Below are 72,089 nucleotides of genomic sequence, written 5' to 3' on the forward strand. Positions count from 1 at the left end.
GTAATATAGAAAATAACCAATCCGCCTTACCGATGATTGTTTTGCATATCTTCAAGCTGGCTGTTTCCATCTCGCGTGCATTTTCTTATGGAGCACAGCTTAAGGCATCGACATGTTCCATCCTAGAGCCTGAATTACTTCCAACTCTTGAACACGCAACCCCCATCCTGTATTTCACGTTTGACGTTCTTGATGTGTTACAATCAGTAATTACTCTGATCTGTTTTCCGTAAATGTAATACTTAAACGCCCCAAAGATTCGACGACTGCTAATGCTTCAAGTTCATAGCTATGAAAGTGACATTCACTCTTAGAAGTTTTTCAGTTGGCTTTGGAGCTATGGAACTACAATCCGTATGATCGTGATCAGCATCCATCGACAGCTTGCAAGCACTGGTTTTGATATGATACATTGTTTCAATACTTTGAATACACCCTTCTGTTGTTGATCCCATTTAAGCTACTGAATTTTAAGTAGTAGCATATGCAACGGCTCAGAATTTATCGCATACCATGCTACAAACTTTTGAAAATATCCACTGAGACCCAAAAACTTTCTTACTTCAGTCACGTTGCTTGGCTCAGCGTACGAAGAGATGGCAATGGTCCTTATGTCTATATCTATCTGATGTCCTAAAAAGGTTATTGTCTGCTTATATAACTTACATTTGTCAATATTCTATGTCAAGCCGCTTTATTTCAAAACTTTTAAAACACGTGTAAGCTTTCCATACATTTCGTCTAATGAATTGCTTCTAATAAGAATGTCATCCATATAGTGCAACATACCCACCGTTAAAAACGAGCTTTCGAATTTCTGCCATAAGTCAGTTAAACACAGCTGGCGAATTTGGCATGCGTTTGAATTCTAAGAGTCCATCTGTTGTAATGAATGCCGTATACTTCAATCTGTTAATATCCGTGATTTAAATCTAACGATGAAAAATATTTAAATCCTTTGGCTTTTTGTAAACGCTCTTCGATATTGGGAACTGGATAGTTTTCCTTCTTAATGAGTTTTTTGAGACGACGGTAGTCGACGCATAGACGATCACTTCCATTCTGCTTTTTGAAAAGTACAATAGGACTGGCGTACTCCGATGTTGACATGGCGATTATATCTTTTTGAAGGAGTTCTTCAATAATGGCGGCGACAATATCTCGCTTCGGTTCAGGTTTACGGTATTGTGCTTGAGAAACAATAAGTCCTCCCTCAAGGCTTATTCTGGCTTGTATGACGTTTGTGCGGCCAATTCCTTCAAGGACACTTGAAAACTCAACAGTGGACTTGTCACATAATGTTTGCATTCAGCTTCGTGCTAAAAATCAGAAAGAAGTTTAGCAAATTTGGAATCATTTTTGTTCCTTATTTTGAACTGTTCGATTGCTCTCAAAAGTCGTTTGACCATTTTCGAAGGTAAACGTGAGATGCACTTCGCTTATGACGTACAACAAGAAATCTTCCTGCACGATCTCATCATCGGCGATGTAAACTTGGGCTTTAAAGATCGTTCCGTCAATCATTATATACACAATGGTTAATTCAGTAAGAATACATGTACCACCGCAAATTACTCTTATATGAAATGAGCATTTTTGACGATTAATAAACTGAGCAACAGACTTGCGAACAAGGCTTACTTGACTGCCTGTAAATATAAAAGCTACACACGTTTGTTTTTGGACTATTATCTGTTAAGAGAACCATTTGTCTCTATTTATAGCACCAAGACGATTTATATTTACTTTAGCTGTCTTACACTTTACTCGGGTGGAATTTGTTGCAAGTAGTACAGCGTTGAGATTTCTGGTCTTTTGGACACTGATTTGTAAAGCGACCAACCTCGTTGCAATTATAACATTTAACAGTTGCCTTTGGTTTTATTGACTATGAATATTTCTCTGACTTTAAATCTGGGTTGTCTTTGACTTCAGATTGTCTAACCCGATCGGCAAAATAGGACTCAGCCGTTTCTCGCAGTTGCCTCACAATTGTTAAATAGAACTCTCGGGGCGGACATACCAAAAACAATATTCATTTATTGCCTCTTTGAGACGTCTATTTGATTTAGCCATGGTGCAGTGGATTTCTGCAAAGTTGTTCCATGTCGTATGAAGTATTGGCAAAGAGTCAAACCACAGTCGAGTGTAGATTGCGAACAATAAAAACTTTTCGTCCCACTGGTAGGCCTCAACCACTTTGTTGACACGATCAATGAACTGATTGACTGAAATGGCATCCTTATCTGTCGGGTCAAACTCAGGCAACGTGTTGGCAATTTCTTTGACCGACGCTTGCCGTGTGTTTGTGGTTTGTAAATTCTCATCATCTACCTCGCTTTCTGTATCTTGCATTAAGTTTTTTATAGCTGGTTGCGAATTCGGCAGTTGTCCACTAGCGGTAGCGCATTGCATGCTTATAAACTGACATTATCTCACTTAACCTTTTTATTTAATTTTGCAGCTGATAAATTGTTCCTCCCTCTTCTGCTTCATGAACCTCCTCTGACCCTTCATGCTCCTGTGATCGTCGAATTATTTCATTCCGTGTGCCACTTGTCGACAACTCACGCTCTCGCAAAAGAAATTTTAGCTTATTCACTTTTCAATTTCCTATCCTTTGCATATTTCCAACTTCATTTTGTTTTTCCTTTTCAATTTTTGTCTACGAAGTGCTCGTACAAAATGATGCCAACTCCCCTGTCAATTGCTTCGCAACAGCAATCGCACTGTTAGCTCAAGTTGTGTAATTGAATGATGAAATTCCCTTGTGAAATTCTCCAACACATGCGTACATACAGGGCTTCTATTTTTACTTATACACACAGAAGCTGGGGGAAACGTATTCCAATTTACGAAACAGTCTGACGCTAAGATCGGGAAGCCTATCTCAGCTTGCAGTATCCGTTGTCGCTTAGACCTTTGGGAACATATCCCACTGCAAACGTCTCATCAAGACTCCTATGCGTTTCTTCTCTGCATGAGTTTGTGTATGTGTCTAGGCGAACACTGCATACATATATCCCACTTCTGACCTGTAAGATCGTCAGGTTGACTGCGTGATATTCGCTATACAAACATCGGTAAAGGATATGATGGTTGAATGTCGTTAGCTTAACAAAGATTGGCTTATGAACTTATATTCTTAAATATAGTCTGTCATCTTCCCTTATTAGTTTTCTGCTTTGCTTCGCATCATTATCGACTCGCTGTGAATGGTCTTGGGTCGAGGTTGCCAGACGCTTACATATCCAAACTTGTTTTGTTTAACTTGCTTTAGTTCAAAAACACGAAGTGTAATTTTTTGTTTTAATTTTGTTTTGCTCACTTTTATTTTTGGCTGTTAGAATTAAATTAATCCGTGGGTCCATATAGATTGCAGATAATAAAGCTTCGTTTTCCAGTAACTTTTTTTTACGAATTATAATCTGCGCTAATAGTTTTTCGTGAGATAGTTTTGGCTTTTTTGTGTTTTAGCTTTAGCACCATCCATACCATAAACAAGTAAGAGGTTCTAGTCGGGAGCTCCCGACTAGGGGATACCCTGAACCCTCTTCTTTCAGCATTAAATACATATATATATTCTATTTTAGAAGATATATGTTATGTTTGGTGACTCTAGCTCTTATTATTTACCAAAATCGCCCAAAAAACAGGATATCGATTATCGGAAACAAACTCGATTTGCGCAGGCACTAGGAGCATCTACATCTAAAATTTTAAGTATCTAGCTCTTATAGGTTCTGAGATCCTTGCGTTCATACATACGGACAGACGGACGGACGGACGGACGGACAGACAGACAGACGGACATGGCTAGATCGACTCGGCTATTGGTGCTGATGAAGAATATATATACTTTATGGGGTCGGAGATGCTGCCTTCTGCCTGTTACATACATTCGGATTTTGCACAAATACAATATACCTTTATAGCCATTTTTAATGGGTTCACCATTAAAACCCATTTTTAATGGGTTCAGGGTATTAAAATATAAAATCAAAATATTTCAAAAAGCTTAATAAGTCTGGTTCTAGTTTAGACTTGGCTAAATATATCATACCCAAGTCGGACTTCTTTCTGATGTAATCTCAGTGTTATGAGAATTATCTTTTTCGATGCAAAACACAATTTGTCCAAAATCTGAGACATATTTATATATATATTTTATATTTTGTGAGCTTGATGCGTTAATCATTAAATTCTTATTATTCTATCAGGATGGAAAAAGTTAGCACTGACTCTGATTCTACTAATCTCTTTTCTAATTTTTTCAAATCAACCTATTCTGTCTATTACTATTACTTTCTATAGTTGTATACCTGCTCCTTTTATTTCCCATTCGTCTCTCCTTTAAGCTTTTAATTTTAAAATATTCTTACTCTCCTGGGCCTGGCAATATTCCTAGTTGTCTACTCAAAGAGTGGAATTCTAAGGCTAAAGCTTTTTAATCTATCCCTTGCATCTTCTGTCTTTCCATCTGTTTGGGTGAAAAGTCTGCAATACAATATAACAGAAGCATGGCAAAACTGTCCGCTATCCCTAAATTATTTGAAGAAATAATAACTTCGAATTTGCAGCCTTAGTGCAAATCAGTAGTTTCTAGACACTAGTCTCCCAACATGGATTCTAAAAAATCGGTCAACTACAACCAATTTGCTAGAACTTCCTTTCTTGGTAGATGATGCTTTCCTTTCTAAAATAAAAACTGATGTCATTTACACTGACTTCAATAAGGCGTTTCACTCAGTGCACCATGATCTATTACTTCTTCAACTTGACCGATTAGGTTGCCCCCCCCCCCCCCCCCCCCCCCCCCCCCAACGTCTCTTTTGAATTGGATTTCTTCTTACGTTTAATATGTAGGACCCAAAGAGTAATGCTAAGGCTGACTACCTCTAAATAGGTTCATGTTACTTCTGGTGTTCCACAAAGTAGTCACATGCCTGGGTACTTCCGTATGCGGAATATGTGAAGCTTATTCTATTATATACAAATATCTTTTTGGCCATTAAATTGCATCTAAATTGTCCAAAGTGTATTTTTATGATCTTTAATCGTATTACAATCGGTAGTCCGTAAGGTCGTCTTCAATGCTCTGTTCCGTGTAGACCAGGAATTACTGCCCCTTATTCCTACCTACCTGCACAACAGACTACGTTATAGACAACTCTTTTCGCGTGTTATGTAAAAATTACAACAGTTTGCATCACATTTTCTCCACCGAACTTTCTCTACCTCTAATAAAATAGTTGCTTTCAGGACACTTTCGGGATCTTACTGACCATCTTACTGACATGCTATACATTTTCCACCACCGGGTCGGTGATTTTCAATTACTTTCTAGTTTAAATTTCTTTACTTTATTAATAATTTCATTCCTTTGTCTTCCTAATAACTCATTCCCCAGTTACCTGCCGCTGGCTGTGAGTCAATCTATTCGAAAGATTACACATTTTTGCAAGCCTGGCTTCATAAGAATAAACTATGTTTGTATCAAATAAATTACTCAGGCCACCAATGCCAGCTAATGGGCCTATGTATATCCGCGTACAATCCAGCTGAGCAAGCAGAGGCGCCCACCACACGAACAAGGTAACAACGAGCTGTGGTGTTACGGGCCAGAATTGTTACTTCTACATCAAAACTAATGGCACATTCCATTAAAACCCCTGCAACATACGATTAAAGAAATTAAAGTAAACCTCGCAAATACGACTTACTCAATCCCCTTTTTCGAACGCTTCTCCAAGTTATACCGAGCCTTGCAAGTGATGGCGTACATTTCGCCAAGCGTTGCAATACTTCCGTCATCAAACGAAATTGACAGCAGGGAGATATATTATACACAAGAAATCCTTATCCAGGCCATCCCAGGATACCCAAAGCAAACAGCTGCGATGAGGAACATCCAATATTTTATATTATTCACGCCTCTTGATTGCGTTCACTTAACGGATATCCTTGCATGAAGGTAATCAGCTGATGATACATCTAATACGATCACAGTCCTGGATTCCAAAACTCTAGGTCAAAGAAGAAAAATTTTCGAAACGCAGATCTTGGGTGTCTTACCTGTGGATAGAGTCTGGGGTCTCTGAACTAATGCGCAGATTCCCCAGAGAGCTCTATGATAGCTAGGTTCGCTGTGGCAACACTAACAAGACATACTCCTACCAAGCGGCTATGCCTAGGAAACGCAATCGTCATTGGACAGGATATGTCAACGCTGCTCTTAAAATTATACGCTGCCCACCAGTAGCCTCGCTGGTTTGCCCACAGTTGGCTAAGAGAACCAAACAAATAAATAATAACAAATTGTCAGATTAAAAAAAATCTCTATTCTCTGAAGTTGAAAGAAAATAGTTTCTGTACAAATGCAACATACTTACCGTCGTCGTATATCAATTTTCATGGCTTGTGCAATAAGAGTTTCTGAGAAAATCTCTTAGGTCTTTAGAGCTAGAGCCACCAAACTTGACAAGTATCTTCTATAATATTATATATATATATATCTATATATATATATATATATATATATATATATATCAAGTATATTTTATAGCTATCGCCACCTCCCCGCTATCCAATTTGTACTGCGCGTCAGTATGCGCCATAATTTTAAAGCAATTGACTTTTGAGAATATACATATATTCTATAGTAAAATAAGATATACTGTTGAAAATTTCATTAAGATCGGTTAGGAGCAGGAAAGTGATGTCGGCGATTTGTTGCAGCTAGAAGACGGTCACACTGAAGAAAGACCACGGTCGACAGGCAACGCTGGTGTAGCTGATCACGCGGTTACAGTTGGCAGCGCTGCTACAGCTGGCCACGCTGGAGCGGCCGGACACAATTTAAATGCTTGCATTGAAACTGGAGTGATGAATTTGGCCAAAGAAATTTTATTAGAATTTACTGGAGAAGGTGAGGTGCGTAAATGGGAAATGCAATTCTCCAATGTGGCCAAAATCTACAAGCTAAATGAGATGCAATAGCACTTGCTTTGTACAAGTAAATTGAAAAGTGTTGCTTTGAAGTGGCTCCATGCACATCATTGCTCCGATTGACCAGATGCTAAACCAATTGGTTTTGGCGTTCGGTGGAGGATTTTCAAAGTCGGAACTACGACAGAAGTTTGAGGATCGGGCTTGGAAACCAAATGAGGTGTTCACCACATACTTTAGCGAAAAAAACATATTGGAGGCACAGGCACAGGACATTAATATTGATGTAGAGGAGTTAATGGAGGGTATTATTCGAGGCATACGTTGCGAAAACTTGCGCATTCAAGATAGTATGCATTGTTTTACCAATCCGGCTCAAATTTTACGTGCGTTTGCATCTATAAAATGGCCAATTAAACGGACACGAAACACTGTAGTGAAACAAGCTGCACAGGAAACACATGCGGACAAACAACAACGTTGCTACAATTGCAATGCCAAGGGCTATTGGGATAAAGATTGTTTAAAGCCTAAACGGGAGCCAGGATCTTGCAATGCGTGCGGTTCAAAGGATCACCTAATAGCAGGATGTCCAAATAGGAAGTCTGTTATGGAAAACAAATATGTAAGATACTTAAGAATTCCTTTTAGTAACTCATTTAAGAAATCAATAATTGCAGAATGCCTCATAGGCTCTGGCAGCCTTATTTCATTTTTAAAGGAAAAGTTTCTACCATTAGCAATTAAGCGTATGCCAGATGCAAGCTCGTATGTAGGATTAAATGGACGTAAACTAAGAAATCTTGGAAAAATCTTATGTTATATAAAGAAAAAGTTAATAAATGTTTATTTTAATGTTATAATTGTGGCAAATGAATCTATGAGGTATGACGCTGTGCTTGGCAGAGATTTTATGGAAGCTTTTGATTTGAATATTGATTTAAGAACATTGAAAAATGTGAATGTGGATAAAGTTGATTATCAGAATAATGTTAAAAATGATAACAAAGCTACAAGCTACACGAAAGAAGAAAATGAAGTGGATGATGAAGTTACCAAATACTAGCAAAATGAAGATATATTTTTCAATGATAAAATTGGTAATGATGAAATAGTTGGTAACGAAATTGTTAGTGATGAAATAGGTAGTGATAAAACTGTAAGTACCAAAACTCTTAGTGATAAAGTTGTTTGGGATGAGATAGTTAGTAATAAAATAATTACTGATGAAATAGTAAGCAAGGAAGTGATTAGTATCGAAACTATTGGTGATGAGATAGTGATGGAGGGGTAAGGAAATTAGTCATATCAAACCGGGATTGAAAAAGTGATTATAGAAGATAAAGGAAACGATGCAGAAAATAATAATAATCATGTTAATGAAGCTCCAGCGAATAGTGAAATCACTGGGATTGGAGTGTTGGAAGAGAATTTTGAAAGGGAAATTTAATAAAACAGAAAATACATATATGTTAAGTGAAGACATTGATTATAGCATAAAGTGTGAATTTGAAAATTTATTAGAGAATACTTATGCTAAAGCGATAAGGCCAAATCAGCCAAAAATAAGACATGAGCTAAGCATACGATTAGAAAATGACAAAGTATTGGACGATTACATGAAAGATGGAATTATTAGGCCTAGTTGTTCAGAGTATGCATCGCCTATAGTACTAGTGAAGAAAAAAAACGGGAGACATGAGACTATATATTGATTTTAGAAGACTGAACAAAATTATATGACAACTACGCGCTACAATTGATCGATGATTAGTTAGATAGGCTATGCGGAAAAACAGTTTTTACAAAGTTGGACCTACAAAATGGGTATTTTCAAATGGGTATTTCTTAGGATGCCAATGGGATTGAAAACTGCGCCGCTTGTATTTCAGAGATTTGTTTATAACATATTTTGTGATATTATAAGAGATAATAAAGGAATTGTTTATATGGATGATATTATCATCGAAAGTGGAAACTCAAAGGAACACATGGAGACTTTAAAGGAAGCTTTTATAAGACTGGTTCAAAACAAACTAGAATTGTAATTAGACAAGTGGGAATTTTTTAAAAGCAGCGTTGAATATTTAGTACTTTAAGTGGATAGTAGGGCATAAGGGCAAATGAAAAAGGATTAGAAGCGGTAAAATCCTTTCCAATACCAAACAAAAATCAGGGAGTGCAAAGTTTCTTGGGGTTATTCTCCTACTTCAGGAGGTTTATTCTTGACTTTTCTATATTAGGTAAGCCCTTATATGATTTATTTAAAAAATATAAGAAATTCAAGTTTGGAGAAGAGGAGCTTAAGTGTTTCAATATGTTAAAAGACAAATTGTTAGAGGCGCCAGTACTATTAATATATAATTACAAAGAAGAAATAGAACAACATTGTGATGGTAGTGAATTGGGATTTGGGGCGGTATTATTTCAAAAGAAAGAAGATAGAAAGTTACATCCGGTTTTTTATTTTTCTAAAAGAACAAGACAGATTGAGTCTAAATATCATAGTTTTGAGTTAGAAACGGTAGCTATAATTTATGCATTACGTAGATTTCGTATATATCTGCAGGCAAGACGATTTAAAATAATGACAGATTGCAACTCTTTAACTTTAACGATTAACAAAATAGATTTAAATCCGAGAATTGCTAGATGGGCGCTAGAGCTACAAAATTATGATTTTGAATTAGTGCATAAATCGGGTAAACAAATGCAACATACGTTAAGCAGATGTTATGAGGATATTTTAGTTATTGAATCAAATAGTTTTGAGGATAATTTGGTTATTTGCCAAGGCAAAGATGAAAAACTAGTGGATATTAGGAAGCTGTTAAAAGAAGAGCATAAGCTATTTGAAATGAGAAATGGGGTCATATACAGTAAGACAAATGATAGCAGATTAGTTTTTTATGTACCAACGGATATGGAAGAACATGTCCTTTACAAATATCATGATGAGTTGGGACATGCAGGAAGAGATAAGATGATTAATGCTATTGGAAAGAGTTTTTCGTTCCCACATATGAAGGAAAAAGCAATAAAACATATAGGAAATTGTTTAAAATGCATTGCTTTCGCCCCCAAGTCGGGCAAGAGTAAAGGACTACTACATAGCATACCGAAAGGAAACAAACCATGGGAGATGGTCCATATAGACCATTACGGACCAATTAATGCAGGAAGAGCTTATAAATATATATTTGCGGTGGTTGACGGATTTTCCAAATTTGTTAGACTATACACAGCAAAGACAACAAGTTCGAAAGAAGCGATTAGTGCATTAAAGGATTATTTCAGAGCTTATTGCCGACCTAAGTTAATTATATCGGATAGAGGAAGTTGTTTTACTGCAAAGGATTTTGAGGAATTTTTAAATAATGAGGGAGCAACACATATTAAAAAAGCAACTGGATGCCCGCAAGCAAATGGGCAGATGGAAAGATTAAATAGGGATCTGGGTCCGATGATTGCAAAAATGGCGGAATCAGAAAAGGGATTACATTTGGATGTTATTGTGGAAGAGGTTGAATATGCAATAATCAACACACAACACAAAAGTATAAAGATATTTACCAAACGAAATGTTATTCGGATTACAACAGAAAGGAAAAATTTGTGATGAATTAAACGAAAAATTAGAAGAGTTAACACAGGTGAACAGTTTCGATACAAAAAATTTGGAAAATATTAGAAAGAGTGGGGAAACATGTGAAAAAAAAGCTCAAGTCAGAAATGAGGAGCGCATTAATAAAAAGAAGAAAGTATCATTAAAATATAATGGTGACTAAATAATAGGTGATTATCTTTCAATCTTTCAATTATCTCGCAACCCGTATGTTGGTGTCTGGAATAGCCAAAACTTTAAGCATTGGATTCGAAAATAGTAAATACGCATTAAAGAGTTATTAAGATAGGTATACATATAAAATACAGAGATCAGGAGCTCTCTTTGACAGAATGGACGAGTTGTAATAGGATAAGATCGTCATGTGTAGCCCTAGTTATGTTATTATAGTGTAGCTATCTATGTTAAGAATAACAGCATCATAAGTATATATCGATAATGAAATAAATATCAATAAGAAAGGCTGCCGAGATGAAGTGTGAGGCAGTCTATCTACAGCCGCGGAATAAAGAAGGCGTTGTGGTGAAAAAGAGGCAAACCACCAAGAACTTAAAAAAATAAATCATTACTATTTATTACACTATTACAACATGTACATGTACATGTACAAAAACACATTCATTACATTCTTTTCTGTGCTGCTATTGGTGTGAATGTTTTGTAGTGGCGGCGGCAAGGCGTGAGGTCGAGGACATTCTTTTTTTAAATTTATTTTTATTTTTTTCTAATGCGAACGAGGGCTTAGTCTATGCCCTAGTCGGGAGTACCCGATTAGACTCTTATTTGTTATAAATACTATAAAGTTGATTGCACTTTTGTACTATTACTCACGGTCTTTCTATATAAGTGACCATGTCAATGAGTGGATAAATTTTATGGTGGTTTTCATAAGTCCTATTGATTAATCGTATCTTATCTTAATTTATCGATGATGTCCTTAAATTCACTTTCCTCTCGAATATCGGTGATTTTGGTTTATCAACGCCCTGTGATGTGAGGCTATGAAGGTAGTACCGCCAACCCCCTTTTCTCATACAACAACTTGTTGCCTTAAGTTGCAAATGTAAGATTATTAATCTATAAGATAATCTGTAAGATTATTATCGTTGCTCCCGTTGTTGTCTAGACACAACATTAGCATACAGCAGGAGGTTGATGTTGCCACAGAGAACCGAAATGAGACACCGTCAACGACAATAGCTTGACAGCATGCAGATCTTAAGACATAAATACATTTTCACAAATAAATACCAATCCAAAGATTCCAAAGAAGGAATCCATCACACTTGCGATGAATCATGACTTTAACTGAGAGGGAAGTCATCACCATTATAATACACTAGGATACAAATTAAAAAGAAAAATAAGTAAAAGTAAGGTTAAAGTAAACAAAAAAAAAATTCGAGTAAGAATTTGGAACAGTTTTAATTTGATTTGTATTTCAAGGCGACCAACAAAATCAAATGCAACAAAACCTTTCAAGAGTTTAAAACTTCCTTAGTACAATGATTTCGAAAAAGGTCTCAGTTGGAGTGTATTCTTCGGGCGATTTACACAACCAACGGCGCCAACACACATCGAATCTCCCGACAACCTAGCAAAACATGCTTGAGCAAGTTGCCTCATGGGCTTTATATTCTGTTGACCAAACAACACATATTTAAGCATCTTTAACCACCCACTTACGCAACAAAACACTTTAAATCATTCAGAGAGATGAACATAATTTTCGTTATAAAAGGATCGTTAAGCCGTTTAGACCATCGTTTATTGAATCCAAGCACATCTTTTGCCTCATTAGCGATGGTATCTATGTAATGTGTTGTGCAACGCTGCCGGAAAAAACTGTCCAAGCTAAATTGGCTGCTCAACCCACGCAGCTAACTTTCGCTTGCAAGCAAACGACTTGTCTACTTACAAGTTGTGGCACCCATCTGGCGATACGCCAAACAGATCGGAGGCTTGGCTACTCCTGCAAGAGGAAGAGCCTCCAAACCCTTCAAAGCAAGGCTCTCCGCCGGTTGGCAGATGCACCATATTACGCGCGCAACACCGTCCTCCACAGAGAACTGCTGGTTCCCTGGGTTGAAGACCAAATCAGTACCCATTGCGCCCCTTATAATAACCGGCTAGCCACACACGCCAACAGGCTCGCTGCTACTCTCCAAGGTGCCCGCCCCATCAGAAGATTAAGAAGAAGGACATTTGGCCAGATACTCCACCCCCAACTTCGGTTACCCATTGACTTTTTTAGGCGACGCGGCCCCCTCCTCTCAGGCCAACAACCTAATAAATAATAATAATGTAAGCTTCACAACATAACAAATTTAAACTAGTTTATATTGACAAAAACCTGGCGGATGTAATAAGCGACAAACAAATGGTGCATAAGGCAACCTTAAAAGCCGTTTATTAAGAATAATATTATACTTAAGAGAACGAACGTCCATATCATTAACTGTTAGTATATGTCGCAATGGGTGTTGTGGGTTTCAATTCAGATGCAATGGACTGGCCGAACACCAAAGTTACATAGCGTTCAAATCTTCTTATAGACGAGAATGTTGTAGAGGATAAGTGTATGATAGAATCAAAACAAGGCAGAAGGAAGCATCTCCGACCCCATAAAATATATATATTCTTGATCAGCATCAATAGCCGAGTCGATCTAACCATGTCCGTCTGACTGTCCGTCTGTCTGTCTGTCCGTATGTATGAACGCAAGGATCTCAGAGCCTATAAGAGCTAGAGCTAGACGTAAGTACTCCTAGTGCGTGCGTAGATCAAGTTTGCTTCAGATAATCAATAACTTACTCCGTTTCCAAGCAATCGATAAGAATCGATATCGACAGAGCTAGTTAGTCAAGTTAATAACACGACTTTTATTGCCAACCAATTTAAGCTACAATTTAAATGCAATTGACTTTTTCAGAATACACAAATATTCTATGGTACAATAAGATATACTGTAGAAAATTTCATAAAGATCGGTTAAGAAAAAACCTAAGTTATATGCAACTGCGCAATTGGATGAGGCAGCAGCTTCAAGAATTTCGCATACATGTACACACACACATTCATGCGCGTCTGCTTCACATTCTATCGTATTCTAACAGCATGGTAATTGCGACTTTTTTCTGTAATGCTATTTTAGATCCTTTTTTTTATAAGTACTTAATTATTGGTGTGGCTGCTGAGTAGAGGCATAACAGGTGGCGCGGTCTGTCGCTAGTTGAGCCCTATCGGGGAAAGTTTTTTTTTTTTTTTTGCTGGTGTAGCTGTTGCGTAGTGTCGACAGCAAGTCATGCGGTCAGTTCCGAGTTAAAATCCTGCCAAGGAATTTTTTTAAATTTATTTGGCGTTGGAATAAGAGGGTTCAGGGTATTCTCTAGTTGGGAGCTCCCGACTAGAACCTCTTATTTGTTTTATATTGAAACTGTTAATGCTTTCCCCTTTGGAATAGCAATTCAAAAAGTAAGCTATTCAGTCTGGAAGTGGATTCCATTCCTTTCACCAGCGTAGCTGAATCCAGCCTTAAGAATTTTTAGTTGTTCAGTTGTCATATTACAAGAAACACACGAGCACTAAGCGCCCAAAATCTTTTTCATTGAAAGTTAGCAACAATTTGGTTTCTTGTTTGTATAAATGCCTATAATTTTCATAACGCCTCGGACGCTTGGACGCTTTCAAAGTAAAAACAAATGAATAAAATAAACTAAAGCGGCAATAGTGTAACAATTTTTGTGGCTCTCGAGTAAATCAAATTTATAATAAAAAGAAAATCACTTTAGCCGTCGGCCAATCAATTGCTACCATCGTTGAACTATGCCAAGGAAAAAACATCTAAAATGAAAGGCCCATAAAAAAGTTAGATTTAATGCGCTAATAAAGACGTTAGATTCATATAAGTATATAAGTAATAGCTTCGATTTTTCATTTAATTTAAACATGGCAACTTAAGAAAAAGTGACGAATCATAGAAGAACTACTATAAGTTTATTAAAAGCATAATTCGTAAAATGATTTTTAAGGGTAAATTGAACCCGGAATGTACAAAGTTAGAATATAATTTAAAATTGTTGGCCTGACATATAGATAGAGCGTTGAAATATCATCAGCCTACAAAAAGAAATACAATTCAGTGCCTATGCCGACCACTTTTTCCTTAGTATTCCCCTCAATAGACAAAAAAAACCAAACGTACAACCTCAACAGCCTTTTCTCAAAAATTCACGAATGGTGTTCATACTCAGGAGCCTCACTTTCCCTAGAAAAATGCCAACACCTACACATTTGCCGAAAGCAGAACTGCACATGCAACATTTCATGCAATAATACCCCAATTCCCTCAGTCTCCAACCTAAAAATCTTAGGACTAACAATAAACAATAAATACAGATGGGACTCACACATAAAACAAATTCAGCCGGCCTTAAACAACAAACTTAACATAATTAAATGCCTATCAAGCCCGAAACTAAGCTGCAACACACACACACACGCTTTTAAATATAACTAAATCAACCATAATCTCAAAAAAAGACCTCGCACTTTTTATCTATGGCCACGCACCTAAATCAACCCTCAACAAACTCAAAACTTTATTTAACGCCGCAATTCGAATTTCACTGGGAGCACTTCGCTCAACCCCCATCCCCAACCTGCTTTTTGAAACAAACGTACCCACAATAGATAAAAAAGAGACCTTACCACATCTAAAACATTCAAAACACTACTACACAGTTCAAACTCACCAATTTACAAATACATTAAACAATACGCGACCCAAAAAAGAAGCAAGTGAACGTCAACACTAGAAAAAATCATCCTCTCATGCAAACAACACAACATTCCCTACCTCCCTTTTCCTAACAAAACAACCACCCCCCAATGGACATTTCCCCCCTCCCTTATCAACACTACACTACAAAAATTTAGCAAATCCAACACACCGCCAACCGTATACAGACAACAATTTCTGGAACTCCAAGACAAATACAACGACCATACATTCATATACACAGATGGCTCTTTGCAAAATAGCACAGCCACTTTTGCCATCACCACCGAAAATGAAATCCTAAAAAGATGCATTCTACCCCACTACTCATCAGTCCTCTCAGCCGAAACACTAGCAATTCTAGACGCAATAAAACTAATTCAAAAAAAACCGGGCAACTACATAGTTTGTTCTGACTACCTCGCATCCTTTAAAAATCCGTCCGGAACATCAACAACAACAACTTATATTCCATAACCATTAGATCCATCCTCACAAAAACTGCCCCTACAATAAAACTCCTTTGGATACCTGGCCACTGTGGCATTGAAGGAAACGAGCTAGCCGACACGACAGCCAAATCCACATACAATATGCCCCCACACTATACCCCTAACTCCAACACTACAGACATAACAAAATTTCTGGCGAAGGAGCTAACTTATAAACACAAACAAAACTTAAAGCTCTGCAACAGATGGTACAAACAACTAAACACAAACCCAACAAACACAACCCTTTACCTAAAAAATATAAATCAAAAAAACATTACACGCAGCGACCAAATTAAAATAGTTAGACTCAGACTAGGACACACAAGATTCACACAACAACACTACAACAACCCGGACAACATCATACCCTGCCCAAACTGTCATACAACAAATGATCTGACAATTAAACATACCCTCACCAACTGCACTGCAACTTCATACTTAAAAAACCAAATATTCCGGAACAGGTGCACCCTTCTCGCTTCTCGAAAACCCAACCCCTGAAAATATCTCCAAAATAATTGAATTCCTTAAAACAACAAACATGTATCGCCTTCTATGACCCAACCCAATGTAAATATGTAAATATGTAAGTGTAATATGTATACAAAAAATGTAAATAAGTATAGCAGCAAGCCGAAGGCCCCCGCAGCAATTTTTAATTATACCTAACTATTAAATAAATAAATAAATCAGAAGAGAAACTTTTGACCCAGATGGTTATCGTGCTGATCTCGAATTACTTTCTATAATGACAACAATTCGTTTAAAGTCCGCTATAATGTCTTTAATTTCTGACACTCCTGCAGGCATGCGCATTGCGCCTCCACGCACACTTTTCCGCATTCTGGCAGTTGCCAAGTATAGTAGTAAATACTCCTTATTCAAGAGGTTTGTTTCAAGACACCAAGGACAATTATTTGAAAGCACTCGACAGTCTAAGGAAAGAAAGTATACGACTATGAATGTCTAATATTCAATGAACATATTTCGGCCTCCTTTACCTTTTCCAAAAATTACGCATTGAGATCTATGATTGATGATGGCTCCGCAATCCATGGCTCGCTCCTGTTATTAGGTGATGGAAAAAAGATATCGGACGCTATTTTCATTCATCACGTTATAAACAAAGTGGACCTAATGACTAGACGAAATTGGGAGGATGAACTCGATTATGCAATCATTCCATGTTTTTAACAAAACTTAGTAAAATGAGCGAGTCAGCACACCCAAAAGCTGCTGATGCTACCAAGCGTTACTCTATGACTATGACTGGTACTGCAGGCGTTAGCACGATTAAGTTTGAAGTGTCGCACAATACTTCAAAGAGCAGATTTCGAACTAACCAAATGGTTTTTTTTTTCAACAAACGCAGCCCAAGCCGATGACTATATAAAGGTCTGAGACCCAAACACTTGGCGTGATGTGGTTGCCGAATAAAGTTGCTTTTCAATTGAAGCTAGAAAATAAATGTATGGTCTGCAGGGCGAGAAAACGAAACACTCTTTCGGTAACATCGAGGTAATCGAGGTAAAAATCATACTCCAAGAGCTTTGGCTTCCCAAGTTAGACTGTGATGAATCTATTTCTCAGAGTTTCGATATTTCATGGCAGCAACTAAAATTAACTTTGATTCAGTTGCAACGAACAAAAATATATATATATAAATGAGCATTTCGCGCATACGTATGTATACGCAGCCATACTGCAGAAGGTAGTCATATTTCGTTCTTGACGTCCAAATCTAAAGTAGCCTCCCTCAAGATTAGATCTTCCTTGACGTGCGCGCCTCACCTTCTCGCGGATATTTTTCATCGAATCATTTATCTCATAAGAATACCGCTTCATAGGTTTCGGTCAGCTCAATTAGCCGATCTTACGAATGCGTGGAAAGCCGACTCTAAGTACTACTACTAACCAACCAACGTAATATCCTCCGTTATATCCTTAGCCTTTTATTATATTTGTTGGATTCTGCAGCAGCCTCATGAAATTAACATAAGCAAAAATTCATGTAAACATAAGAAGAGGTTGTAATTTTGGTCTAGTGGAACAGCTGTTTATTATAAAGTTTGGCAAGCCTTTCTTGGACTTGTCGCAGCTGCTATAAATGGCATATTCCTTTTGTGTCTACTCTCTCAGTTCGTTGTTGATCGAGGCGGAGCGAAGAACCAATTCTGAGCCACAGCCAAATAACCATATAATCTAAATAAAATTTACTTATTTCTTGGTTTAGGTTCAAAACAGTTGCTAAAAAACATTAGTAACTCAACATTTGGAGGCCCCGGCGAGATTTAACATTGTAGTGCATACAAGTAAAACAAATCTATTGCAAATTAAAATTGTGATTATTTAAGTAGAACATAATCATCGTAAATTGTTATAATTAGGCAAGTGTAAACCGCCTGGGTGAGCTGACCACTTACAGCTCCCAAATATTCGCATAGACATCAACGCGGCTTGTTGACTTTCGCGCTCTTCCCCTTGCGCGGTCATTCGCCGGGTCAGCTTATATACATACGCTTGTACATAAGCAGATGCACAATTCGTCGCATGTTGTGTGCTCAGCTTGGTGTTCTGATCTTGTGCTTGTGAAAAAATGATGCAAGGCGTGAACACAGATGATATGCAGTCAAACAGGGTGTCTTTTCTTAAGCGTAAAGCGGTTGCATTGTTCGAGCGAGCCAAGTGTATTGAGAATGAATTATCTGAGGATAAAATTAACAACTCTTGAATTGAACAAACTAAGTCTGCCTTTAATATCGCGCATAACTCACTAGAGGAACTTAATTTCGATGAAATTGGCAGCAAGCTACGCGATGATTTTGACGAGTTGATCGCCATGGTTGAAGCTCGCGTTCGCTTTATAATATTGAGCGACGTCAATCTAACGGTCCGCCTCACTCAATCTTTCATCTAAGCCAACAGAACGCGCCTGCCCGAGCTCAAATTACCAAAATTTTGGGGTGGTTATACCGAATATTCGGACTTTATCGCGATGTTTGAGTCAGTTGTCGACAAGGATACCGAGCTGTCTAACATTGAAAGGTTGCAGCATCTTCGTTCATGTTTGTCTGGCCCTGTGTTGGATTCGTTTCGATCTTTAGGGTTTTCCGGTGCCAATTATCCTGTGGCTCTGGATATCCTAAATAGAAGATTTAGTAACAAACGTCTAGTTTTCCAGGCACACATCAATGAGATTCTTGGGCTCAAGAGGGTAGATTCGGAGTCGGTTTCAAAACTGCGTGAGTCCTCGGACAAGGTTAATTCGTATATGCCTGCCTTACAGAATTTGGGAAGTTTGCAGCAAATTTCGGGATGCATAATAGTCCACACGCTGCATCAAAGGTTGGACACCCAGACTTAGACCAAATGGGAGGAGGCCGCAGGCATTGACAAAGTCCCGACAACCGATGAGTTCTTCACATTTCTGGAAAGGCGTAGTCAAAGGCTGGAGAGCGTGCAACATGCCATGTCATCCCATATAACTAATTATCAGGTGGGCAAATCCAACCATAACACTAACCACAGCAAAAGAATGCTTGTAGCTGAGACTAACCAAAATGGGTGCAGTTTTTGTGATGCGTCTGGTCACGTTATCTACACATGTAGTAAATTCGGAAATTTGTCTCTATCCCTTCTTCATAAGGAAGTCAAGAAACTGGCCCTTTGCTATAATTGCCTAAGCAAGGAACACCAAAGTCGGTCTTGCAGTACTAGTCATTTGCGTACTTGTGGAGGAAAGCACTGTTGCATTTTGCCACTTCAAGAGAAGCTAACGCGCCGACACCATTACATACATCGGCTGATTTGGGCGCCGCCACTTCGATGCACTCTCACTCCACTACCTCTCTTGCTGTCCAAGGTCTTCAGTCTGGTGTTGTGCTTCTGGCCACTGCAGTAGTACTGGTAAAGAATAGTTCTGGTTTCTTGTTTCCCTGTAGGGCCTTATTAGACTCAGGCTCGCAGTTACACATGGTCACATCCCGTTTCACACAGAGACTTCAGTTAAGGAAAACCAGGTCGTCGACAGTTGTCATGGGGCATGGAGACACAAGCGTCTCTACTGAAGGATCAGCTGTTAGGATTAACATGAAGTCACAAGACTCAGATTATTCAGCCACCTTTGATGCTCTTGTGACTCCAACAATTACCGATAGTCAGCCCAGCTTGGTCATCGATACATCAGACTGGAAAATTCCCTCGAAAATAAGGTTGGCTGATCCTGCGTTCAACAAATCACAGCGAGTGGATCTCTTAATTGGAGCGAGCCTTTTCTATGAGCTTTTATCTGTTTGGCAAATTTTTTTTTTGCCAGGACTACCTCTTCTGCAAAAAACCGGCTGAATCGTGACCGGTGGATTTGAGAGACCGCGCAGTACCTCGTTGTTGGCTGCCGGCCGCACTCCTAATAACGAAGCTAGTCAGTTGGACGGTCGTCTGGATGAGTTGGTTCGGCGGTTTTGGGCAATTGAAAGCTTGGAAGAGCCTATAGTAAAGGCCACCAAAGAAGAGGCGGAATGCGATCAGCATTTTGCCAATAACTTATCCCGTTTACCATCCGGCGAGTATTCAGTGCGGTTGCCTCTGAAGCGGAGTGCAGAGCTTCTAGGAGATCCTTATGGCCAGGCTCATATTCGATTTCTCAGTCTTGAGCGAAAATTGGGTTGGAATTCGCATCTGAAGGAGCAGTATTCGGCATTCATCAAAGAGTTTCTGGATCTAAATCACATCTCGCGAGTTAGTCCAGAGTTGAGTGGCTTTTGTAAATACTTCCTCCCACATCATTGCGTCTTGAAAGAAGACAGCAGCACAACCAAGTTGCGTGTTGTGTTTGATGGGTCAGCAACTACTGATTCTGGACATTCTCTTAATGATGTACTGATGGCGAGACCAATCATTCAACCTAAGTTGTTTCACATTCTGATTCGCTTCCGCACATATCCTGTTGCTCTCACAGCTGATATTTGCAAAATGTATCGTTGTATCCGAGTGACTTCGCCAGGTAGTTACTTCCAGTGCATCCTGTGGAGGGACTCGCCTCAGAAGGATATCGAAATCTTTAAATTAGATACAGTAACATATGGGACCAAATCAGCATCATTTCAGTCCGTGCGCGCAATGTACCAGTTGGTGCTGATGAGCGTGATGCATTTCAATTGGATCGGATGCCATCAAGCAGGAGTTTTACGTTGACGATTTGACAACCGGAGCCAACTCAGTTGCTGAAACCACAGAGAAAATTCGTCAGACGGCTGGGATATTGTCTCGTGGAAACTTCAAGCTTCGAAAGTGGTATTCCAGTCACCAAGAAGTACTCAATGGAATAGCTTATGAAGATAGGGAACACTACTTAAAGTTCGATGATGGAAGCGATGTCACCAAGGCCCTTTGCTCCAAGCCTTGTATGGGATCCAGCTATCGACCAGTTGCTATTTTCATTATCTGCTCTAGATTGTACTGTTAAGCCCTGCAGGCGATCAGTTCTGTCTATTGTTGCCCGGTTTTATGATCCGCTTGGATATTTCTTCAACAGCTTTGTAAGGACAAATTAACTTGGGATGAAAGCTTGCCGATTGCACGTGATACGGCCTGGAGGGAGCTTTCCAGCAGTTTACGCAATATTCGCCATGTATCGTTTCCCAGAGTAGTACTCTTCGAAGGAGCTGATGTTGAAATACATGGATTGTGCGATGCGAGTGTGGAGGCCTATGGAGCCTGCATCTACGTAGTGGCCAGGAGTCCACTAGCCACAAGTCGTATCCTTTGCTCCAAGTCTCGAGTTGCGTCATTAAAAACATTGACTGCCCCAAAGCTGGAGTTGTGTGGAGCGAAGCTGTTGGCTAGTCTGATGCATGAAGTCAAACGCAAAGGCATCTTCGTCAGTCAGTTTTATTGCTGGTGCGATTCGTCCGTTGCCCTATCCTGGATAAGAGATGAGCCCTTCAAATTTAACGTTTTCGTGGCAAATCGTGTGGCTGCCATACAAGAACTCACTGCCAGTGTGGAGTGGCGATATGTTCCGACGGACCGAAATCCAGCTGACATTCTTTCTAGAGGCACAGTTCCCGACGTCCTAGCGCAGTCGGAGCTCTGGTTTCATGGCCCATAGTATCTATTAAATGGTAGCCTAAATTGGCGGGCGACCTGTCTGTCTGAAGCTCCAACCATTGAATTGAGGAAAAGAGTACTAATTCTTAAGTCTCCACATGCAGATTTAACTTTGGGATGCAAGCACGCCAACTCTTTTGGTTCCATGCAGTGCACATTCGGCTATGTGTACAAATTTATGAAGCGTATAAGGCATCATGGACTCACTGTTCCAGACATTCATCACGGCACTCGTGACCTGACATCAAGGAGATTCATTCTCATGGAAATGTGAAAAAATCCAGCTTTGTTGCATCTCTTGCACCATTTGTGAATGAACGTGACCTTCGCGTCGGTGGCCGGCTTAACAATTCGTGCCTGGACTATGATGCGTAAGACCCTATTATACTGCATCGGCGTCATGCAATCACTTTAGATGTCATCGTTCAGTTTCATGAGAGGAATCTATACCCTGGTCCTCGTGCACTTATATCCAAAATTCGACTTAAATACTGGCCGATTGGTGGATTAAAAACAGTCTCTAAAGCAGTCAGTAGATGTTTGACGTGCTTCAGAGCGAGGACCATTTTTGTCGAGCCTATGATGGCAAGTCTTCTAAGGGAACGTCTGGAAGTCTTGCGAGCCTTCACCGTAACTGAAGTCAATTATTGCGGACCCTTCTTCTATAAGTCGGAAGTTCGTACGAGGCCATCCGTCAAGTGCTATGTCAGCGTCTTCATTTGTTTCACCAGCAAGGCAATGCACCTAGAACTAGTCAAGGACCTATCGACTGCTACATTTTTGAGTGCCCTGATGCGATTCATCGCCACTCGTGGCAAATCCAGTCAAATTTGGTCCGACAACGCAACAAGCTTCGACGGATCGAAGAACGAGCTAGTGGATTTGAATCGTCTCTTACTTAGCGATCCCCACATGGAAGCAGTTCGGCAGTTCTGCCTCGCCGATGACATCGAGTGGAAATTCATCCCCTCCGTTTTCCGCACTTTGGTGGACTATGGGAGGCGGCAGTGAAGTTGGCCAAGCACCACTTCTATCGCTTTGTCGGCCGCTCTTTACTTACTTTTGAAGAGCTTCGTACTCTTGTTTGCCAAATCACAGCTATTGTTAACTCACGCCCTTTACTTTCGCTTTTAGAGAACCCAGCAGATCTAGATGTCCTGACTCCTGCTCATCTACTGTTTGGTGGTCCTTCATAAGCCATCATCGAGCCAGACTTGACCAAATTAAACTACGACCGTTCGGATGGCTGGCAGCGTGTGACGCAGCTACAACAGGTGTTCTGGGCTGGATGGCGTGAAGAGTACCTCACCTTGCTACAACAGCGAGCTTAAACAAAAGCGTTGTACATCAACGATATGGTGCTCGTAAAAGACGAAAATCTGCCTCCCATGCGGTGGCCGCTTGGTAGGAAAGGTTACTTGATTCCTGGGAAGGATGAAGTCAATCGTGTAGTCGATATGAAGACCACGGCTGGAATCATCCGAAGAGCCGTAAACAAGCTGTGTCTGGTGCCCCTTAAGGATTCTGTTGAAAGTCAGGCTTCCAACGGGGGGAGTATGTTGGATTCTGCAGCAGCCTCATGAAATAAGCATAAGCAAACATTCATGTAAACATAAGAAGGGGTTGTAATTTTGGTCTAGTGGAACAGCTGTTTATTATAAACAAGGTTGGAAAGTCTTTCTTGCACTTGTCGGAGCTGCTATAAATTGCATATTCCTTTCTAATCTGCTCTCTCAGTTCGTTGTTTATCGAGGCGAAGCGAAGAACCAATTCTGAGCCACAGCCAAATAACCTTATAATCTACATAAATTTGCCTAATAAACTGAATTATAACGTGTTGTTGTGAAAGGCCAACATTTACTTATTTCTTGGCTTAGGCTCTAAACAGTTGCTAAAAAACATTAGTAGCTCAACAATATTTATAAATCATATTTCATATTTTTATAATAAAAAACATTGCACATCAGTGCGATTGGTGTTAGGTTGAGAATAAAAATATTCAAAATTTAAGTCATGAGCTTAGCCTATAGATATATACATATATATTCTTATGCTGTTATTGATTAACTGCATTGAATAATAAATATACAGAGAGCTCTTTTTCAAAAAATCTGAAGCAAGATACCGAGGTTGCAAACACAACGCCCAGCTGTCTGTGGCTACTCCCGACCAAAATTCAATCACAACTCTAAAACATTTTCACAAGCGTCTCTACTGAAGGATCAGCTGTTAGGATTAACATGAAGTCACAAGACTCAGATTATTCAGCCACCTTTGATGCTCTTGTGACTCCAACAATTTTTTGTCTACTCTCTCAGTTCGTTGTTGATCGAGGCGGAGCGAAGAACCAATTCTGAGCCACAGCCAAATAACCTTATAATCTAAATAAAATTTACTTATTTCTTGGTTTAGGTTCAAAACAGTTGCTAAAAAACATTAGTAACTCAACATTTGGAGGCCCCGGCGAGATTTAACATTGTAGTGCACACAAGTAAAACAAATCTATTGCAAATTAAAATTGTGATCATTTAAGTAAAATATAATCATCGTAAATTGTTATAATTAGGCAAGTGTAAACCGCCTGGGTGAGCTGACCACTTACAGCTCCCAAATATTCGCATAGACATCAACGCGGCTAGTTGACTTTCGCGCTCTTCCCCTTGCGCAGTCATTCGCCGGCTCAGCTTATATACATACGCTTGTACATAAGCAGATGCACAATTCGTCGCATGTTGTGTGCTCAGCTTGGTGTTCTGATCTTGTGCTTGTGAAAAAATGATGCAAGGCGTGAACACAGATGATATGCAGTCAAACAGGGTGTCTTTTCTTAACCGTAAAGCGGTTGCATTGTTCGAGCGAGCCAAGTGTATTGAGAATGAATTATCTGAGGATAAAATAAACAACTCTTGTGCCGTCGACTTAGAAGTGCGCCTTTCGCTAATTGAACAAACTAAGTCTGCCTTTAATACCGCGCATAACTCGCTAGAGGAGCTTAATTTCGATGAAATTGGCAGCAAACTACGCGATAATTTTGACGAGTTGATCGCCATGGTTGAAGCTCGCGTTCGCTTTATAATATTGAGCGACGTCAATCTAACTGTCCGCCTCACTCAATCTTTCATGTAAGCCAACAGAACGCGCCTGCCCGAGCTCAAATTACCAAAATTTTCGGGTGGTTATACCGAATATTCGGACTTTATCGCGATGTTTGAGTCAGTTGTCGACAAGGATACCGAGCTGTCTAACATTGAAAGGTTGCAGCATCTTCGTTCATGTTTGTCTGGCCCTGTGTTGGATTCGTTTCGATCTTTAGGGTTTTCCGGTAATTATCCTGTGGCTCTGGATATCCTAAATAGAAGATTTAGTAACAAACGTCTAGTTTTCCAGGCACACATCAATGAGATTCTTGGGCTCAATAGGGTAGATTCGGAGTCGGTTTCAAAACTGCGTGAGTCCTCGGACAAGGTTAATTCGTATATGCCTGCCTTACAGAATTTGGGAAGTTTGAAGCAAATTTCGGGATGCATAATAGTCCACACGCTGCCTCAAAGGTTGGACACCCAGACTTAGACCAAATGGGAGGAGGCCGCAGGCATTGACAAAATCCCGACAACCGATGAGTTCTTCACATTTCTGGAAAGGCGTAGTCAAAGGCTGGAGAGCGTGCAACATGCCATGTCATCCCATAAAACTAATTATCAGGTGGGCAAATCCAACCATAACACTAACCACAGCAAAAGAATGCTTGTAGCTGAGACTAACCAAAATGGGTGCAGTTTTTGTGATGCGTCTGGTCACGTTATCTACACATGTAGTAAATTCGGAAATTTGTCTCTATCCCTTCTTCATAAGGAAGTCAAGAAACTGGCCCTTTGCTATAATTGCCTAAGCAAGGAACACCAAAGTCGGTCTTGCAGTACTAGTCATTTGCGTACTTGTGGAGGAAAGCACTGTTGCATTTTGCCACTTCAAGAGAAGCTAACGCGCCGACACCATTACATACATCGGCTGATTTGGGCGCCGCCACTTCGATGCACTCTCACTCCACTACCTCTCTTGCTGTCCAAGGTCTTCAGTCTGGTGTTGTGCTTCTGGCCACTGCAGTAGTACTGGTAAAGAATAGTTCTGGTTTCTTGTTTCCCTGTAGGGCCTTATTAGACTCAGGCTCGCAGTTACACATGGTCACATCCCGTTTCACACAGAGACTTCAGTTAAGGAAAACCAGGTCGTCGACAGTTGTCATGGGGCATGGAGACACAAGCGTCTCTACTGAAGGATCAGCTGTTAGGATTAACATGAAGTCACAAGACTCAGATTATTCAGCCACCTTTGATGCTCTTGTGACTCCAACAATTACCGATAGTCAGCCCAGCTTGGTCATCGATACATCAGACTGGAAAATTCCCTCGAAAATAAGGTTGGCTGATCCTGCGTTCAACAAATCACAGCGAGTGGATCTCTTAATTGGAGCGAGCCTTTTCTATGAGCTTTTATCTGTTTGGCAAATTTTTTTTTTGCCAGGACTACCTCTTCTGCAAAAAACCGGCTGAATCGTGACCGGTGGATTTGAGAGACCGCGCAGTACCTCGTTGTTGGCTGCCGGCCGCACTCCTAATAGCGAAGCTAGTCAGTTGGACGGTCGTCTGGATGAGTTGGTTCGGCGGTTTTGGGCAATTGAAAGCTTGGAAGAGCCTATAGTAAAGGCCACCAAAGAAGAGGCGGAATGCGATCAGCATTTTGCCAATAACTTATCCCGTTTACCATCCGGCGAGTATTCAGTGCGGTTGCCTCTGAAGCGGAGTGCAGAGCTTCTAGGAGATCCTTATGGCCAGGCTCATATTCGATTTCTCAGTCTTGAGCAAAAATTGGGTTGGAATTCGCATCTGAAGGAGCAGTATTCGGCATTCATCAAAGAGTTTCTGGATCTAAATCACATCTCGCGAGTTAGTCCAGAGTTGAGTGGCTGTTGTAAATACTTCCTCCCACATCATTGCGTCTTGAAAGAAGACAGCAGCACAACCAAGTTGCGTGTTGTGTTTGATGGGTCAGCAACTACTGATTCTGGACATTCTCTTAATGATGTACTGATGGCGAGACCAATCATTCAACCTAAGTTGTTTCACATTCTGATTCGCTTCCGCACATATCCTGTTGCTCTCACAGCTGATATTTGCAAAATGTATCGTTGTATCCGAGTGACTTCGCCAGGTAGTTACTTCCAGTGCATCCTGTGGAGGGACTCGCCTCAGAAGGATATCGAAATCTTTAAATTAGATACAGTAACATATGGGACCAAATCAGCATCATTTCAGTCCGTGCGCGCAATGCACCAGTTGGTGCTGATGAGCGTGATGCATTTCAATTGGATCGGATGCCATCAAGCAGGAGTTTTACGTTGACGATTTGACAACCGGAGCCAACTCAGTTGCTGAAACCACAGAGAAAATTCGTCTGGGATATTGTCTCGTGGAAACTTCAAGCTTCGAAAGTGGTATTCCAGTCACCAAGAAGTACTCAATGGAATAGCTTATGAAGATAGGGAACACTACTTAAAGTTCGATGATGGAAGCGATGTCACCAAGGCCCTTTGCTCCAAGCCTTGTATGGGATCCAGCTATCGACCAGTTGCTATTTTCATTATCTGCTCTAGATTGTACTGTTAAGCCCTGCAGGCGATCAGTTCTGTCTATTGTTGCCCGGTTTTATGATCCGCTTGGACTTTTGGGACCAGTCATAACTTAGGGAAAGATATTTCTTCAACAGCTTTGTAAGGACAGATTAACTTGGGATGAAAGCTTGCCGATTGCACGTGATACGGCCTGGAGGGAGCTTTCCAGCAGTTTACGCAATATTCGCCATGTATCGTTTCCCAGAGTAGTACTCTTCGAAGGAGCTGATGTTGAAATACATGGATTGTGCGATGCGACTGTGGAGGCCTATGGAGCCTGCATCTACGTAGTGGCCAGGAGTCCACTAGCCACAAGTCGTATCCTTTGCTCCAAGTCTCGAGTTGCGTCATTAAAAACATTGACTGCCCCAAAGCTGGAGCTGTGTGGAGCGAAGCTGTTGGCTAGTCTGATGCATGAAGTCAAGCGCAAAGGCATCTTCGTCAGTCAGTTTTATTGCTGGTGCGATTCGTCCGTTGCCCTATCCTGGATAAGAGATGAGCCCTTCAAATTTAACGTTTTCGTGGCAAATCGTGTGGCTGCCATACAAGAACTCACTGCCAGTGTGGAGTGGCGATATGTTCCGACGGACCGAAATCCAGCTGACATTCTTTCTAGAGGCACAGTTCCCGACGTCCTAGCGCAGTCGGAGCTCTGGTTTCATGGCCCATCGTACCTATTAAATGGTAGCCTAAATTGGCCGGCGACCTGTCTGTCTGAAGCTCCAACCATAGAATTGAGGAAAAGAGTACTAATTCTTAAGTCTCCACATGCAGATTTAACTTTGGGATGCAAGCACGCCAACTCTTTTGGTTCCATGCAGCGCACATTCGGCTATGTGTACAAATTTATGAAGCGTATAAGGCATCATGGACTCACTGTTCCAGACATTCATCACGGCACTCGTGACCTGACATCAAGGAGATTCATTCTCATGGAAATGTGAAAAAATCAGCTCCGTTGCATCTCTTGCACCATTTGTGAATGAACGTGACCTCCTTCGCATCGGTGGCCGGCTTAACAATTCGTCCCTGGACTATAATGCGCAACACCCCATTATACTGCATCGGCGTCATGCAATCAGTTTAGATGTCATCGCTCAGTTTCATGAGAGGAATCTATACCCTGGTCCCCGTGCATTCATATCCAAAATTCGACTTAAATATTGGCCGATTGGTGGATTAAAAACAGTCTCTAAAGCAGTCAGTAGATGTTTGACGTGCTTCAGAGCGAGGACCATTTTTGTCGAGCCTATGATGGCAAGTCTTCCAAGGGAATGTCTGGAAGTCGTGCGAGCCTTCACCGTAACTGAAGTCAATTATTGCGGACCCTTCTTCTATAAGTCGGAAGTTCGTACGAGGCCATCCATCAAGTGCTATGTCAGCGTCTTCATTTGTTTCACCAGCAAGGCAATGCACCTAGAACTAGTCAAGGACCTATCGACTGCTACATTTTTGAGTGCCCTGATGCGATTCATCGCCACTCGTGGCAAACCCAGTCAAATTTGGTCCGGCAACGCAACAAACTTCGACGGATCGAAGAATGAGCTAGTGGATTTGAAACGTCTCTTACTTAGCGATCCCCACATGGAAGCAGTTCGGCAGTTCTGCCTCGCCGATGACATCGAGTGGAAATTCATCCCCTCCGTTTTCCGCACTTTGGTGGACTATGGGAGGCGGCATTGAAGTTGGCCAAGTACCACTTCTATCGCTTTGTCGACCGCTTTACTTACTTTTGAAGAGCTTCGTACTCTTGTTTGCCAAATCACAGCTATTGTTAACTCACGCCCTTTACTTTCGCTTTCAGAGAACCCAGCAGATCTAGATGTCCTGACTCCTGCTCATCTACTGTTTGGTGGTCCTTCATCAGCCATCATCGAGCCAGACTTGACCAAATTAAACTACGACCGTTCGGATGGCTGGCAGCGTGTGATGCACCTACACCTGGTGTTCTGGGCTCGATGGCGTGAAGAGTACCTCACCTTGCTACAACAGCGAGCTTAATGGCGCACTCAAACACAAGCGTTGTACATTAACGATATGGTGTTCGTAAAAGACGAAAATCTGCCTCACATTCGGTGGCCGCTTGGTAGGAAAGGTTACTTGATTCCTGGGAAGGATGGAGTCAATCGTGTAGTCGATATGAAGACCACGGCTGGAATCATCCGAAGAGCCGTAAACAAGCTGTGTCTGGTGCCCCTTAAGGATTCTGTTGAAAGTCAGGCTTCCAACGGGGGGAGTATGTTGGATTCTGCATCAGCCTCATGAAATAAGCATAAGCAAACATTCATGTAAACATAAGAAGGGGCTGTAATTTTGGTCTAGTGGAACAGCTGTTAATTATAAACAAGGTTGGAAAGTCTTTCTTGCACTTGTCGCAGCTGCTATAAATTGCATATTCCTTTCTTGTCTGCTCTCTCAGTTCGTTGTTGATCGAGGCGAAGCGAAGAACCAATTCTGAGCCACAGCCAAATAACCTTATAATCTACATAAATTTGCCTAATAAACTGAATTATAACGTGTTGTTGTCAAAGGCCAACATTGACTTATTTCTTGGCTTAGGCTCTAAACAGTTGCTAAAAAACATTAGTAACTCAACAATATTTATAAATCATATTTCATATTTTTATAATAAAAAACATTGCACATCAGTGCGGTTGGTGTTAGGTTGAGAATAAAAATATTCAAAATTTAAGTCATGAGCTTAGCCTATAGATATATACATATATATTCTTATGCTGTTATTGATTAACTGCATTGAATAATAAATATACAGAGAGCTCTTCTTCCAAAAATTCTGAAGCAAGATACCGAGGTTGCAAACACAACGCCCAGCTGTCTGTGGTTACTCCAGACCAAAATTCAATCACAACTATAAAACATTTTCTATAAGAACCAACAACAACCATGATCAAAACAATCGACTCGACAATGAAAAAAGCACACCACAAAGTCCCACCTTGCTAACCCTCTTTGACTTGAGACTACAGCCTATGATCTTAGCTTCTGCACCCTTCTAACTCAGTGTTGTGTTTTCTAAGCACGCTTGTTTCTAGGCGATGCCTTGTAGGAACGACAGAGAACCAAGCAGCACACACGGTGGCATTGTCGGGCCCTTTACCTTGCACTGGTTTTCCTATGTCCTCAAAATTTTGTTTCAGAATTTCATAGATCAAAACGGGGGACGAAGAAAAATGGCGTTTTTTATTGTTGCTTTCTATGGTGAGTGAGCTTTATTTCTTGAGTTTGATTCTGCGTTTGCGGACCAACCTTATCCAGCTGGCTTCAGAATTAAACCGGTAATAAAAGCTCGGAGTGAATATTCCGCTCTATATCTGTTTATTAATCAATTCTCTATGCTTAACTACCTTGCGCCAGTTTTAAAACGGTAATAAAAGCTCGGGGTGAATTTTACGCTCTGCATCTGTTTATTACTGTATGGACCAGACAGTTGAAACAGTAGAAAGAAGTCATACAACATTAAACGAATACATACGTTCTTATAAATCGGGTAATAAAGCTGATTGGGATGTATGGCTTCAATATTTTGTCTATGGTTTCAACACGACCCCCTCGGAAAACAGGACAGTTTGCCAAATTACTTTAATTAATAGATAATATTGAACCTATACAAAAAAGCTAGGATAATGTTAGAAAAACATAAGGGTAAGAATAAAGAATATTATGATAATAAGGTTATAAAATATAAATTAGAAAAAGGAGATAAGGTTTTGTTAAGAAACGATGCTGGCCACAAACTAGAACCACTCTATAAGTAACAAAAATTTCATAAGGATAGATTCAAAAATTTGAATGCATAATACTTCTAAATTTTCTTTTTGAGTTCAAATTTAGCAAATAAATAAATACAAAAAAAAAATAAACACAACCATTTATACTTTTCAATTATTACAGTCTCCCATTTTTATTTTTTATTTTCATTACAATATCAGTTTATAAATTAAAAAAAAAAAAACTTATACATTTTACTACTTCATATAACACAAAATATACTTATATAAAACACCAACAAGATTTTAGAATAATAAGCTTCATTTAATAACCACACATTTATAATGGTACGTTATTTTTTTTAAAAAGGGAGGTGTAGTGGGTATATGCCTTTAAAGAACACCCAGTATTCATATATAAGGTATGTGGCACTTTGTTGTATGCAATAACAAATATACATATAGCAAATCCAGAGCCACTTTACGTTTTGGTGAAGGCTCATATTACGCAGCGCGGTTCATTAGCCCCTATAGCTGACCGTATATGATTACGCTGTATATCCCACGCTCTGTCTGACCGCACTTCATGAGCAATATATATGCTGACATACAGGTATATGATAGTTACTCACTCTCTCTCTCTCTTTGTAGCTGTTAATAGTAATGAGTAATAGCCTCTATCCACTGAATACATATCTTACACATTTCTAAAAATGTCACATTTTTGCAAAATGTGTGAAATGCGCCCTGTGCGTTTCCCCATAAGAAAACACATTTCACACATCGGACATAGGTAATTATCTTAAATACGAAATGATCGTACATAAAAAGCCTTGGGCTGTGACGTCACATGCGCAAAAGAACGTTGGAATTTAATTCAGAAAGTCTTTAAAAAATATTTGATTTAAGGCGACAGCAATATTAAGTCTCTTAAAGTCTCTTAAAAGATATCGCAAAAGGCTCGCATGAAATATGATTTGCAAAACTTTTGTTGTTCCATGCCTATTTTGCTCCCACAAAAATGTTTGTTTCTGTTTTTTTTAATATTCACATATTCTAAAAAAAAATAAATTTGAATCAAATTTGATTTCTACTTCATTTTCTTTAGCTATCTCAATTTTTTCTGCGACTCGTTTCACATGACGAGCTTCGCAAATATATTGGTTGCTTCTTTATGTATTTGGCGTTTTTCAACATTCCTTTTTATATGTTTATTTATTTAAAAATATTTAATTATTTTCTGAAAGGAAATAGTTTAGTTTTTAATTTACACTTCTTAATTAGGTACGTCTCTATAGAAATTCAAATTTTAACAAATCACTTATCACTTAGACCACGTGACTGCTCGCTTCGGCGGCCAATAGAAAAGAAAACAAAGGAATTTTTCAACCACCAAAAAACAGTCTGAGTAGGACACGTCGTTTTTACTCTCTCGCTCGTTTGAATAAAAAACAACACACCATTCTCTCTACTGTGCACACATTTTTATCGCAAGGATAATATTAATGCGTATGCTACTTGCATTTTTTTGCATCCGTTATTATGCAATATGCTTTGCTAAGATCGGGATACTTTAGTAAAGATGGCTTCATTAGAGTTTTCTTTAAATATTTTGCAAAATTTTTAGTGAAACGTCTTTAATAATTGCAAAATGCAACGAATTGTTTGGCGCTATAAGCGTCCGTAGGAGCTGTGTATTTTTCAATGACATTATACTTTTTGTAATCTGGCAAGTTTAATGGGTTCAGGGTATAAATTGGTATAATTGTGTATTAAACACAATTAATTGACCTAATCGAAATATTTAAATTTATTTTCTATTTACTGTAGGGACCTATGTTGCTTAAAAACCAAAAATATCTAACTCGTATTTCTGCATGGGCATCTTCGGCTTGTCGAAGAATTTAAGAAAAGACCAAAAATTGACGCACACTCTTTCATGTAAGCAGTTGTGTGAAATTATTAAAGGGCTTGGCCTGTTCATGTGCAACACTGCTATTTTTCATGCTTATTGTAGGGGTAAGGGTACCCGATCGCTGGTATGTGTGCATGATAACTTTTTGGGTCGGCCAACCACGCACACTAAAACACTTTTCTATATCGATGGAAAATATTAATTAATATTAGCCGTCTCGCAAAGCTATTTGTGCAGTTGGTTGCATTCACTCTAATAGCTGTTAGTAGTGTTGGCTAGCGCAGTTCACAACCAGCTGATCTGCACTATAGAGCCAGCTGCCAAACTGCGTAGCGGAGATACCAACCAGGCGATAAGCGGTAACTGGCAGAAAGTACAGCATACTTTCGGGCTTACGCTGTTCTTGCTAAGCATTTAAGCTTTGGAGAAAGAACAGGCAAAGAAGCCGATATCGGTGCTCACTACAGTCTCCAGGGCAAAAGAGGAGCAAAAGGTCGCGGAACAGACCAATTTCCAACCCCCCCGCCGCGGCGGTGCCCATAAAAACGGGGCTCTGGTGACCGAGTCGGAGCGGTATAACTCCCAGCGGTTAATAGCCAGAGGGAAACCGTTGGCCACCGAGGGACTTTCCTGTAGAGCCCTGATAGTTAGAGCAGGTGCCCTGAGTAAAAAATGGAGGATGAGCTGCATGTCTTTGCGCGCCGCTCTGCACTACAGCGATCACCGTCACACCAGGCGGTCACGCCAGTGCAGCAAAGAGTGGCTGCGTCGTCGCCGGCAAAAGCGAGTGAGGAGCTGCCAAGAACGCTAAGAGGCACGATTGAGAAGATGGGCTTAGTCCTAAATGGCTTAACGGCGCTGTTCAACGGACAACGCCACATTAACGGGCTGATGCGAGAGGAACTCGCGAGAGTAGAAAGCCTGCAGAAGGTGGCGCTCAAGCTCTGTGCGTCGGAAACAAAGTGCGACGAGGCGCAAACGACGCCGTCATTAGCCAGACGTGCGGAGCCGAACGTGCTAAAGACGCGCCCAACGAAGCTCGGGGGCCAAAAAGAGGCAAGCACGCCCAAACGGCCGAGGGATGGCGTGCCAGAGCAGCGCAGAACCCCCTCCAAGAAGGCTAAACGCCAAGGTCAAAACCCAGCGAAGCAGGCGCTGCTCACGCATCAAAAGACAGCCCCTGCAAACTCCAACTTAGCTGGCCATAATGGCAACCCAGAGAGCTGGACAGCAGTGAACGGACGTAAGCGAACGCAGAAGCGTCCCAGAGCCGACGCCATTACAGTCCACGGAGTGGGTGACTGCACATATGCCGATATTCTCAGGCTCGTGAAGAGCGACCCGGCCCTCAAGCACCTAAGTGGCGATGTGCATGGCATTCGCAAGACCGCGAAGGGCGATCTTCTGCTGCGTCTCAATAGGAAGCCGGAGCACTCCGCAGATGAGCTTCAAGAAGCTGTGGGAAAGGCATTGGGTGACCGGGCGGTAGTAAGAACGCTGACCGAAACGTACCCAGGTGGTGAAAAAGGACCTGGATGAGCTGGCGACTAAGGAGGAAGTGCTCGAAGCGATTAAAAGTGCCTTACAAGACGACTCCTTGCCGATTGAAACGATCAAATCGCTGCGACCAGCATTTGGCGGCCAACAAAGGGCCACAGTTACTCTCCCAGCTCCAAAAGCCAGGACGCTTGTCGAGAAGGCCAAGGTGAGGATCGGATGGGTTGTCTGCCATATTCGTGCAATAGAGCAACCAAAGCGATGCTTTAAATGCCAGGGTTTTGGGCACATTGCAGCGAACTGCACCAGCGGAGACGATATGAAAGGCGCATGCTTCAGATGCGGGGACACAGGTCACGAAGCAAAGAGCTGCTCCAAGCCACCAAAATGTAACCTTTGCATACGGAAAGGAGAAAAATCAACGGACCACGCTACAGGAAGCTTTAAATGTCCGGCGTATCGCGAGGCAGTACGCAAAATGAAATGTTAAGGTTACTCCAAATAAACCTTAACCACTGCATAGCTGCTCAAGCCATCTTGGAGCAGACTGTTAGGGAGATGCGCATTGATATTGCCATTATCAGCGAACCCCACCACCGAGAAACCAACTGCCCGAGAAAATGGATCAGGATGGAAAAGCTGCGCTCTGGGTATGTGGCGATCCATCGACATCGCTGACAAAAACAAACTCCTTCACTGGGTTTGTACGCACACAATACGAATTTACATCTGCATTAGATGCATTAGTAGATGACGCAAGGGGGCGGAAGGTCATTATTGCTGGTGACTTCAACGCCTGGGCAGTGGAATGGGGCAGCCAAGCAACTAACGCAAGAGGTCGTGCCCTGTTGGAAAGCTTCGCAGCCCTAGATATAGCCCTGCTAAACTTCGGCTCGGAAAATACCTTCACTCGAGGTGGTATCGGATCCATAATCGATCTTACCTTCGCAAGCTCGTCACTTTTTAGCGCAACAAAATGGCAACTAAGCGACTTATACACCGCAAGCGACCACTCCGCAATAATATGCACGATTGGTGAAGGAACTGCAGCCAGCACTAGAAGCCTAAGTCGGAAAGCTTACCGCCTGGATACTTTCGACCCCGTGGCCTTTTCGAATGCAGTCCACTCGCTTGTCACTGCCGGCAACGCAGAGAGAAGAGCCTCCCAAATGGCATGCCAGCTATCGCGTGCCTGTGACGAGAGCATGCAAACCCGGAAAACGTTTCGGCGCCACCATGTACCCACGTACTGGTGGAACGAAAATATTGCCGAAGCACGGCGGAACTGCATCCAAGCCAGGAGGAGATACCAGCGAGCCCGAGGTAGACCCAACTATGCCGAACAGCAGCTAAGGAGTGCCAGAAAAATGCTAAAAAAGTCCATAAGAGATAGCAAACGAGAATGTTTCCTGGAGCTATGCGACTCAGCCGAATATGATCCTTGGGGCAAGGCGTACAAAACTGTCGTTAAAAGACTCTACACCGGCAAACAAGCGAAGCCTTCTGACCCAAGTGAGCTGAAATCGATTGTGGAAACGGTATTCCCAATCAGACCCGACGTATTACTTACGCAAGCCATACCATCGAGCCACGTAGCAGCCATGCCGTCTCTCATCTACGAAGTCTCAGTCGAAGAGGTGCTGACGATCGCCAGAAGCCTAAAGCCCAGTAAGGCACCGGGTCCGGACGGAATCCCCAACCGAGCACTGAAACTAGCCATGTCCTTGCGGCCCGCGCAGTTCGTGCAGCTTTTTAACATGTGTCTAATGGAGAGAACTTTCCCCACAATATGAAAACTCCAAACGCTAGTTTTATTACCGAAGCCTGGTAAGCCGCCCGACGACCCATCGTCATACAGGCCGATTTGCCTCCTGGACACGTTAGGCAAAGTGCTGGAGAAGCTAATCTGCAACAGGCTTCAGGTAGCTGTCGACGACAATGGTGGCCTGTCCCAAAGCCAATTTGGTTTCACCAAGGCAAAGTCTACAATAGACGCTCTGGAGAAAGTGGTCGGCATAGCAACAAACGCCATACAAGGATCAAGATGGAAAAGCGGCACAAAAAAGTGCTGCCTCATCGTCACGCTGGATGTTAAAAACGCCTTTAACACAGCCAGATGGGACAAAATATTGGATGCATTGTCAACGTACCGATGTGTGTGAATGAGCTGATCAAGGGTTTGTCGTGAGGCAGAGATATTTTTATCAATGGGTGCGTAAATTTGAGCGACTGGCACGGTCTTTGTTTTTTTGACATGGCTGCGGTGGGCTTGCAGCCGCAAAAGGCACATATGTATAAAAAGGCAATGAAAATGGTATGGATCCACGCACACAAGCGCATTAATGCTTCCATCCATATAGAAAAGTGTGTTAGTGTGCGTGGTTGGCCGACCCAAAAAGTTATCATGCACACATGCCAGCGATCGGGTACCCTTACCCCTACAACAAGCATGGAAAATAGCAATGTTGTACATGAATAGGCCAAACCCTTTAATAATTTCACACAACTGCTTACCTGAAAGAGTGTGCGTCAATTTTTGGTCTTTTCTTAAATTCTTCGACAAGCCTAAGATGAATTACCCTTGCAGAAATACGACCTAGATATTTTTGTATTTTAAGCAAAATAGGTCCCTACAGTAAATAGAAAATAAATTTAAATATTTCGTTTAGATCAATTAATTGTGTATTAAATAAAATTTGATCAAACTCTTCTCATCATGCCTGACTGGACGAAGAAATACATGATAGAGTATTTAAATGTGAGTGCCTATTGCTACCACAGGCACAAAAGGCACACAATTGAGGAAATAACCTCTGGATCGCGACAAACCCCGCGATCTACTTGTGCGCAAATCCACACAACACAAACATAGGAATGTTTGTAGATCTCGGGGAGGGAGAAAGAGATGGACGCAAGTGCGCAAAGCAATGAGCGTGGCACATGCACACACACATATGTTTTTGGGCTGTAAGGATTTAAAAATGGCATACATACATTAATTAAGAAAACGCATCAGCCCCGACGTTATGCGCTGAGCGAGATGCGGCTCATACTGAACGTTCGGCTTTTGAGGCCGGACTCTGTCTGGGCACATTAAAATGGTCGCAGGTACCATTGGGGTTGCCTCGTTTCGATTTTTCATGTTTCGATACAAAGTGCCATTTGGTATGTCTATACATTGTATGGTTAGTGGTATAAGGGTATATTGTATTTTTGCAAAATCCAAATGTTTGTAACAGGCAGAAGGAAGCATCTCCGACCCAATAAAGTATATATAGCACCAATAACCGAGTCGATCAATAGCCATGTCCGTCTATCTGTCTGTCCGTCTGTCTGTATGTATGAACGCAAGGATCTCAGAACCTGTAAGAGCTGCAGGCTTGAAATTTTAGATGTAGGTGCTCCTAGTACCTGCGCAGATCGAGGTTTTTGCCGATTATTAACTTACTCCGTTTCCAAGCAATCGATAAAAATCGATATGATATCCTGTGTTTTGGGTAATTTCGAAAATAATAAGTCACCAAAGTTGACATATAGCTTCTAAAATAGAATATATATATGCACATATATGCATATATATTGGAAGAAGAGGGTTCAGGGTATCCCCTAGTCGGGAGCTCCCGACTAGAACCTCTTACATGATTTAATTTTATTTGGTGAAAGCCGGACATTAAATCTAAGCATAGAAAGTAATTTGTTCTGCCTAGTTGATCAAGAATAGCGGAAATTTTTTAGGACAAGAGATTTTTGTTGATTTGACGATAATCTATAGCTTATCGCGATCTCTTAGTATCGGACCCTGGTAGAGTTTATTTTTATTTTATTCTGATACAGAGGGTTCTACTATTTTATCTAGAATGAATATTCGACTTGGTTTTTACCTTCTTCTTTATGAGTATGTGGAATTCTGTAATTTTTAATGTACACTGGTCTTTTAGTCTTAATTCTTATTTATAAAAGTGGTTGGTCGTTATTGACACAGTTTCGAGTCCGAATATGTCTGTGACTAGGTCTTTTAATTGTGTTTTAAAAAATCGGGAAAGTTCTTTTTAAGTTTTTTCATCACCGTTCCTTAATGATCTTTCCTAATTTAATGTCATTAGGGCTTATTATTTCTACTGAACTTAAGGTGTTTAATATTCGGACAAAAGTTTGTTAATTCTTGGAAATTGTATAACCGATAAAGATTCCTTTATCAATTTCTATTTTTTTCTGATGAAAGAATTTTTATTTGACGGACTACTTCAGAACGAGCTGGAATTACTGTAGCATTATTATCAAGTCTGAATTATTGGTAAATTTATTGGATAATTTAAATTATTAGGCCGAAGTTTTAGAGAATCACATGTTTGTGTGAAATCTAATTGGCAATTATATTTTTGAAAGAAGTCTAACCAATAATGCCATCGCTAGGTATTGAAAAATCAACTCCGACTATGTGAAAGTCGTGCTGAATGACTGAGGTTTAGATTGATAGTGGGTACAATAATATTAAATTGTGGCACTTCTAGTCATTTCAGTGCTGCAATGAATATATTTACTTACAGCATCATTAAATGTGTTGAAGTTTCCAGCTTCTAGAATTATGCGAAGTTTTTCAAATTCACAATTGTTGTTCATTGCATATATCAACACTTTAGTCGAGAATTTCTCTGCATTCTCCGGGTCTAGGCCTACGTTATCAATTTTAGCTGTATATTGAGTTTCGCCTTTAGTTTTGTCAGGGGATTCACCTTTGACTTTGCCCTTCAGTTTCTGGATTATAGCAGAAATTGTTCTTTCATCTTGTACTTTCAATCACAACTATAAAACATTTTCTATAAGAACCAACAACAACCATGATCAAAACAATCGACTCGACAATGAAAAAAGCACACCACAAAGTCCCACCTTGCTAACCCTCTTTGACTTGAGACTACAGCCTATGATCTTAGCTTCTGCACCCTTCTAACTCAGTGTTGTGTTTTCTAAGCACCGCAATGCCTATATATCGCAAAGTCATATCTTCTTCTTCTCCACACGCTTGTTTCTAGGCGATGCCTTGTAGGAACGACAGAGAACCAAGCAGCACACACGGTGGCATTGTCGGGCCCTTTACTTTGCACTGGTTTTCCTATGTCCTCAAAATTTTGTTTCAGAATTTAATAGATCAATTCTCTATGCTTAACCACCTTGCGCCAGTTTTAAAACGGTAATAAAAGCTCGGGGTGAATTTTACGCTCTTCATCTGTTTATTACTGTATGGACCAGACAGTTGAAACAGTAGAAAGAAGTCATACAACATTAAACGAATACATACGTTCTTATATATCGGGTAATAAAGCTGATTGGGAGGTATGGCTTCAATATTTTGTCTATGGTTTCAACACGACCCCCTCGGCAAACAGGACAATTTGCCAAATTACTTTAATTAATAGATAATATTGAACCTATACAAAAAAGCTAGGATAATGTTAGAAAAACATAAGGGTAAGAATAAAGAATATTATGATAATAGATTATAAAATATAAATTAGAAATAGGAGATAAGGTTTTGTTAAGAAACGATGCTGGCCACAAACTAGAACCACTCTATAAGTAACAAAAATTTCATAAGGATAGATTCAAAAATTTGAATGCATAATACTTCTAAATTTTCTTTTTGAGTTCAAATTTAGCAAAATAAATAAATACAAAAAAATAAAAAAAACACAACCATTTATACTTTTCAATTTTTACAGTCTCCCATTTTTATTTTTTATTTTCATTACAATATCAGTTTATAAATTTAAAAAAAAAAAACTTATACATTTTACTACTTCATATAACACAAAATATACTTATATAAAACACCAACAAGATTTTAGAATAATAAGCTTCATTTAATAACTACACATTCATAATGTTACGTTATTTCTTTAAAAAGGGAGGTGTAGTGTGTATATGCCTTTAAAGAACACCCAGTATTCATATATAAGGTATGTGGCACTTTGTTGTATGCAATAACAAATATACATATAGCAAATCCAGAGCCACTTTACGTTTTGGTGAAGGCTCATATTACGCAGCGCGGTTCATTAGCCCCTATAGCTGACTGTATATCCCACGCTCTGTCTGACCGCACTTCATGAGCAATATATATGCTGACATACAGGTATATGATAGTTACTCACTCTCCCTCTCTTTGTAGCTGTTAATAGTAATGAGTAATAGCCTCTATCCACTGAATACATATCTTACACATTTCTAAAAATGTCACATTTTTGCAAAATGTGTGAAATGCGCCCTGTGCGTTTCCCCATAAGAAAACACATTTCACACATCTTTAAAAAAAGGCAATCAGAAAAGGTACAGATAATGCCACTGTGTTTGTTACTGGTTTTTCTGTCGTTCCTACAAGGCATCGCGCAGAAATCAAAGGGTCACGCGCACGGCGCACCAGCATCAGAAATTATGACTTTACATATAACAGAATTTTATTTATTGTGATGTTTAGAATATATATTGTACCTTTGATACGTACATTTAAATAATTTATGATTGTGGTCTTTTATAGTAAAGAATTTGCGGACATAGGTAATTATCTTAAATACGAAATGATCGTACATAAAAAACCTTGGGCTGTGACGTCACATGCGCAAAAGAACGTTGGAATTTAATTCAGAAAGTCTTTAAAAAATATTTGATTTAAGGCGACAACAATATTAAAAAAGTCTCTTAAAAGATATCGCAAAAGGCTCGCATGAAATATGATTTGCAAAACTTTTTTCCATGCCTATTTTGCTCCCACAAAAATGTTTGTTTCTGTTTTTTTTAATATTCACATATTCTAAAAAAAATAAATTTGAATCAAATTTGATTTCTACTTCATTTTCTTTAGCTATCTCAATTTTTCTGCGACTCGTTTCACATGACGAGCTTCGCAAATATATTGGTTGCTTCTTTATGTATTTGGCGTTTTTCAACATTCCTTTTTATATGTTTATTTATTTAAAAATATTTAATTATTTTCTGAAAGGAAATAGTTTAGTTTTTAATTTACACTTCTTAATTAGGTACGTCTCTATAGAAATTCAAATTTTAACAAATCACTTATCACTTAGACCACGTGACTGCTCGCTTCGGCGGCCAATAGAAAAGAAAACAAAGGAATTTTTCAACCACCAAAAAACAGTCTGAGTAGGACACGTCGTTTTTACTCTCTCGCTCGTTTGAATAAAAAACAACACACCATTCTCTCTACTGTGCACACATTTTTATCGCAAGGGTAATATTAATGCGTATGCTACTTGCATTTTTTTGCATCCGTTATTATGCAATATGCTTTGCTAAGATCGGGATACTTTAGTAAAGATGGCTTCATTAGAGTTTTCTTTAAATATTTTGCAAAATTTTTGGTGAAACGTCTGTAATAATTGCAAAATGCAACGAATTGTCTGGCGCTACAAGCGTCCGTAGGAGCTGTGTATTTTTCAATGACATTATACTTTTTGTAATCTGGCAAGTTTAATGGGTTCAGGGTATAAAAATTCAAGGAACTACCTTGATCAGAGCACTTATGACTTAGAAAAGTCCTTGCGTGCATGAAAAATTAGCATTTTCATACCCTGAACCCATTAAAAATGGGTATAAGCACTAATGCACTACAATGTATAGACATACCAAATGGCACTTTTAATCGAAACAAGAAAAATCGAAACGAGGCGACCCCAATGGTACCTGCGACCATTTTAGTGTGCCCAGACAGAGTAAGACTGGTACCTGCGACCATTTTAGTGTGCCCAGACAGAGTAAGACTGCTTAGAGTGGCAGCCGAACGCCGGCCTCAAAAGCGTGTGTATGCATGTGCCTTGCTCATTGCTTTGCGCACTTGCGTCCATCTCTTTCTCCCTCCCCGAGATCTACAAACATTCCTATCTTTGTGTTGTGTGGATTTGCGCACAAGTAGATCGCGGGGTTTGTCGCGATCCAGAGGTTATTTCCTCAATTGTGTGCCTTTTGTGCCTGTGGTAGCAATAGGCACTCACATTTAAATACTCTATCATGTATTTCTTCGTCCAGTCAGGCATGATGAGAAGAGTTTGATCAAATTTTATTTAATACACAATTAATTGACCTAAACGAAATATTTAAATTTATTTTCTATTTACTGTAGGGACCTATTTTGCTTAAAATACAAAAATATCTAAGTCGTATTTCTGCAAGGGTAATTCATCTTCGGCTTGTCGAAGAATTTAAGAAAAGACCAAAAATTGACGCACATGTAAGCAGTTGTGTGAAATTATTAAAGGGTTTGGCCTATTCATGTACAACATTGCTATTTTCCATGCTTGTTGTAGGGGTAAGGGTACCCGATCGCTGGCATGTGTGCATGATAACTTTTTGGGTCGGCCAACCACGCACACTAACACACTTTTCTATATGGATGGAAGCATTAATGCGCTTGTGTGCGTGTTGGTTGCCTGCCCGTTGTAAGTTTGACAAAATTTAAAGTTTTTGGCATTTGTGAATTTCGAGCTCTACACACACACATATACACACTCACAAATGTGTGTGAATGAGCTGATCAAAGGTTTGTCGTGAGGCAGAGATATTTTGATCAATGGGTGCGTAAATTTGAGCGACTGGCACGGTCTTTGTTTTTTTGGCATGGCTGCGGTGGGCTTGAATGAAACATGTGGATCGCACTTATCGCTCGTTTGTACTTTGATATGGAAAAAATGCAAGTAATCTTTTATTGGGATTATTATAATCTTAGGTTAAAGGGTTTTATGACAGGACATTAACGATCAGAATGTATAGCATGCTACTGGATCCATACCATTTTCATGGCCTTTTTATACATATGTGCCTTTTGCGGCTGCAAGCCCAACGCGAGTTTGTTTCCGATTATCGTTAACTTACTCCGTTGCCAAGCAATCGATAAAAATCGTGTTTTGGGCAATTTCGAAAATAATAAGAGCTAGAGTCACCAAAGTTGACATATAGCTTCTAAAATAGAATATATATATGCACATATATGCATATATATTGGAAGAAGAGGGTTCAGGGTATCCCCTAGTCGGGAGCTCCCGACTAGAACCTCTTACATGATTTAATTTTATTTGGTGAAAGCCGGACATTAAATCTAAGCATAGAAAGTAATTTGTTCTACCTAGTTGATCATGAATATCGGAAATTTTTTAGGACAAGAGATTTTTGTTGATTTGACGATAATCTATAGCTTATCGCGATCTCTTAGACCCTGGTAGAGTTTATTTTTATTTTATTCTGGTACAGACGGTTCTACTATTTTATCTAGAATGAGTATTCGACTTGGTTTTTACCTTCTTCTTTATGAGTATGTGGAATTCTGTAACTTTTAATATACACTGGTCTTTTAGTCTTAATTCTTGTTTATAAAAGTGGTTGGTCGTTATTGACACAGTTTCGAGTCCGAATATGTCTGTGACTAGGTCTTTTAATTGTGTTTTAAAAAATCGGGAAAGTTCTTTTTAAGTTTTTTCATCACCGTTCCTTAATGATCTTTCCTAATTTAATGTCATTAGGGCTTATTATTTCTACTGAACTTAAGGTGTTTAATATTCGGACAAAAGTTTGTTGATTCTTGGAAATTGTATAACCGATAAAGATTCCTTTATCAATTTCTATTTTTTTCTGATGAAAGAATTTTTATTTGACGGACTACTTCAGGACGAGCTGGAATTACTGTAGCATTATTATCAAGCATTATTAGGACACGTCGTTTTTACTCTCTCGCTCGTTTGAATAAAAAACAACACACCATTCTCTCTACTGTGCACACATTTTTATCGCAAGGGTAATATTAATGCGTATGCTACTTGCATTTTTTTGCATCCGTTATTATGCAATATGCTTTGCTAAGATCGGGATACTTTAGTAAAGATGGCTTCATTAGAGTTTTCTTTAAATATTTTGCAAAATTTTTCGTGAAACGTCTGTAATAATTGCAAAATGCAACGAATTGTCTGGCGCTACAAGCGTCCGTAGGAGCTGTGTATTTTTCAATGACATTATACTTTTTGTAATCTGGCAAGTTTAATGGGTTCAGGGTATAAAAATTCAAGGAACTACCTTGATCAGAGCACTTATGACTTAGAAAAGTCCTTGCGTGCATGAAAAATTAGCATTTTCATACCCTGAACCCATTAAAAATGGGTATAAGCACTAATGCACTACAATGTATAGACATACCAAATGGCACTTTTAATCGAAACAAGAAAAATCGAAACGAGGCGACCCCAATGGTACCTGCGACCATTTTAGTGTGCCCAGACAGAGTAAGACTGGTACCTGCGACCATTTTAGTGTGCCCAGACAGAGTAAGACTGCTTAGAGTGGCAGCCGAACGCCGGCCTCAAAAGCGTGTGTATGCATGTGCCTTGCTCATTGCTTTGCGCACTTGCGTCCATCTCTTTCTCCCTCCCCGAGATCTACAAACATTCCTATCTTTGTGTTGTGTGGATTTGCGCACAAGTAGATCGCGGGGTTTGTCGCGATCCAGAGGTTATTTCCTCAATTGTGTGCCTTTTGTGCCTGTGGTAGCAATAGGCACTCACATTTAAATACTCTATCATGTATTTCTTCGTCCAGTCAGGCATGATGAGAAGAGTTTGATCAAATTTTATTTAATACACAATTAATTGACCTAAACGAAATATTTAAATTTATTTTCTATTTACTGTAGGGACCTATTTTGCTTAAAATACAAAAATATCTAAGTCGTATTTCTGCAAGGGTAATTCATCTTCGGCTTGTCGAAGAATTTAAGAAAAGACCAAAAATTGACGCACATGTAAGCAGTTGTGTGAAATTATTAAAGGGTTTGGCCTATTCATGTACAACATTGCTATTTTCCATGCTTGTTGTAGGGGTAAGGGTACCCGATCGCTGGCATGTGTGCATGATAACTTTTTGGGTCGGCCAACCACGCACACTAACACACTTTTCTATATGGATGGAAGCATTAATGCGCTTGTGTGCGTGTTGGTTGCCTGCCCGTTGTAAGTTTGACAAAATTTAAAGTTTTTGGCATTTGTGAATTTCGAGCTCTACACACACACATATACACACTCACAAATGTGTGTGAATGAGCTGATCAAAGGTTTGTCGTGAGGCAGAGATATTTTGATCAATGGGTGCGTAAATTTGAGCGACTGGCACGGTCTTTGTTTTTTTGGCATGGCTGCGGTGGGCTTGAATGAAACATGTGGATCGCACTTATCGCTCGTTTGTACTTTGATATGGAAAAAATGCAAGTAATCTTTTATTGGGATTATTATAATCTTAGGTTAAAGGGTTTTATGACAGGACATTAACGATCAGAATGTATAGCATGCTACTGGATCCATACCATTTTCATGGCCTTTTTATACATATGTGCCTTTTGCGGCTGCAAGCCCAACGCGAGTTTGTTTCCGATTATCGTTAACTTACTCCGTTGCCAAGCAATCGATAAAAATCGTGTTTTGGGCAATTTCGAAAATAATAAGAGCTAGAGTCACCAAAGTTGACATATAGCTTCTAAAATAGAATATATATATGCACATATATGCATATATATTGGAAGAAGAGGGTTCAGGGTATCCCCTAGTCGGGAGCTCCCGACTAGAACCTCTTACATGATTTAATTTTATTTGGTGAAAGCCGGACATTAAATCTAAGCATAGAAAGTAATTTGTTCTACCTAGTTGATCATGAATATCGGAAATTTTTTAGGACAAGAGATTTTTGTTGATTTGACGATAATCTATAGCTTATCGCGATCTCTTAGACCCTGGTAGAGTTTATTTTTATTTTATTCTGGTACAGACGGTTCTACTATTTTATCTAGAATGAGTATTCGACTTGGTTTTTACCTTCTTCTTTATGAGTATGTGGAATTCTGTAACTTTTAATATACACTGGTCTTTTAGTCTTAATTCTTGTTTATAAAAGTGGTTGGTCGTTATTGACACAGTTTCGAGTCCGAATATGTCTGTGACTAGGTCTTTTAATTGTGTTTTAAAAAATCGGGAAAGTTCTTTTTAAGTTTTTTCATCACCGTTCCTTAATGATCTTTCCTAATTTAATGTCATTAGGGCTTATTATTTCTACTGAACTTAAGGTGTTTAATATTCGGACAAAAGTTTGTTGATTCTTGGAAATTGTATAACCGATAAAGATTCCTTTATCAATTTCTATTTTTTTCTGATGAAAGAATTTTTATTTGACGGACTACTTCAGGACGAGCTGGAATTACTGTAGCATTATTATCAAGTCTGAATTATTGGTAAATTTACTGGGTAATTTAAATTATTAGGCCGAAGTTTTAGAGAATCACATGTTTGTGTGAAATCTAATATTTTTGAAAGAAGTCTAACCAATAATGCCATCGCTAGGTATTGAAAAATCAACTCCGACTATGTGAAAGTCGTGTTGAATGAGGTTTAGATTGATAGTGGGTACAATAATATTAAATTGTGGCACTTCCAGTCATTTCAGTGCTATGAATATGTGCAATGAATATATTTACTTACAGCATCATTAAATGTGTTGAAGTTTCCAGCTTCTAGAATTATGCGAAGTTTTTCAAATTCACAATTGTTGTTCATTGCATATATCAACACTTTAGTCGAGAATTTCTCTGCATTCTCCGGGTCTAGGCCTACGTTATCAATTTTAGCTGTATATTAAGCTACTTTTTGTTTGATTTTAAACAGTTTCGCCTTTAGTTTTGTCAGGGGATTCACCTTTGACTTTGCCCTTCAGTTTCTGGATTATAGCAGAAATTGTTCTTTCATCTTGTACTTTGCATAAAGACCAGTTATCTTTAATTTGATAACTTCAACGGCTAAGTCTTCTTGATCACCTTTTGTTTGTAAAACTATGCGCAAGGCTATTAAAATACGATTAAGTGACTGCTTTAAGCCGTCAAATTCAGGGATTGTAGACGAAACTTGTCTGACGTATTCCCTGTCTAGGGCTACTTGTTGTGCCATTTATGTGTCATATTGAGGTGATTCATCCAGTATTTCGAGTTCACTGTCAGATTCTGTGTCGATTAGTGGCTTGGTTTCATTCAATTTTTCAAGTTGACTTTTATTAAACTCAGCATAAAGTTTTGAATCATCGTGAATTTTTATCTCGATGTTTCTTCTGATGCCAATATTTTTCAATCTTGTATTTAGGGCTTATAAAAGTTTTTGACACTGCTTCTCATGTTCTGTTGGAAGCTTATCGTTATACTTGGTAACAATATCAATAATATTATTGTATTGGGTGATTAACGTATTACGATGAAATATTAACGTATCTACTTTAATTGTTTAATTATTATTATTAATTAATTATTATTATTAATTATTTATTATTAACTTATCTACTTTATTTGTTGCGCTATAACTGATCATCCAATAACTCATACTATACTATGTATTATTCTATTGCTATTATAGATTCAAATTTTTGGAACTTTACTACTCAAGTAATGTTTCTTAAATTTTTAGTCCTAATGAAATTAATGAAATAATTGTTAAAATTAACAATAATATTGCATATCTTCTAAATTTTCCCTACGATTTATTACTTTAACGTTATTAATAACGTAAGCGGCTGGTTTTTCAACCATAGACTCGATTTAGCCAAAGACAATATAAACACTAAGATGAGTAACGCCATACAACAAAATGCTACTATGCAGCTTGATTTTTTGAAAATTGAGAACGAAAACGAAATCTGTAGCATTGCGCTCTCACAGTCGAGAGAACGAAAAAGCTAAGAATAGAATGTGCTCTCAGCTTCGGCTCTATGAGGGCCGTGGAAGCAATTATGTTTGTATGCGTGTGAATATACATATATAACAGCATAATTGAATGTGTTGTTATCCACTGCTCTTGCAAAGTCTCTGGCTGGCAAAGAAAGAATTTTCTTAGTTTTTTAGCGCAGATCACGACCTACCCCAAATTTCTGTTGATATATGAATACATTTTGTGAACTGAGGTTGACTCCGTACAAAATATGTATTTTTATCGATGCAAAAATTTATGTAATTTTTATTTGAAATTATTAATTAATTAATTAATTAGCTAATTAAATAATTATTACTATTTTTAAGTAATACAATATAAATTCAGGAAATAAAAGTGCAAATTTGTTGTTTTCCAAGATACATTTAATTAATTTTTATTTATTTTTTTTTATTATTTTTTGTTCCAATTATAAAGAACAAAGTCGCCGCTCAAATTAGCTACCAATGCAAAATCGGTACCCAGGGAACACCGCGAGGTGCAATATCTAAATTTAATTAATAAAATATCTAACTAAAGATTGAATTAAAAGTCATATTTATTTATACAAATTTTTTAGCACTCTTTAGTTTCTTAATTGGAAAATAAAAATCATATTAATTTAATTTAAAGAAATTATGGTAATATTTGCATCGACTTAAAAGTACATATTTTGTACGGAGCCAACCTCAGTACTCAAAATGCATTCATATAAGTATCAACACAAATTTGGGAAAGGTCATGATCTGCGCTAGAAAATTAACAAAATTAATTTCTTGCTAGCTAAAGCAGCAGAACAGTGAATAAAAACACAAACATACATACTTTAAAGTTCTTATGCATGTGTAATTCACGCATTCAACAAAAGGTGCACGCACGTTATTGGCTGACACAAGAACTTTTCTCGAACATACACTGTCCAAAAAGAATAGTGAAATCAATCTACGTGTGCTATTTTCTTAGCATAGTTATTGCCCAAGAAGCGCATTATGTAAAAATTATATAAGTTCTTAAATTTTCCTGTAAAATTACTCCTTAATATCTAGGGTAATATATCATTTAAATAAAGCATGCATTTCATGGATAAAGCACAAGCACTTTGCGTCGATCGTAAATTGCTTAACTTTTTCGCTCAATGTACTTCGAAAACGAAGCGACGCAAAGCAGCATCGACCAGCTTTGCTGAAGGCAGGCTGTCAACTAACTTCGTAGCTCGTGTCAGCATCAGCAAGCCGCGACTTCGGCATTCGTTCGTTTGGTCTTTGAAGAACGAACAACCAGTCGGCAGGCATGCCGTACGAAGCCTCAAAGGCCAGATGAAAGGCCAGGCTAGAAATTTTGCGTCGCATTCAAATGTATGGGCGTTATTCATCTTAGTGTTTATATTGTCTTTGATTTAGCCCATTTTAATTTAAATTTTAAATATGTATCGTATTGGAATTTTTGGAAATTGTTATAAATGAATATTCCCTTTTCATTGTATTTTATATAGTATAATTTTTCATATATTTCGGCAGAAGGACTTTGTATTTGTTTTACTGATATTTGCCTAATTCGATCAACGCAGTGATTTCCCCTCGATTATTTCGTACAATTTTTATACCCTAAACCCATTGAAAATGGGTAAAAAGGGTATATATCCAGACGTATGTAACAGGCAGAAGGAGACATCTCCGACCCCATAAAGTATATATACTCTTGATCAGCATCAATAGCCGAGTCGATCTAGCCATGTCCGTCTGTCCATCCGTCCGTCCGCCCGACCGTATGTATGAACGCAAGGATCACAGAACCTATAAGAGCTAGAGACTGAAATTTTAGATGTAGTTCCTGTTTGTTTCCGATAATCGATAACTTAATCCGTTTCCAAGCAATCGATAAGAATCGATATTGAGATCCATTTGTTTGAGCAAATTGTGTAAATAATAAGAGCTAGTCACCAAACATTATATGTTGCTTCTAGAAAGTTATATATTTGTCAAATATCTTTCATTTTACACCTATCGCCACCTCCCCGCTACCACCCCAGAGCTATAAATCAAGTTAATAACCCAATTTGTATTGCCAACCAATTCAAGGCACAATTTAAATGCAATTGACTTTTTGAGTATACACAAATATTGTATGGTACAATAATACTATATACTGTAGAAAATTTCATAAAGATCGGTTAAGAAACAACCAAAGTTATATGCAACTGCGCAAATTGACAGCTAGCGAATGCTTCAAGAATTTCTGTATACATGTACACACACACACATTCATGCGCGTCTGCTTCGCATTCTATCGCATTCTAACAGCATGGCTGTTGTGACTTTTCTGTAATGGTGTGGCTGCTGAGTAGAGGCATAGCAAGTGGTGCGGTCTGTCGCGAGTTCGAGCCCTACCGGGGAAACTATTTTATTTGCTGGTGTGGCTGTTGAGTGGAGTCGACAGCAAGTAATTCGGTTAGTTGCGAGCTCGAGCCCTGCCAAGGGAACTTTTTTTCTAATATTTTTGGTTTTGGAATAAAAGGGTCAGGGTATTTCGTAGTCCGGAGCTCCAGACTAGGACCTTTTACTTGTTTCTTACTTATTTGGTTCCCTTGTTGTTTAACACTTGTCACGGTCGCCATGTAATATCCTCCGTAGTATCCATCCAATCTGAGGTGTCGATTTCCGAATCCGGTTGGTAGGCAATGTTATGCTAAACTGAGTTGTTACTTCAAATGGTGACAAACGAGATTTAATTCTAGTAGCTGTACAGTTGTTAACTTAAGTCGTGGACTCCCCTATGTTGCCGATTTTAAACTGATGCTTATCACGGCGTAGATGCAGCCGTTAAGCGAATCCATCCGTTATGAAATTGTCTTTGGAACATGAGTTAGGCAATGCTCTGCCTTGTGTATACCTTTGCAGTAGCAAGAACGTTTTTTCTGCCTGGCGATTGAATCATATGCGAGTACGTTGCAGAAGTCGTTGTTGAAGACAGTTTCTCTATGGATGATGACTATATAGACGATGATGATGCAGGCGGTTGGCCAAAATGCAGAAGCGAGTGATGCCGATGCTGGCAGCTTCGACAACGATTATTAGAAGGACACTGAGTCATCCGATGTCCTGATTGAAGGTAATTAATGCAACGTCCAGCATTTTTAACGACAACGTACTTGAGCTAAGGACTGATGTTCGGTCATATACCTCATATATACATTAGTCAGGGTATCAATAGCAATGTCAAAGCAGATTATGTTAAGATTATGCTAATTCTCTTCTATTTGAATGTCATAAGCACTCATACACATGTACGAAGCCACGCTCTCTTTCGAACTCTGTAATTGCTCGGTCCCTTTAATTTTAATTTATGTTAAGAAATCAGTTCTGTAAGCATCATCATAGAAGTCAGGCGTGTTGCTCATCAATTAGAAAAACCTTTATTAAAACTTCATACCATCCACAGACGCCCACTTGAGATAAGATTCTTAAAAGGTTAAAAAAACGCTTTTGATCCAACATTTTGGCGCCCAACGTGGGGCTAGTGTGTGGAAATTGACGGCATAACGTTGCCGCACAACATTTCGTTGGAAAAAGGTTTTATCGAACTCCTCGCAAAATACAGCCTCGACAGCAACATTTGGCCAGCTCTTCTTTCTTGTTGCCGTTGCTTCGTCGCTGGAAACTCGCTACCTTCGCTTCGCTACTGCATTCTTGTAGCCGTTACTTCGCGCTGGATACGCTCTGAGTTTGATTGCTCATTGCCTTTGCCTCACATATCCTTTCTCGTTGCCGTTGCTTCGTCGCTGGCAACTCGCCACATTCGTTTCGCTACTGCATTCTTGTAGCCGTTACTTCGCGCTGGATACGCTCTGAGTTTGATTGTTCATTGCCTTTGCCTTACATCTCCTTTCCCGTTGCCGTTGCTTCATCGCTGGAAACTCGCTACCTTCGCTTTGCTGCTGCATTCTCGTTACCGTTGCTTCGTCGCTGGAAGCTCGCTGCCTCTGCTTGTTCACTGCATTTTGCTTCATCACTGCAAGCGACCCTCACATCGGTGAGCGCAACATTTACAAGTCTTAGCTGTTCTGTTAACAGTGGGAGCATTTGAACTGTCGCTCGCTCACATTGGTGAGAGTGACATTATCAGGTTAAAGTTAGGCTGTGAAAATTTGGCAGTATCAAAACTATCGCTCGGTCACATCGGTGATCACAACATTCTCGATACATAATTTCAACTCACCTGTCTACTGGGGTCGATGGCAGTGAAAAAATATTATCACACGGTGAGCTACAATTACGCTTGGACGTATTGGAGATATACACTAAGGAGGTTTTGGAAGCACAATCTGAAATTTAATTGGAAGATCCTCAGGAAAATGGACGTGCAGAGGTGGAAGTCACATATGTGAGTATCAAATTGTCCATCCAATCCCAACTAAATGATGTACTGCACAGCACCTCATTTTCCAACCCTGCTCCAATTTGCTCTTCGCCGCCATCGAGTCTTCCTCGATTGGCTCCGCCTGTATTTGATGGAAAACAAGCAAAGTTTAAAAACTTCATTACATCATTCAATCAGCTTATCGGTCGTGAGTACTCTCTTTCGAACATTGAAAATTTTAATAATCTGCTGAATTGCTTGAAGGGCCCTGTCCTACAGGCAGTAAAGACATTCCAAGTGACTCAGGAAAATTATCCCAAGGCTCTTGCTCGTTTAAGTGAACGTTATGACAATCCTACACTTACATTTTTAGACACAATAGAATCACTATTCAATCTACAGCCAGTCGACAAACCGGACGGAAATCAGCTGCGCAGTCTGCTGGACAATGCGTCAGCCCTGTATTCATCATTATCGCCATTGGGTACCGGATCAGATATTGCCCAAGCCATGTTGATATTCATCGTCATCGGAAAATGTGACCAGCAAACTCGTAACAAGTGGAATGAGTCTCTTGACTTACGTACATTGCCAAATTGGGCTCACTGCACAACTATTTTGGAATGTCATTGTCAGTTTCTGCAATCAAGCGGCATTTCATCGTATCGAATGGCTGATTCTTCGAAACAAAAACACGTGTACAAGCCTAGCAAGGGATTTCATTTCATTTGCTATTACTAATCCATTGTTTGTTCCAGCGCCGACCATAAAATTGTACAATGTTCTCAGTTTCAAGACATGAGTCCTAAACTCAAGTACGGAGTCGTAAAAAATGCTGGACTTTGCATTAATTGCCTTCAATTAGGACATCGGATGGCTCAGTGTCCGTCTAACAATCGTTGTCGAAGCTGCAAGCATTGCCATCACACGCTTCTTCATTTTGGCCAACCGCCTGCATCATCATCGTCTACATCGCCATCATCCATAGCGCAAATGTGCTCAACAACGACTCCTGCTGCAACGCACTCTCATATGAATCAATCGCCAGGCGGACAAATAATTCTTGCTACTGCAGAGGTACTAGCGCGAGATTCATCAGAAGCGTATAAACAATGCAGAGCATTGCTTGACTCATGTTCCCAAGTCAATTTCATAACTGGTCAATTCGCCCAACGGCTGCATCTACGCCGTGATAAGCATCATTTCGAAATCCGCAGCATAGGGGAGACCTCGACTAAAATTAACAACTGTACAACTACTGGAATTAAATTACGTTTGTCACCATTTGAAGTAACACTACAGTTCTGCATAACGTATCACAGCCGGATTCGGAAATCGACACCTCAGATTGGAGGTTGCCCGGTCAGGTCGGATTCATCTCCTTCTCGGTACCGAGGCATTTTTCGAATGCCTGGCTGTTGGACAGATTAAGCTCGGAGACAATTTGCCAGTCCTTCAGAAAACTTTGCTTGGATGGGTTGTGTCTGGCAAGTATCGTCGTCAGTCAGCTAAGCAGTCATCAACGTGCTTGCTTTCTGTGGAGGAGTCAATTGACAAAAATCTTCAATTACTGTTGAGCATTGATTCTCTAGAAAATTCTCCAAAGTCAATCAATCCAGAACATCGACCCTGTGAAGATATGTATTCAAGGACAACACAGATGAATAACGGCAGGATTGTTGTGCGTCTACCTTTCAAGGGAGATCCAATGTGTCTTGGCAATTCAAGCGATGTTGCACGTCGTCGTTTTTAATCGCTCGAGAGGGGCCTCAGTCAGCAGCCTACTGTTCAATCGCAATATGTAACCTTCATGAAAGAATATGAGGATCTTAGCCATATGACTTTAGTGACGAATCCGAGATTAAGTGAGCCACACTTTTATATACCTCACCATTGTGTTTTTAAATCCAGCAGTATATCAACCAAGTTACGAGTCGTGTTTGACGCCTCGTGCACTTCATCGTCCCAGCATTCATTGAATGATTTGCTTCTCGTTGGCCCAACACTCCAAGAAGATCTGTATATACTTCTCCTTCGTTTTTGATTGGTTCGTTACGCCATCACAGCTGACATTATGAAAATGTATAGACAAGTTTTAGTCAGCCCAGTGGATCGGAAATTTCAATATATATTTTGGAGACCATCCCCTGATGCTGATTTGCAGACCTTTGAGCTGAATACAGTGACGTATGGAACGGCCTCGGCCCCATACTTAGCAGTTCGCAGTTTGCAATATCTGGCAGATCTGCATGTGAACAAGTTTCCCATTGGCGCATCCATTGTAAAATCATCATTTTATGTTGATGATCTGCTATGCGGAGCAAACGAGCTCATCGAGTTTCAGAACATTAAACACGAGGTCACCGAGATACTTCGCCGAGGACATTTCCCATTGGTTAAGTGGCACTCCAATCATCCCGCCGTCAGGAACGACGAATCGGTAAAGGATTTAATCTTGGATGAGCTTGGCGTGATGTGCTACTATTTGAATTTAAGCCCAAAAAATTGTATTCAACAGTCACAAAGAGGACTATTCTCGCGACTGCGTCTTCTCTGTTCGATCCATTAGGATTGCTGGCACCAATCATTATCGTCTCGAAAATCATCATACAGGAGCTATGGCTGCTAAAACTCGCCTGGGATGAATCTGTTCCGCAATCACTTCTACTGACTGCTAAATCTCGGGTGGCTCCTGTCAAGAAACTGACGCTTCCTCGATTAGAGTTAAGCGGAGCTCAACTTCTGAGTAAGTTATATACAACTGTCAAAAACATATTCATCGGCAAGCCGCACAGCGCGCATTTCTGGTCTGATTCGCAGATTGTCTTGCACTGGCTGCAACAACACTCTATCACCTTGTCGACATTTGTTGGAAATAGAGTATCCATTATACAAGATCAAACAGCAGATGGAAAGTGGAGATATGTACCGTCAAAATTGAACCCTGCTGACATCGTGTCACGTGGATGCCCAGCTAATGAGCTCCAGCAATCAATTTGGTTTACAGGACCTGCATTTCTGCGTGATTCCGAGACTCAATGGCACTGCCAACAATTCGACAATGATTTGGACATGGACATTATCGATGCTGAAAAATGGAAGTCTACATTTGCTGCAATTATCGAAAGTAATTCTATTCTGGACTGGCTAAACGGAACTAGTTCATACATTCGGGCGCTTCGAGTTATGGCAGATATGTTCCGGTTGTACCATATTGACAAAAAGGCCTTTACTTGTTCCCAAGGAATCACAATTTGTCCACAATTATGTTCGGCATCTTCACTTGCGCAATTACCATGCAGGACCAAAGGCATTAGTTGGACTGCTGCGGCTTCCATTCTGCAGCATTGTTCGTTCTTATGTACAATGTGTCAGATATCGTCCAGTTCTACTTCGTCAAGTCATGGGTTCCCTGCCACCTAAGCGCTTATCCACAGACAAGCCGTTTCGCCACGTTGGAGTCGACTTCTGCGGTCCAGTGAACACCTATCTTCGAATACGTGGCAAGGGTCCCACAAAATACTATATCGCCATATATGTCTGCATGGCCGTAAAGGCCGTTCACATTGAAGTCATGTCAGATCTTTCAACGAATAATTTTTAGGGACCGTTGAAACGCATGGTTGCCCGTCGTGGACCACCATCGCACATCTATTGTGACAACGCCACAAATTTTGTCGGAGCATCCAACAAGCTACTCGAGTTAAAGAAGTTAATGTTCAACACTAGCACTCAAGATGCTATCCTATCATATTGTTCCTCTGAAGAGATAACTTTTCATTTCTTGCCGCTGTCAAGAGCGCAAAGAGTCTGCTGGTGCGTACCCTCGCTAACACCCGGTTCACCTTTGAGGAACTGAACACCGCAGTCGTTGAGATAGAAGCAGTACTCAACTCTCGCCCGCTGTCACTGCTATCATCTGATCCCAACGACTACAGCGCTCTCACTGCAGGACACTTTCTAAATGGAGATGCACCGCGCGCTTTGCCCGAGCGTGAGATTATCACCAACAACATCTCCAACTTGGATCGTTACGAGCAGATCACAGCTGTTAAACAGCGATTCTGACGTCGTTGGTCTGCGGAGTATGTGAACGAGCTTCGAGCCAGGACAAAATGGACTTCGGCTTCCCCAAATCTCACAGTTGACTCTATGGTCATCATACATGAGGACAACACACCGCCATTACACTGGAAATTAGGGCGTGTTGAGTTTGTTGTGAGTGGCAAAGATGACCGGGTTCGTGTCGCATATACTCGCACTGCCTCTGGACTCTGTTGCCGGCCAGTACATAAGCTGGCTGTTCTACCTGTCTCTTGACAGATAATTCTTTCAAGGCGGCCGGGATGTTCGGTCATATACCTCATATATACATTAGTCAGGGTATCAATAGCAATGTCAAAGCAGATTATGTTAAGATTATGCTAATTCTCTTCTATTTGAATGTCATAAGCACTCATACACATGTACGAAGCCTCGCTCTCTTTCGAACTCTGTAATTGCTCGGTCCCTTTAATCTTAATTTATGTTAAGAAATCAGTTCTGTAAGCATCATCATAGAAGTCAGTCGTGTTGCTCATCAATTTGTAAAACCTTTATTAAAACTTCATACCATCCACACACGCCCACTTGAGATAAGATTCTTAATAGGTCAAAAAAACGCTTTTGATCCAACAACTCATATCTTGAAACTGAGAGCATTGTTCTATTAAATGGTCGGAGCTGGAATAAACAATGTATGTTGGATTAGTAATAGCAAATGATAATCCCTTGCTAGACTTGTACACGTGTTTTTGTTTCGAAGAATCAGCCATTCGATACGATGCAATGCTGCTTGATTACAGAAACTGACAATGACGTTCCAAAATAGTACTGCAGTGAGCCCTATTTGGCAATGTATGTAAATCAAGAGACTCATTTCACTTGTTACGAGTTTGCTGGTCACATTTTCTGTTGATAGTGAATATCAACAATATCTGATCGGGACCCAATGACGATAATGATGAATACAGGGCTGACGCATTGTCCAGCAGACTGCGCAGCTGATTTCCGTCCGGTTTGTCGACTGGCTGTAGATTGAATAGTGATTCTATTGTGTCTAAAAATGTAAGTGTAGGATTGTTATAACGTTCCCTTAAACGAGCAAGAGCCTTGGGATAATTTTCCTGAGTCACTTAAAATGCCTTTACTGCTTGTAGAGCAGGGACCTTCAAATAATTCGGCAGAGAGTACTCACGACTGATAATCTGATTGAAAGATGTAATGAAGTTTTTGAATTCTACTCGTTTCCCATTAAATACAGGCAGACCCAATCGAGGAACACTCGATGGCGGCGAAGAGCGAACTGGCGCAGGCTTAACAAATAAGGTGCTAAGCAGTACATCTAGACAATTTGATATTCACATACGTGTCTTCCACCTCTACACTTCCATTGTCCTGAGGATCTTCTAGTTCAATTTCAGATTGTACTCCCAAAACCTTCTTAATGTGTATCTCCAATATATCCAAGCGTAATTCGCCGTGTGACATTATTTTTTCACTGCCATTGATCTCAGTAGAAACTTTTACAACATCCTCTATGTGTGCGATATTGCGTTTTATGTTGCTTCACTTACGTAAGTTTGCTTCAAGAGTTCACATTATATATCAAGAATGTTGTGATCAGATAGGTGACCGAGTGACAGTTCTGATACTGCATAATGTTAAAGACAGTTCTGATGTTCCTAACTGTGATAACGTCACCAATATGATCGAGTGACAGTTAAAATGCTCCCAACTGTTAACAGAACAACTAAGACATAAATTTTGCGCTCACCGATGTGAGAGTCGCTTGCAGTGATGAAGCAAATGCAGTGAACAAACATAGGCAGCAACGAAGCAACGGTAATGAGAATGCAGCAGCAAGTCTAAGGCAGCGAGTTTCCAGCGACGAAGTAAGGGCAACGAAAAAGAAGCTGTGAAGCAAAAGCAATAGGCAACCAAAGTCAGAGAGTATACAGTGTAAAGTAACGAAAGCGAGAATGCTGTAGCGAGATTGAAGAAATAACAATTGTAACGACTTCAGAATGCCGAAAGACAATGGCCAAATGTTGCTGTCGCTTTTATATTTTGCGAAGAGTTCGATAAAACCTTTATCCAACGAAATGATGTGCGGCAACGATATGCGCCAATTTCCACGCACTAGCTATCACATTGTGCGTCAAAATGTTGAATCAAAACCGTTTTTTTTTTGTGACGTTTGAAGAAGCTTATCTCAAGTAGGCGTCTGTGGATGCTATGAATTTTTTAGGAAGGTTTAATAAATTGATGTTGCTTACAGAACTGATTTCCTAACATAACTTATGATTAAAGGGACCGAGCAGTTAGTGCAATGAGTTCGAAAAAGAGCGAGATTAATTATTATACCGAAAATTGCTCCTAATGTGACGGCTGCTTGCCGTGGATTCATAACTGTGGGGTGGCTGACTTAGGTAGTCACCTCACACGACAACAACTGCGAGAAATGAAAATTTGTTCCGATAATAAATTTTGACAACTTATTTTAAATATTCAAAATAGCACTGATATTTTAGGCAATAACACTATCTACGGTGGTAAAATGTAGTCCATACAAATTACAATTATGTACCACAACTTTAAATAAGCAACATAAGCTGAACGGGAAGAGCTAAGGCAAAGTATTTAGAGTCTATTTACAGTCATTGACTTGACAGGTTTTCTACATAGCTCACACAACAATTGGGTTGCAGTACTCTAAATAACTGCAGAAATCATAAAATCGCGTCGCGCTGTTCGACAGCGTAATTCTAGTCTAAATATATATATATAAAATATATTATACATTGTATAAGATGGTCAAAAAATCTGGCCTGAGCGTAGCCATCTCTTGCACTATGAGTTGGGGCATTTATCGTTTTATGTAAAATCAAGGCGGGCAATAACGGCTGGATCCATTATTTTGCTCGTAACTCTAATGACGACCTGGTGACGTGAGCTCTGGTTTTTTTCCAAACATTTTGTACGGAGCGTGCGCCACTTTGCGCCTGGCCTTTCGTTGACTTGTAAACTCACTAATTTTATTGAAAACTCGTTCCTCAAAATGGCTTTTCATTGGTAGTAGTTTCTGCTTAAGCAGCTTTTTAACTTTGTAATGAAATATAATATATAATATAATATATAATTCCAACGTGTATTAAACGAAGAAAAACAAATGATTTTGTGGAATCAAGTCTTCCTTTATTTTATGTTAAATTGCAACCGAATAAACTTAAATGAATTGTAGCCCTAGTAACCTGTGGCTTAGCGTCCGCGACGTTGGTAGAAGCGTCGGTGCTGATGTTGATGGCCCATTGAGCAATACTTCTTCGAATTTTCGGCGGTTGCCAATCGGCGCGTGGAGGAAATGGCACAGACACCAAGTCAGCATTTTGCTGGACTTCTTAGGAGTTGTCGCAATGCTTCTTATTGGGACCGTATGAATTTATTTGTTATTAACTCTTCCCCCTTTGATTGTGTCTTTTTTTGTGCGTTGTGTTGCGTTGTATGCGTTGTGTCTTTTTTTGGGGCTCTCTTGTTTTTTGTTCAGTTGCAGTATTATATTTTTCTTTTTTCTCTTCAACACGTGTAATACACAAGTAAGAAGGGTGGCAACTGTGAACAGAGTTATGAAACCGACTCTAATTGGTATAGAATGCGTCTGAAGTTTTTGTATGTTTTCATACCCTGAACCCAATAAAAATAAGTAAAAAGGGTATATTGTATTTGTGCAAAATCCAAATGTATGTAACGGGCAGAAGGAAGCATCTCCGATCCCATAAAGTATATAAATTCTTGATCAGCATCAATAGCCGAGTCGATCTAGCCATGTCCGTCTGTCTGTCCGTCCTTTTGTATGAACCTATAAGAGCTAGAGACATGAAATTTTAGATGTACGTCCTCCTAGTGTCTGCGCCGATCGATGTCGACATCTTGTTTTTTTTACCAATTTTTTCTACCACCCCAGAGCTATAAATCAAGTTAATACCCCAACTTATACTGCCCACCAATTTAAGTCAAAATTTTAATGCAATTGATTTTTTAAGAGTACACTAATATTTTAATAAGATATACTGTAGAAAATTCCATTAAGATCGGTTAAGAGAAAACCAAAGTTATATGTAACTGCGCAATTGAATGGCACAGCTTCGCATTCTATCGCAAACTAACAGCATTGTTATTTTTCTGAAATGCTATTTTAGTTCGTTCTCAATAATAATTAATTATTGTTGTGGCTGTTGAGTAGAGTCATGGAAGTATTAAGGTCTGTCGCGAGTTCGAGCCCAACCTGGGAAGATTTTTTTTTTTTTGCTGGTTTGTAAGCAAGTAATACTGTCAGTTGCGAGTTCGACCCCTGGTAACTTTCTTTTTTAATTTATGTTTATTCCTTCAAACGAACGCGTTGCACGAACTGCATTTGATGTTGAAATAAGAGGGGTCAGGTTATTCCCTAGTCGGGAGCAAGAGCCTCTTACTTATTTATGTTGTTGATGTGCAATTCTTCCAATGCTTCTAGGGAAAGAAGCCTAATTTTTTCGTTTCATAATGGGGTTATTTGTATTGTGGGATTTACTGGGGTCATGACTGTGACCTCTAAGTTGGTGACCTCTCGTTTATTGATGAATAAGGTAACTTAGGTATACAGTCACTAGTGTTAAAGCTTACAATTTTTGATTTGTTACAAATTTTAATATTATTATATCTTTTACAATTGTTGTTTATGCTATAAATTGTTTTATTACAATGAAACAGTTAGTTAAACTCTAAGTTTATTGTATTGTTGTTTTTCACTACTGATTGTATTATAGTGTTTTTGCATGCTATTTCTTCTAAATTTGTAATTTGTACAATATAAAATAGGCTTGTTCCATTATGCAAAATGGATACATATGCAAATTCTAGCATTTCTTCAATATTTAAAGGTGGTATTTTGCTTTTATTAAAATTATCGTTTACTATCTCTATTTCTAGGAATGTATTTATAAAATTATCATCGAAATTATTTCTTCTTTTATGAGCCTAATTTGAATTTGTACGCTTATACCTATCTCATCACTTATGAGATATTCCTTCCTAATGATATTGGTTATAGCATTTGAGATTTTCGTAAGATTGTTAATTCTATCTTCTAATTGCCTGTTTATGATAAGCTGTTTATTGTCGTTTTTTACATACGCCATCTGTGCCTATAATGTTGATTATTGATGATTAGTCTTTCGTTTATGGAAAAGTGATATTGTGTCGAATGTGACAATGGTTTCCGTTATTTCGTGACGTAAGGTGTGGTATAAAGTATTGGTTTTAGGTATTTTTCGGTGTAAAATAGGAGATTATCTAATGCATTTTTTATCTGTTCTAGCTCTATATCTTATACGATTCGTGATGTCGATGTCTGTAATTTCCCTATTTTTGTTAGTGCGGTTATGATTTTATTCTCTATAACTATTTCCTATTTGTATCTGGGTGATAGTTTGGTACCTAATCTGGTATTGACTTTGGCGAATATTGCTTAACCTGGTGTCAATTGTTTCTGTTTGAGTCTGTCAATGTTGGCTTTCCTAGCTTTTTCGTATTGATCTAGGTCTGTAGTCACGTTTCTGCCGAAGAATATGTCTAATGGTCTCTTGTTAGTTGTCGAGGGTATAGTGTACTTGTAGTCGTATATTGATTTGTTATTTGTTGTTCTTCCCATTATTCATTATTTATTAAAATGGCTTTAGGTACGCCAAAATAAAATAGGATTTCATGAAATGGTTTTTTGATGTCTTCTATTGCCCTAGATTTGATTATTCGTCCCTGAGCTACTTTCGAGTAAAAAGTTATTTTCTGTCATGTACATGTCGATACGAATTGCATGTCCTGGTTATTCGGGGATTGGTGTTTCCTTCTTTACTAAGCTGGCACTGTTTAACTAATTCTGTTATTCGTTGCTTCATTGTTGGGAAATTGAAACTTTCGGACAGCTGCATTTTGTTTTCTAGTGCGTTGCGGTGAGCTCTGTTGTGTGTAACCAATATCTTCTCATCTTGCTATGTTTCATTTACCAAGTCTTTTACTTGAGACTGTGTGAATCTAATCTTGAAGTTACTAAGATGTTGGAGATATATCTGCTGAATTAAGTTCATTATTTCTTCTGAAGTTATGATTCCGTTAGTGACTAATGGGTTTAAATGAGCTTTCACTATTTGCGTGAGGTAGTGTTTTAAAAAATTTGGTAGAGTTATCGTATGTCTGTGGAATGTTGGAAATGGGATGTTGAATTTGTAATTTGTTTCTTTAGCTTTTCTGAGAAATATCTGGTTTTTAAATACATTTATTAGGGCTTCTATGCTCTGAACTAAATTGAGACTTGAACTGTCTGCACTATGCTGGGTGGAGGCTACTGATCCGATATGATCGATTACAGGGATTCGTGATAGCGCGTTGATACAATATTATCCTTACCTGGCTTATAGAGAAATTCAAAGCCGAACTCTTACAAGTAAGCTTTCTACCTTTCTATACCCTGAACCCATTAAAAATGGGTATAAGGGTATATTGTATTTGTGCAATATGCAAATGTATGTAACAGGCGGACGGAAGCATCTGCGACCCTATTAACTATATATATTCTTGATCAACATCAAAAGCCGAGTCGATCTAGCCATGTCCGTCCGTACGTCTGTCCGTCAGTGCGTGTGTGAACGCAAGGATCTCAGAACTTATAAAAACGAATAAGAGACTTAAAATTGTAAATGTAGGTGTTCCGAGTGCCTGCGCAGATCGATAACTTACTCCTTTTCGATAAAAATTGATATCGACATCCTGTTTCTTGAGCAAATTGGGTAAATAATAAGAGCTAGAGCCACCAAACATTATATGTTGCTTCTAGAATATTATATATATGTCAAGTATCTTTCATTTTACACCTATCGCCACCACCCCGCTACCACCCCAGAGCTATGAATCAAGTTAATAACCCAACTATTATGGGCAAACTATTTAATCCACAATATAAATGCAATTGACTTTTTTAGTATACACAAATATTCTATGGTACAATAAAATATACTGTAGAAAATTTTATAAAGATCGGTTAAGAAAAACCCAAAGTTATATGTAACTGCGCCATCGGATGGGGCAGCAGCTTTAAAAATTTCTGTATACATGTACACACTCATTCATGCGCGTCTGCTTCGCATTCTAACAGCATGGTAATTGCTACATATTTCTGTACTTTTGTTTTAGTTGCTTTTTTATCATAAGTACTCAATTATTGGTGTGGCTGCTGAGTAGAGGCATAGCAAGTGGTGCGGTTTGTCGCGAGTTCGAGCCCTACCTGGGAAAGTACTTTTTTTATATTTTGCTGGTGTGGCTGTTGAGTAGAATCGACAGCAAGTAATGCGAGTTGCGAGTTCGAACCCTGGCAAGGGAACTTGTTTTTATTTTATTTGGTGATGAAATAAGAGGGAGCAGCTCCCTAGTCGGGAGCTCCCGGCTAGAACCTCTTACTTGTTTATTTTTAATGCTATACGTTTTTGCAATACTTAAAAACAGATAACGCGTACATTTTTTGAAACAAATGTGATTGGTTTCTTAAATCTGGCCTCTTGCCTCTCGAATACCTTTTCTGGTTCGCTACGTCAATAGACAAAGATCTCCAATTGTTGTATTTAGTGACCTTTCTTATCATTCTCACTCTGTTTCCAATCAATCAATAAGAATCGATATCGACATCCAGTTTTTTGAGAAAGTTGGGCTTATAATAAGACCTAGAGTCACCAAACATAATATGTTGCTTCTAAAATATTATATCCAACGGCCTTGCCCGTGACACTGATGTTATAAAATCAATGTTCTTAAATAGCTTTGCAAATGATTTTGAAACTGAGCGGACAGTAAACAAACTACTCTCATACAAACGTTTTCCGTCATTTTACCACTGTTTCGAGTGGAATTTCCCAAATCGCTGGAACACGTATTCATTATATTCTTATGTAGAGCTTTGAAAATAAGTTTGATCCAAATCGGACACAGCTTAACATTCTCAAAAAAGTACTTTCAAATGCTTAGCAAAAAATGTGAAACACATCTCAAATGATTTTTTATGTAGATCTATGCAAATGAATTTTAAGGCAAAAAGCCACCCTCCAAATCTTTGACCCTCATTTCCACCAAGAAGGAATAGATTTTTGGAAAAGTGTGAAACACCCCTCAAATGAATTTGAACAAAGAACTTTGAAATTGAATTTGAGGCCAAACGGATGGTAAACATATCGTTTTTGCTGGTGTGGTTGTTGAGTAGAGTCGACAGAAAGTAATTCGGTCAGATGCGAGTTCGAACCCCGCCAAGGAAACTTTTTTATACCCTGAATCTATTAAAAATGGGTATCAGGGTACATTTTTTTTTGTGCAAAATCCAGATGTAAGTAACAGGCAGAAGGAAGTATCTCCGACCCCATAAAGTATATAAATTCTTGATCAGCATCAATAGCCGAGTCGATCCAGCATGTATGAACTCAAGGATCCCAGAACCTATGAGAGCTAGAGACTTGAAATTAGATGTAGGTGCTCCTAGTGCCTGCGCAGATCGACTTTGTTTCCGATAATCGATAACTTACTCCGTTTCCAAGAGTGGGTTAAGGGTTGACGGGAGTTGTATATTTTTAGTCTTGCTTTACCGTAGAGGTAATTTAGGGCTTTTAGGGTCCAAATTATTGCCAATATTTCCCTTTCATTGATGGCGTAGTTCTCCTCTGTTTTAGAACGAAAACAAATGGGTCGTTTGTTCTGGAATAGGACAGCCCCCATAGCAAAGTTAGATGCATCCGATGTCAGATGAAATTCTTTGCTGAAGTCCGGGGAGAGGAGTATTAACCCATTCGAAACAAGGGCGTTTTTGATTTTATTAAAAGCTTCGATCGCTTATTCGTTGAGATTAATGAGCATTTTAGCTGATTGATTTTTGGGCACACGTCACTCTTCCCTTCTTAAAAAAAAGGTAAGGGGCTTTGCCAACTTAGCGAAGTCTTTTATGAACCTTCTATAATAACTGGCAATGCCAATGAAAGACCCTAAGTCATTGAGTGTTTTTGGAAGTGGGTACTTTCCTATTGTCTCGATCTTGTTGGGATTGGTTTCTATCGCCTTGTCTAAGATGACAAATGCCAGAAATTCTACTCTGCTTTTACAGAACTCGCATTTGTCCTAGTGACACTTCATGTTGGCTTCTTTTGAGGGTTCAGAATATGGCGCCAAGGTAACGCGCATGTGATTTATTATCTTTGCTAAAGATAATTATACCGTCAAGAACTTTCTGGGAAATTGACGGCGCATTCTTGCGTCCGAATGGGACTCGTGTAAACTCGTATTTTCCGTTGTTAACGAGGAAGGCTGTTTTTTCTATGTCTGATTCTTTAAGGCGTATTTGATGAAATCCACTTTTCAAATCTTAGACAGCTAATAATTATAATAATAATAATTATTATTATTATAATAATATTATAATAATTTTTATAATTATTATAATAATAATTTATTATTACCTACCTGTTCTAATACCTCATATATTTTGGGTATAGGGTATATGTCTGCGGTAGTTTCTTTATTTACTTTCCTGTAATCTATGACCATGAAATATCTCATTTTTTCGGCACAATCCACGCAGGTAAATTGTATGGGAATCAGAAGGGTCGGATAATTTCGTCCTCTAAGAGTTCCTTAGTTTGGTTGTGTACTTCGTCTTTTAAAGACATTGGAAATTGGTAAAGTGTTGAATGTTTGGGAGAATCGGTTTTTGTTCAAGTTACTGCTCCGGATTAGCAAACAGACTTGGGTGCATTTTAACTAGTTGATTTAGACTATTTTTTGGTTCTTTGGTATTTTTTGCTATTACCGTGTTTACCGCATCGATTTTTTTCTGCTTAATGGGTATGCAAATATTGTTCTTGATTATTAGTAGATTCTTGCTGTTTTGGATTACAGTACCTAATTCTTTTAGACTATCGTTACCTAATATGTTTTAAAATGATTTTAACGGAGTAAGAGAAAGAATTTTATTTTTATATCCTTTTTCTATTCATTTGGCATAGGTTCGGACATGACTTTGGGTTAGACATAATTTCGCTTTGATCCTGTATCTATTAATTTTTTGAGTAACTTTCCGCTGGCCATCTTACATTCTATGTTAGAAAGATAGGAGCTCTTTATCCTAAAAAAATAATGTCTGAGAATTCGTTCTGGGTATTTTGTCCATTATCTGCTTCTTCAATTTGTTGGGTGCATTCATTTAATGGCTGCTCGTATTCAGTCTGCTGTGCGTAATTTAACATTGATTGTACGTATTCTTCTATGGTAATTTCTGTCTCGGCCTGTTCTTATCGTCTTTGTTTGTTGAAGTTGTTTTGTTTTTTATCCGTGGCGTTTGTTAGTGGTGGAGGCCTTTTCAAAATTGGGTTTGCTCATGTAATTGATCATCCTTTTGCGGATGCTTTGGTCCACGTCCATTGGCTCAGGACGTGGTTGGGGTTTGCAGAAGGTCTATTGGGTACGTATACCTGTTGTGGTTGTATTTTGGCGAACCTGCTTCACCTGCATAGCTGCAAAATTCCGCTGGATTACCTGAAAATTCTCTGAGGCTTTTAAATATGTACGGAACTCTGTCCAAGTCATTCAAATTGTGGTTGGCTGTTATCGTTTTGACGTCTAGGTCATTAAACTCCCTGGAGGCGCTAACTAACTGCTTTACTAATATCGGCAATTATTGTGCCAAACTCTGGCTAGCCGTGGCTGCTTTTGTAGATGTTCGTTTTGCCTGTCGAGATGTCGTTGTTGCTGTCTGTTCAAGTTATGTCCGCCTATCTGTGGTTGATCTGATACTATTGGGGGCCTAACTAAATTGCTTTCATCAGCCATTAACAATAGATATTACTAATATGGTTTATTTTAGGATGTTGTCGAAGTATCCTTAAATCTAGTATAAGTCGCGTCGCTGCTGATATTGTTGGCTGTTGGGCAATTCTTCTTGGAATTTTCGGCGTTTGCCAATCAGCGCTTGGAGGAAATGGCACAAACACCAAGTGAGCATTTTGCTGCAATTCTGAGGAGTTGTTGCAGTGCTTCTTATTGGGACTGTATAAATTTATTTGTATACAAGCGCTTAGTCTCAAGCAACTCTATAATTTAAAGTCTTGCAATTAAGGCGAAGCGACAACTTCTGTAAATTATAACTAGTGACAACTAGTTTAGACAATAACACTATCTACAGTGGTAAACTTTAGAAAATACAAATAAAAAATATGTACTACTACTTTACATAAGCAATATAAGATGAACGGGAAGAGCTTAGGCAAAGTATTGGGTTTGGGTTGAGTATCCCAAATAGCTACAAAAACCATAAAATCCTTGCGTCGCACTGATCGACGCACAATTTTAGTTCTAACTCTAGATAAATGCTTATCCCCTATCAAAACAAAAAGAAACTTTACTTAAGTGCCAAGAATTCAAAGCACCGTCTTCTTTGGCGCAACCTGGGTGCCATAAATTATAGCAGCGTACCTACAGCTCCCGATTTTCACTTCAGGGGGCATTGCCCAATAATGGTAAAACAAATTGGGATTTTGGATTTGAAATTGGACGGCACACGCGATTTAATGAGCATATGCAATTTAAATTAACGCGTGCCATTCAACTGATTTCATTGTTAATCGCTTGAGTTTTACTTTCGTGCGAATCTGCAACTCACTTCTCGCTCAATAAGGGCAGAGTCGTGTAACGTACGACACAAGCCGCGATGTACGAATGACAAAGAATGACTAAATCAGAGACAGAGAAGACTCATAAAGAACCCTGAGCTTCATGCAGTAGTTAGGCATGTATAATTAGGTGTTAGTTTAGTGGGGATAGAGAAGTTTAATTGATTGTCAACCTAGAAGAGTCAATTACACCCGTAATTAGCTAATGAATAAGAGAGCTCATCGACGACCTATAGAGCCACCGCCATACCGCTCTCCATGTGCACAATCCGAACAGCAAAGCTACCAAGGAGCCCATGAACATCCATTCCATCAACTTAAAGCCGGCGGCCAACAACAAGCAGGCTCTTACCATCAGGAAGCTGTGCAAGCAGGTGGTCAAGGTGGAGACTGCACGAAGAAACCAGGACGTTGTGCAATGCCATAGATGTCACGAGTACGGGCTCACAGCCACATACTGTAGAAAAACAAACAAGTGCGTAAAATGCGGGCTCAATCAACGCACTGCCGATTGCACACGGCTCGACTCAGTTCCGGCACCATGCGCCCACTGCGGTGGTAACCACCCTGCCAATTATAAAGGCTGCGAGTGGTTCACTGAATATTCAATGCGTGTGGGAGCCCCACAGCCAGCCAAACTGAAAAGTCACCCACCGACTCAAGCGAACCGAAGCTGCAGCAATAAAGTTCATTGGGGTACACCTGTTGACCCCGTCCGTACAGCACCCACTGAACAACTTTCATACGCCACTGTCACCAGAAGAGGAGTAGCTGCCTTCAGTAAAGAGCAAAACGCACTCAGCGCTAGCCAGCGAGAAGGACCAGCGCAAGCTAGTCTACATAGATAGCCGAGGGAACAGCAACAGGAGAGGCTGACTGCGTGCGAACAGCATTAGCAGACATCTGGAAACGGGGAAGGACATTCCTGTCAAGGACATGAGCCGAGCTATCGAGAGGATGGCAGTGATGCAACAGCAGGCTTTTGAAATGATAAGCAATTCCATTCCTTACCTTACGTAGAAACAACGGTCCTACTTTCCCCAGAATCTTTGGCTTCGAGACGTACACTGTACACTGAACTCAAAATCGCTCAGCTAGTGGTGGCTGCGCTGTCCTCGTCCGGAGTAACTTGGTTCACTTCCCGCAATTGAGCATTGCAAATCGTGTTTACCAATATTCGACTGTGAAAGTCATTGCAGGCTATTGCAGGCTAAATGAGCAGACGTCGTCTGATGACTTTAACGCCATACTCGGCTGGAAGCAGATATATAGTGGGACGCGACTGGAATACACGTTGTTGGCTGTGGGGCGGAAATAGTAGCAATGCGCGCGGCCTTCAACTAGCTAACAGCCTAGCGCTTCGTCAAGCGAAGGCACTGGCCACAGCTTCTCCCACAGCAGAGACACTCTGTCTTGCATAGACTTCGCTATCTACCAGGGAATCCCTGACCACCTTGTTTTAATCGCTGACGATTGGGACCTCCCGAGCGACCACCTGGCACTGCTAGTTACCCTGGAGAGAAAGGCCAGAGTGGTCAGCGCAATACCGAGCCTGATCAACTCACGCACTGATCTTGGGACCTTCAAGAGACAGATGAGTGGTATACTGGATGTAGAGGACGCCATTGACCTGCTTAACGCAAAGATTCGCATAGCAGCAACCGAAGCCACCCTTTCACCAGTTGCCAGGCGGCTGGATAGTGCTGGCAACACACTGCCCGCAGATATGGCCAACCTGCTCAGGGGGAAGAGGCGGTGCAGACGCAGGTTCCAGACGACTCAGCATCACTAGGATCCATATGATCCATAAGTCGGGCAAGCCGGTATATGATCCTGAGTCATATCGGCCATTCAGTCTCCTGCCTTCCTTGTCGAAGGTTTGGAAAAGACTGATTGTCGTCCATCTCACGAGGCTCATGGATCAATTGGCCATTATTCCTGATCACCAGTTTGGGTTCAGCGGTGGGCAAGGCGCTGTTGAACAGGATCACAGAGTGATTAACCATATTCTTAAAGCTTACGACGACAAAGACCATTGCTTCTGGAGTCTTTGTAGACGTTAAGCCGGCCTTCGACCGAGTCTGGATAAATGGATTGCTCCAGAAAATCAAAATGAGTCTTCCTGCCCCTTTCTTTTTACTTTTGCGCTCTTATCTAATGGAGAGTACGTTTAAGTCAAAGTCAGGACAGCAATCTCGCCGGTTCGTTATATGAAGGCAGGTGACCCTCTAGGCAGCGTACTGGGTCCCTTCTCTTCATTGAGGCGTGGCAAGACACAGGAGACGCCCCAGAGCCCCCCGACTACCTACAGCCTTATCCAAAGAAGTCGGCATATGTAAAAAAAAAAATTGTGAGACATAGTTAGTTAAACAAAATTAAAGCGATTAAGGTGTATAATTACGTGTTATAGCCTCTGTAATTTCTTACACATTTCTGAAAATGTGACATTTTTGTAAAATGTGTGAATTCGGCCTGTGCGTTTCCTCATAAGAAAAACATTTCACAAATCTTTCAAAAATGTTACATTTCTGGAAAATGTGTAAATTCGCCCAGATTTCTATCGATGTTGTGAAAAATGGTGAAATATCATAGCCATAAACAGCTGAAGACAAATAAGAAATTTAAAATTATAACAATCCCACTGTTTTTTAATTTAAACATGGCAAAATGTCAAAAAGAGAACCTAAAGTTTTGGAAAAAAAAACTTTGCGGCGCTTATGCAAATAAAAGCAACTCGATCATATGTTTATTTAAAGAAGCGGAACTTTTACCACTTACATGTTACCGATCCAAAAGAGTTCCGTCCTTATTTTCCACGATCTTAATGTAGGAGTAGAATTTTAGTTTTTGGTCAAGAATAACACTTCAGATCATTAACTTTATTGCAAGTACTGTTGACGCTCTCTAACGGTAAGGTATCAAAGATAAACGAAACCAATTGAGGGCTTTCATAGAAAGTCATTACGTTACATAAAAACAGTTTTAATTTGGAAGGTGAAGTTGACTTGTTACAGATAGCCTGATTAACGGCATAATTTCACATCATCAGCATACATTAATACTCGAGAGTGTGTCAGTATCGAGGGAAATTCTTTGATGAAAAAAATAAAGAGTAACGGCCCAAGACTACCTTAAGGAGCACCGAAAGCCACCCGAATACGTTTAGAAAACGAATATCTAAAATGAACCTTTTAAGCTTTTACGCAAATACTATGAAATACAGCTCTCAAGATTGACTGGGAAGCCGAGAAGGCATATGGACTGGTGCAGTCGAAAGCCCTACTGATATCAGTACGGATAACATCAGTCAGCATTCGTTCATTAAAACCATTAACTACTAGCGAAGTAAACTAAAGAAGGTTTGTGGTTGTACATCTTCGCTTCACGAACCCATGCTGGAATGGTGAACAAATATAACGGATATGGCCCGGTCT

The 72,089-nt window shown here is 39.6% G+C and overlaps 1 protein-coding gene and 1 long non-coding RNA gene across 2 annotated transcripts; one reads left to right on the forward strand and one right to left on the reverse strand.

Annotated features, from left to right (window-relative positions):
- Positions 1-4,815: 4,815 nt before the first annotated feature.
- Positions 4,816-40,397, reverse strand: LOC116649992 (uncharacterized). Its single transcript, XR_004302985.2, has 4 exons — positions 39,312-40,397; positions 6,076-6,286; positions 5,724-6,011; positions 4,816-5,672 (listed from the first exon to the last, which is right to left on the reverse strand). It is a non-coding gene; the product is annotated as an uncharacterized lncRNA (long non-coding RNA).
- Positions 40,398-56,291: 15,894 nt separating this feature from the next.
- On the forward strand, positions 56,292-56,956 carry LOC138911579 (uncharacterized). Its single transcript, XM_070210963.1, has 3 exons — positions 56,292-56,438; positions 56,493-56,599; positions 56,656-56,956. The coding sequence occupies exons 1-3, from the start codon at positions 56,292-56,294 to the stop codon at positions 56,954-56,956; spliced, it is 555 nt and encodes a 184-aa protein (XP_070067064.1).
- Positions 56,957-72,089: the final 15,133 nt, after the last annotated feature.

The sequence above is a fragment of the Drosophila virilis genome, unplaced genomic scaffold, assembly GCF_030788295.1.
Source record: "Drosophila virilis strain 15010-1051.87 unplaced genomic scaffold, Dvir_AGI_RSII-ME tig00001625, whole genome shotgun sequence".
NCBI lineage: Eukaryota > Metazoa > Arthropoda > Insecta > Diptera > Drosophilidae > Drosophila > Drosophila virilis.

Bases quoted from the DNA above. Each gene is read 5' to 3' on its own strand.
- LOC138911579 (XM_070210963.1), top strand. From the start codon at position 56,292: ATGGGTTCCCTGCCACCTAAGCGCTTATCCACAGACAAGCCGTTTCGC. The intron at 56,439-56,492 runs GTAAAGGCCGTT...AATAATTTTTAG, and splicing joins CCATATATGTCTGCATGGCC to GGACCGTTGAAACGCATGGT. The intron at 56,600-56,655 runs GTTAATGTTCAA...GTTCCTCTGAAG, and splicing joins AAGCTACTCGAGTTAAAGAA to AGATAACTTTTCATTTCTTG.